The sequence below is a fragment of the Malania oleifera genome, chromosome 2 (assembly GCF_029873635.1).
Source record: "Malania oleifera isolate guangnan ecotype guangnan chromosome 2, ASM2987363v1, whole genome shotgun sequence".
NCBI lineage: Eukaryota > Viridiplantae > Streptophyta > Magnoliopsida > Santalales > Ximeniaceae > Malania > Malania oleifera.
Window position 1 is genome coordinate 32,113,505 of NC_080418.1, and position 60,948 is coordinate 32,174,452.

Genomic DNA, 60,948 nt, shown 5'->3' on the forward strand with positions numbered 1-60,948 from the left:
TTACATGTATAACTCGGTGATTAATCGACACCTATTTTCCACATTTTTAGAAAACAAAATGGAACTTCAATTCTCATAGTTCATTTACAAGTATAACAATTCGGTATGTTCCACTTCATATCATATGTCACGCTCATTTCATCAAAATCTGCTATAAACAGTGTATAATTCAAAAAATACCATTTAAATCGCAAACATGGGTATTAAGCAGCTTCTACTTTAGGTTTAAAACAAATAAAGTAGTTTTGGAAAGTTTGGAGTTCATATACCAAAACCCATATTTTTGCCAAAAAATTGTAAAATCGTAAAATCATAAGAAACATTTATATCCGATAAAATTTTTCAACTAAGCAGTCAAAATGTGTGTAAGGACATAAGCTAACTTTCTAGCGGTTTAGTTTTCTAAAAATACTGATGTAAACAAATCCCCTTACCTTAATCCTGAAAACCAAAATACGAATGAATCGATCCAAAACAACGACACGGGAACCCCAAAACCTAAAATCCAAAGAACAATACTTTACTCTAATTTCGACTACTACATATCTATCGAACCAAAAACGAAATCAGATCCTTACCTCAATTTTAGGGAAACACCCGAAAACCCTTAGATCGAAAATCTGATCCGCTATAACTATAGATATTCTCCTCCTAATCCACGTAGTGATGTCGGATGGTTAATTCCGGCAACAGATGACACGAAATCCTAGAGAGAGAGAGAGAGGGCTGGTTCGAGTTCTATATATATATATATATATATATAGAGAGAGAGAGAGAGAGAGAGAGAGAGAGAGAATTGAGATAACTTAGCAAGGAAGAAATGAATATTTTATTTATAACGAGGTTGACCTGGCCAACCTCGTCGATGAGTTGAAGTTCTCGTTGACGAGCCGAAGAAGGTCGCTCGTTGCCGAGAAAGTGACCTCATTGACGAGCCTGAGATTTCAAAGTCTCTGAAAATGCCTTGGTATCTTCTCATCGACGGGTCCCTATGTCTCGTCGTCGAGCAACATAAGAGATTTCATTGACAGGAAATGGAGCCTCGTCAACGAGCTCCGCTGTTTTATCCTTTTTAATTTCCCTTCTCTTTTCTTTATTTATTTTCCAGATTCAAGTCCCTACAGATTATTTTAGTGAAAATCACATTCTCACTTTGAGTATAAATCCTTATCATACATGAGTGTATTGAGCATACTATTGTACATCATTTGCTTAGTTTAGAAGTACATTTCCTTGTACACAAAAATTATTTGAAAATCTTCGACTGGGTGAATGGAAGAGAGAGACTAGTCCTGTGAATAGTTCTGGATTTACTCAAACCCGATTAGGAGAGCACCGGACTGGTTCAAATTCAGTTAGGAGAATTAGGTGCACCATCCTAGTAAGATGTTGTAAACGGTGTCGCTCCACCCGTGAAGTGAGCCACTAGTGGAATCCTTGAGCTACAACTTAAGGCGGGGACGTAGACAGTATTGGCCGAACCTCAATAACATATCTAGTGCAACTTTTATTTTTTCGCAATTTATTTTTCACACCTACATGTTATTATTTATTACTATAATCGTTTTACATATATGCATTGAATGATTGATAATACTGAAATTGGTTTATTAAGTTAAATATTTGCTCAGTAGTTTATCTGTGTTATTGGGGAATGCTTAGACAACCCTAAGTTGAGTTATACTGCTACTCGTTAGTTGACTTAGGAAGAAAATTTTTAACATACCAAATTCACTCCCCCTCTTGGGAATACATCAATTCCAACAATACATATAAATATATATATATATATATATATATAAATTTAAATTCAATATAAAAAAAATTTTGTCCTAAGGGAAAATTCTTTCATGAATCGAATTAAAGGCCATATAGTAGTGGAGAACATTTTTTTTTTTTTTAAATTTTAAGTTTTTCAAAGAATTATAAACATTTTAGCATATTTTAAAATTTTTAAGTTTCATTTAAAAGGAAAAATAAATAGTTTATTTAAATGTACAAAATAATTTTTTATTTTTATTTTTAGATTCTAAATAACCACAAATATGACAACTTGTTTTTTATTTTTTTTTAAAAAAAATTTATATAAGGTAATATTTGGAATCGTGCATTTTTAAAAATTAGAAAAATAAAAAAAATTATTTAAAAATTAGAAAAATAAATAAATAAAAATTATTTGAATTATTTTGATGAGAATTAAAAAATAGAAAAATAAAATAACAACAGTGAAGAAAAAAGTTTTTTAAAATCTCATAAATATGTTGAAAATTTTTTCAGAAAATTCTAAAAGGATTTTGGAAAAATCTGTGAATGTTTTAAAGACTCTTTTTGATCAAATTATTTAATTATTATTTTTATATATTCATTTTTTTTTTTGGTACGTCTCAATGATTAAATTAAGAACAAAGAGGTATTTCAAATCTCACCTATATTAGTTCTTGCGGGGGTCTATCTAATAAGATCCCCTCCTTTGGAGGTTTTATTAAACATTTATAAATCGCACATTAATTCACATTTTCTTTTTAAATTTTAATTATTTATTTTTTTTAGAAGTTAATTAAAAACCATTAGATTCAGTTTAAGGATAATTCATGATTAATTAGGTACCGTTCGTAGAATAGGCGTGTAGGAGGAGATAGTACTTTCCCCTTGCATAACTGAACTCCTGATCCTAACTCTGGTAAATTCAGACTGAGGCTACTACTTTCTTGGCTTTAGGATTAGTCTAAAGATCAATCAACAAGTAGTAATTAGGTTAGTTAACTGCACCTAGGAAAATAACATGTTAGTGGCGACTCTATCAAACTTTTAATATTATTATTTCTCGTCATTGCAAACCCTTCTCCAGGACGTTGCCATAGTTGTCATATGCAAAACCTTGCTTGCTTACATTGAGGTTTTTCCTACCTTCACTTGCATCTCTTCACCGCATTTTACACGTAAGTGTGGGTGATCTGCTGCCACAATCTCACTCCGTAAAGGAATTTGTTCTTATTCTTTTAAAATGCAACTCTTCTTTGTACTTATTGCAAACTTGAATTACAACCCTAATACTAGGAGAAAATCAACTAAATTAATGAAAAAAACTCTTGTACAAATATACTCAAACCATCTTCTTTAGATCCACCTAATATAACCACTGAATACTACTTTCCATTCTAACCCAACCCTAGTTCCAAGAATTTACCATTTTCATGAACGGTTCTAATTGCCACTAGTACCTCTCCCTCCCAACCCTAAGTACTACGATAACATTTTCAAATCTATTGAATAATGAAGAAAATCCATCCGAGAATCGCTCTTCTGCCATTGAAAGATATTTGTGCTCATTGATTCCAAACTATGTCATCCTCAAGAAGAAAAAGAAACACCTCTTCCCTGTTGAGATTAATTTGAATTAATGTATTCATGTGTCTTAGTTCATGTATGTGCAAGTGAATACACACCTCTTCTTTCTATCTTAACAAAGTGGTATAAAAGTGATTTCCTTTGAGAGATAGCGAGCAATAGTGGAGTGTATTCATTTCAATTTCCTCATCTTACAAAAGAAAATTATGAAACTTAATGTATTCGAATGAAAGTGGTGCTTGGCTCGCAAGATGTGTGGGAGGTTGTAGAAAAAGGTTATGTCCCACCTAAAAATGAAGTTTCTTTGCCTCAAAATGATAAGGATGTTTTGGCTAAGACAAGAAAGAAGGATCAACAAGCCCTCTCCCTCATCCATCAATGTTTGGATGATTCAATGTTTCATAAGGTGGCCAATGCGACCACCGCAAGGGAGCTTGGGAAATTTTGCAAAGCTCCCTCCAAGGAGATAACAAAGTGAAAAAGGTGCGACTCCAATCGTTACGAGGTGATTTTGAAGCTTTGCATATGAAGGAATCTGAATCAATTTCAAATTGTTGTTCAAGGGTGAAGGCTGTTGTGAATCAAATAAAGAGGTATGGAGATAAAATTGAAGATGTTCGAGTGACAGAGAAGATTCGTTGTTCCTTAACTCCAAAATTTGATTATGTGGTGTGTGTCATCGAAGAGTCTAAAGATCTAGACTCCATGACGCTTGAACAATTAGAAGGCCCTTTACAAGCCCATGAAAACAATATCAAGAGAAGGTAGGATGAACCATTGGAACAAGTTCTCAAAACTACAGTTTCTCTCAAAGATTATCAAGGCGAAAGGAGCCGAAGAGGATGATGGCATGGACGAGGACATGGTTGTGGCAATGGTCGTGGAAGAGGAGGAAGAGGTAGAAATGATCATGATAATTTCAAAAATGATGAAAGGATCCATCAATAATAAAGAAGTCGTGGACAAGAAAGAAACCGTAGAGCCCACTCTAGAGGAAAAAGCTAATCTAGTAGATGACAAGCAAGAAACCACAGAGCCCACTCTATCACTAGCACTCAAAGATGATGAGAACGATGACAAAAGTTCATGTTTCTTAGACAATGGAGTAAGCAATCATATGTGTAGTGATAAAGAAAATTTTTTCACACTTGAGGAGAAGGTGAATGGGAATGTTTCATTTGGAGACTCTTCAAAGATTCAAATATGTGGGAAAGGTACCATTTTTATTCTTTCAAAATATATGAGTCATATTCTTATTAATGATGTCTATTATGTGCCTAAATTGAAAAGTAATATTTTGAGTTTGGGACAACTCCTCAAAAAGGGGTATGAAATTCTCATGAAAGATCGATATCTTTGGCTTAGAGATCAAAATGCTAATTTAATTGCTAAAGTGATCATGTCAAAGAATAGAATGTTTATGCTAAATCTCAAGACAATTGAAGCAAAATGCTTGAAAGTGAGCATGAAGAATGAAGCATGGTGTTGCCACATGGGACTTGGGCACTTAAATTTTGGAGCACTTAAAGTCTTGGGAGACAAACACACGGTAAATGGTATGCCCTCCATCAACCATCAACATCATTTGTGTGAAGCATGTCTCCTTGGAAAGCATTCAAGAAGAAGTTTTCCAAAAGTAGTTATGTCAAGATCAACAGAGCCACTTCAACTTGTTCATACAAACGTGTATGGACCTATAAATCCACTATTGTTTGGTAAGAATAAATATTTCTTATTTTTTTTATTGATGATTATACTTGAAATGTAATGACCTGCTATTTAAATGGGGTTTTCTTTTTTCTTTTTTATACTATAACATTTGAAATGCTCTGATACCAAATTAGATTAAACTCAATCATCAACCTAAGCAGCAAGAAACAGAAATCAAATAAACATAACCATATGTAGTTATATACAATACCAGAGTGTTAAAGTGTTTCCCAAAATATACATATATGTCTATTTTCCAAAATACCCTCAATTGGCTAGGGCTATACAAAAATACTCACACTACTGTCAGGGAAATACCGAAGCCCCATTATCTGCTCGCCTACCTCGATCACCTGAAAAATGTTAAAGTAATGCTCAGTAAGATGAAATATGCTATTGCTAGTGTGTGGCAAATGAGTTACAATACTATGAAAATCTATTACTATATAGTCATATATCACTGAATCTGTAAGGTACAATACCAGTACTATAATCTTCATCTTTTACCTGTTGCTTAACATTTCTATACTTTAGGTTTCTACTCAAAATACTGCTAATATATATATATATATATATATATATATATATATATATATATTCTATTTCTGTAAACCTGTACAAACATAGTAATAACTAAAAACTTCCCCGTGGATAACTATGTGTCATAATTTAACCCCTCATGACAAGGTTGTGCGGCCCGTAGGCGGGATTTACCCTGGCTGGCCAACTAGGAATAAATCCCTATACTCCATAGTCTGATCAGCCCTCCTCAACCCATATCTCATGGGGAGGCTGTCCACTCGTGGGCTCTATGCGATCGACCTTTATACTATGTATTATCTGAATAGATGGTTGCACTCTATATACTGTATGTAGTTGCGGTACCGTGCTCTGTAAACTGTATAGTCCAACAGGGTCTGATACTATATAATACATCTCTATATACAACTCTGTTTTACCATGATTCTGTAATAACTGTATAAACCATGACGCCGTGGAAAACTATATCTATATCAACTATATTTCTGTAATTATCTGTAAATCTGTGTGTCATGGTACTGTAAACTGTATAATCATGGTATTTCTGTAATTGCTATAAATATATTCACTGTCTGTATATTCTGTAAAACATAACTCAAGAAAATACTGTAAAACATACTTCTGTACTATATCTATATTCTCAAGCCACACAATAATTCTAAAATATATTAATCATACTTGATAAACTGTATAAATCTCTACCATGAATAATACTCTGGTAGAACATTTATAATTTTATACTGAAATCATACTCAAATAACCTAGCATAGCATATTTCCCTCACCTATTTCCTGCTAAAAATCCCCTATTATAATGGGTCCAACACCCGTAGGGTTCTCCGCTCAACACCCTGAAAATCATAAATCCCAAAACAAAACATTACTATTTCTACATCTATTACATTTCTTACAACTGCTGGAAACTCAAATTCTGAATAAAAGACCTTACCTTGGATTTGGGATGAATCCCAACGAATTCCACCGACGATCTGCTCCGATAGACTTGAAGAGAACTCCGCCAGGAGCGTTGTAGTGGCCTCAGATCGTCAATTCGGTGACTAATGGGACCGAAATCGAAGAGAGATAGAAGAGGGGTCGTAGGAGAGAGAGTGGCGCTGTATTTCTGAATTAATCCAAAGTTTTGCACAATTTATGCTACGGGATTCGTCAATAAGCCATATCACCTCGTCAACAAGTCCTGTAGAAAGTTCATCGACGAATCTACACCCTCGTCGACGAATTTCAGGCTTCCCAAAGTTCCTCTCTCGGTATCTTCCCGTTGACAAGACGGGACCTCGTCGATGAGGTCCTGAAGAACCCTCATCGACAAAACCCTTGTGTTCGTCGACGAGGCTTGGGGAAATTTCTCGGCTGCCTCCTTCTGTTACTGATTCCATTTCCCTCCCTCTTTATTATTTAAATACCATTATTACTTAGGTCATTACATGAAAAACTTGGGTTTACTTCCTTAAGCAAAAATCAGAAGCATTTGAGGCATTTAAAAAATTCAAAGCTCTTGTGGAAAATGAAAGTGGCTACAAAATTAAATCTTTGAGGTTCGATAGAGGAGGAAAATTCACTTCTGAAGAATTTAATGAATTTTTTGAATTACATGGAATTCGTCGTCCTTTAAGGGTTTCAATATCGCCATGCCAAAATGGTGCTACGGAGAGGAAAAATAGAACCATTCTTAATATGGCTCGATGCATGTTGAAAGCAAAAAATATGCCTAAGGAATTTTGGGCAAAAGTTGATTCTTGCATAGTTTACTTGTCTAACATGTGTCCAACAAAAGAATGTAAAAGATCAAACTCTGCAAGAAGCATGGAGTGGAAGCAAAATTAGTGTTGCTCATTTGCGGATCTTTGGAAGCATTGCATATGTTCATGTGCCACAACAAGAAAGATCCAAGCTTAATGATTGTAGTGTTAAGCATGTCTTCATTGGATATGATTTAAATTCCAAAGGGTACAAGTTGTACAATACAAGCAATGGAAAGATCCTTGTAAGTCGAGATGTTGAATTTGATGAAGAAACAAGGTGGAATTGGGAGGCACATGAAGAACAAGCTTATGATTTATTACTTTAAAGATCGAGAGGAAGATAGCATAATACCTATTCAAGATTCAACTCCACCGCCTTCTCCAATTCATCAAGAAAGTTCCAGTAATAGTGGACGAAAAAAGAGGAGTATTGTTGATATTTATGATGAAACCGAAGAAGTCACTAATTATGAAATAAATAATTTGTTTTGTCTCTTTGTAAACAGTGAGCAATTAAGCTTTGAAGATGCTATGGAAGACAGAAAGTGGAGGCAAGCCATGGAGGAAGAGATCAAAGCAATTGAGAAGAATGATTCTTGGGAATTATCAACTCTTCCCAAGGATTATGAAGTTAGTAAAGTCAAATAGGTCTACAAAATAAAGAACTCAAAAGGAGAAGTGGAGAGGTATAAAGCAAGGCTCATAGCTAAAGGCTATAAGCACAAACATGGAGTAGACTATGAAGAAGTTTTTGCACCTATTGCTCATATGGAGACAATTCGTTCATTTATTTTTTTGGTAGCACAAATGAAATGAAAGTGTTGGAATTGGTGTATTCCCAAGAGGGGGGTGAATTGGAATTTTAAAACTTTTGCCTAGGTCAAATCAGATTCCTCAAATAGTAATGCACAAACCTAGGGTCTTTCTATATAATCATAAACTCAATCAAATATTGAAACAATTAAACGCAAACATTCAAGTGCTGAAATTTAAAATGTGAAAATTAAAAGTAGGCACAAGAAATGTTATCGGGTTTCAGCCAATACTGCCTACGTCCCCGCCTCAACTCGCAAGCCCGAGGATTACCACTATTGCTCACTTAATGGGTGGAGCGGCACTGTTTACAACACCTTACCAGGATGGTGCACCTAACTTTCCTAAGTGGGTCAAAGCCAATTCAAGACTATTCACAGGGCTAGTCTCCCTCTTCCGAAAATCCCTCAGGAATACAACCAGTAATATCAAATTTGTGTTCAAATAGAAGTGCTTTTAAAATAAGCAGATGATGTACAACAATATGCTCAATACAATTACAAATTGCACTTTTGTATGATATGAATGTATAAGCTCAGTGAAGTCTAAATGTCAACTCTCAGTTATATGCAACAATAACAGTTTATGTGTGAGAGTGGTGTGAATATATCTTTGAGTTAAAATATGTATATCAATCACAAGCAATAACCTCAAAGATCTCAAATGCACACTCAAATATCTCTAGAACAAATATCAAGTATAAAGTATAGGAGATATTTGAAATCAAGCTTGTTTTTTAAAAGCACACAAAAACAAGCTTAAGAATCTTGCAACACAAATGCAAGACTCACAAGCCTTTGAGAGTTATTCCCAGTGAAGACTTATGAATTAAATCACAAGGGAACACTCAAGTTTACTCTCAATAAAATCAATTATCAATCAAGCACTTTGAGAGTGTAAACTAAAATGAACAATCTCCAAAATATTCTTACCAAAGGATTTTAGCAAGAAGGATTAGCAAGAATAGAATATTTGGCTTGTATATGAGAAAATAAGGATTTGGAAATTTAGAGAATTTTTGGCTAATGATATTTGCTAATTCATGCTTAATCTTTCCAAATGAACTGGTATATATAGACATACACAAAATTATAACCATTAAGGGGCATAGGAGTCTTTTTAGAAAAGATTAATGAAGGTTAAATAAAATTAACCTTGTTTTACTGCAGTTAAAAATGTTCAACCCAAGAGTTTTCTGTCGACTATATTTTAAGTTCAGTCGACCCAATTGCCAAGTTCAATTGACTGTGAAGGTTTTGAACTAAAGGTTTGGTTGACTGACACGAGGCAATTTCAGAACCCTTCGAGGTTTGGTCATGTTGACTTTTTGGTTCGTCTCTAGTTTTGAGTATGACAAACCATAGTATCTCATCTGTGTGCTTTGAGTATTTGAACAGGTTTACTTTTCTAAGCATGGATGACAGATGAGAAATGGATGTCAAGAAGCACTTAAACGAGCACATCTTTTGGCGAAATCCATGGAATTGCCGAGGAGCAGAACATAAAGCCTTCACTTATTTTAAGTTGTATTTTTATATATTTATTTTAATTTAGGTCTTTAATAATTAAAGCATGGCATACATGGTAGGGACTATAAGCTCAGGACCATAGATTGACCTTAGGGATCACCCTTCGGTCGATCGACACCAGATTTTTTGGACTAAGTAAAAAGTCCTTAGAAAGACCTTAGGTTCTAGCACAAGCACATAGGAAAACCCCCCACTATCACATATGCAAATTAGGGGTAACTTATGTTTTAAACTTAGGTGTTAAAATATTAAGGATTCGGGCGACCGAACCCTGGCGTTGAAAACGCCTCGTTCAACCAAATGGTGAAAAGTCAAAATGTTGACTGTGGCTCAAGCGACCGAACTTATTTGAACTAAATGTTGACTGAACCCGAGTCTTGACTTTTCCCAGCGTCCTCGGGCGCCCGAACTTCAAGTTCATTTTGAGCTCGGGCAATCGAATGTGGAAGTTTGGCAAACCGAACTTCTGAGCAGGTGACTAAACCTCGAGCAGGTTGGAAAATCACCTAGTTCAGCCACCCGAACTTGTCCACGGGCACCCGAACTTCAAAAACGCCTTTTTGCTTATGTGTCTGTTCGAGCAACCAAACTTATGACTCGGTCGATAGAAACTCTCGAGTTGGCCAATTTTTACCGCAAATATTTAAGGGTAAAATAGGGTTATTTTTTATAAACTCATTTTAAACAATTTTAATAATCCCCTTGATGTCCCCAACGATCATAATTTTTGGTATGTCTATAAATATGGGTTCATTTGCACAATTAAAACGAGATTAGTGATTGGATTAGCCAAAAATGCTCTGAATATTTTGAGAGCTTATTTTTCCAATACATATCCTATACACTCACACATTGTTATTCCCTTACTAAATCAAACTTGGTGAGAGTGTCCTTGAGTGATTCCACATTGTTCTTACTTGCACAAACTCTCATTAGTTTAATTGCTTGTTGATTTTTGATTGAGAGTTTTTAGCCAAAGTGTTTTCCCCCGGTTTAACTAATAAACTCAATGTGTGGGGTAAACTTTTAGCTAGTGAGTCTTTACACTATTGTTACAAAACTCATTAAGCTTATCTGGTATTGTGTTCTTGTAAAAACTTTTGACAAGCTTATACTATAAATATCTCTCGTTCTAGATTGTTGAGAAAATTATTTTATAAGATATTTTTTATTAGATTTGTTGGATATCTTTGAAACCATACTTGTGATTGATATACTTTGGTTTATTGTTTCAAAGATTGTTTGAAAATACACTTTTGCCCATGATTGCCTATTGACATTAGATTGAGTGTGATTACACTTCATTGGCACTAAGCTTATAGTTCATATCTGTGTGTTGTGCATTGATTGATATCGGTACATATCTACTTATTGGAGAAGCATTTAAATTGTACACAAATTTGTATTTCATTACTGTATTTCAAGCGTGGCCTGAGGAGGCGTTGATCTAGCCCGTAAGGATCAATAGGGTCCTCTTCGCCCCATAAGGAAAACGTGTAAAGGTTGAGGTCAGCCCTGGTGTAATTCGACCCAGTTGTAAACGGTGTCACTCCACCCGTTAAGTAAGCAATAGTGGTAATCCTCGAGCTTACGAGCTAAGGCAGGGACGTAGGCACAGTTTCCCGAACCCCGATAACATATCGTGTGTGCACTTTACATTTTCACAATTTATTTACTGCACATGTATGTTATATTATGAATCGTTGGCCTAGTTAGGTTTACTACTCTTGATTTTGATGATAACAAAATAAGGTTATCTAATGTGTTTCCAAGTGATACTATTTCAGGAAAAGATGATTTCAGTGATAAAAAGGAAAATTCCGAAAGCTCAAACTTCAAATAACATATCTTGAAAGATCACAAGGATCAAGGAACAAGGAAAGTCTTACATAAATACAAGTGATCCATAATGAAAGCTCAAAGAAAGATCCAAAATCAGTGACAAAAAGAACTCAGATTAAAGAAGTGTCTCAAAGCAAAGAAGTGTCAAAATTGTTTTTAAAACAAGCTTTGTAAGTACTTCAAGTTGATTCAAGTATGAATATTCATTTTGAAGCTCATTAGGCAAAGAGACTTAGATACCTTAGTTTAATTCTTGGAACATATTTTTCAAAGTTAAACAAGTTAATATTTCCAAGATAAATTAAGAAAAGAAGAGAGAAATCAAAAAATGTCTTGAAATAAGAAATGAGTGTTGGCAGACAACTATCTATCTATGGACAGATGACTAACATTTTAAAGGATATTAAACAAAGAGATAGAAGCATGACAGACGACTGTCAGTGCAAAATGAGACGTCTACATGGGTTTTGTCAGCCGACTGCCCCTCTTCTGTATGTTTTAAAAACTTGGTTGTTAAGTGACAGACGACTGCCACCCTGAGGACAGGCAATTGCCACCTTTCTATTTGTGAAAATTATATTTGAAATACATGGACAGACGACTGCCAGAGAGCAACAGTTGTCTGGCTTGCGGCAAAATTCAAAATACTCAACGGGCATATTTTTAAATTTAAATTACTTGAAGCCCAAATTAATCTAAAACTTGGACTCTGCTCCAAGTAAACTTGGGGAACAAGTAAGAAACCTTTCTACATCTATAAATGCCCTCAAGTTATATTGATTTACACACCAAGATTTCAAATCAGCAATCAATCTCTCTTTCAAGCATTTTGAAATTCTGAAAGTTCTTTGTTGCTCACAACGTCCACGAAGTTCTCTAAAGTTATGCTGATCTTCTCATTGATATTGCGCTACAATCATTAATTCTTTCGTTTATTGAAAGATTCCTACGGTGATAAAACTCTAGAACTTCAATCTGAATTTCGTATTGTGATTTTACTAAAGTATATAGTTTTTAATCTGTACTAATCAACTCTTTGAGGAGCAATTCTTGTACATCTTATTTCAAATCTTTGTAGCAGATTGATAGACGGTTCGAGTGTTGAATCATTGGACTAAACAAGGGAATATGGTTTGGAGAAGGCGGGTTTTAGCCTTAACCAAGGAGTGTTGTAATCGGTATTGTTCCGCCTGGTAAAGGAACGGTGATAGCGAATCCTTTGGTGGTTTTGCCAAGGGCAAGGACATAGGCTGTGTTGAAACCAAACCTCATAAAACCCTATGTTTCTCTTTTTCTTCCCTACTATTTATTTTCAGTAAAATTTACAAATTGCGTGGATGCTTTATAAATTTCTGAATTCTGAGTGTTTGGTTATTAAATAAACCGGAAGTTAATTTGTTTTGGTTTGATCAGTATTGATTGCGGAAACCAAAATGGACTACGTTGGTTGATCATCCTTAACTTATTAAACTGGAAGTTTATTTAAAAGCTGAACATTGGGAAGAAGGTTGTTTGTGGAATTTAACAACAAGGCTTATACAAATTCAGTAAGCTTTACACATTACTACAGGGCTATTATTAAGTGGTTGATTATTTTGTTTTGGTTATGATTACTCTGAATCAATTTTGTGATTTTGGTTGAGGTGTGATTATTGTTATAACACAGAAATATTAAAAAGGGGAATAAAATTTTTAAATCCCAATTCACCCCCCCTCTTGGGAAGCTATCCTAATTTCAATTGGTATCAGAGACTAGTTATAGTAATTCCTAACAAGAAACTATAAAAAGATTAAATGGCAAATATAGGAGTAGCACCCTTCGGTGAAATCCTCAACCCGTCCACCAATCTTTTGTGGACACAACTATACCTTTTAGAAAAAGAGAATGCAAATATATCTCCAACACATGAATTGGAAAGCTTGGAAAGTAGTTATGGATGGAGACCTAATCCCTACTAAGATAGTAGATGGAAAACAAATTCCCCAAAAAAAAAAAAAAGATATGACCGATATTGACTATAAGATGCTCCAAATAAATTCAAATGCCCTATACTATGCTTTAGATGCTAATGAGTTCAATAGAGTCATGGCCTGCAAGACGGCTAAAGAAATATGGGACAAATTAGAAGTAACATATGAAGGAACAATAGATGTTAGGAACAACAGGATAGATATGTTAACAAGTAAATATGAAGCATTCAAAATGAATTTAGATGAAACAATCTCAAGTATGTATACCAGATTCACTCACATAATCAATTCCTTAAGTGCCTTAGGAAAAACTTACACTACCCACGAAATGGTTAGAAAAATTTTAAGAGGTCTTCCCTCCATATGGGAACCAAAGGCTTCTGCTATCACAGAAGGTAGAAACCTTAAGACCACCTCTCTAGATGAACTCATAGGTTCACTACTTACCTATGAAATGGCTTTAAAGGAAAGAAATCTTGAACCCAAGCATAAAAGGTCCATTGCATTAAAAGATTCTAGTAACAGCTCAAGTGAAGTGGAAAGTGAATCAAGCGACTTAAATCAGGATGAATTAGCATTCATCACTAAAAGATTAGGCAAATTCTATAGGAAAAATAAAAGGTTTCCTAGAAAGTTTAATAAAAGGAAACTTGAAAAGGGAGAGATAAGTAGAAAAGAAAATAAAAGTAAAAATGAACCTCCTATATGCTATCATTGCAAGAAACCAGGACACATCAAGTCAGACTGCTTGTTACTCAAGAAAGACAAGAAGAAAAAGAAGGAAGCTATAAAGGCCACTTGGGATGATTCAAGCTCCAACGAGATGAAAAACGAGTCAAGTGGACAAGAGATGGCAAATATATGCTTCATGGCGAATGAAGAAGTGGTAAATTCATATTACTCTTTAACAGAATCTTACAATGAGTCTTGTGATGAGTCTTGCGATAGCATTGCCTCGTACAAAGAATTACAAGCTGAGTTGTTTTCTTTACATAAAAGATTCATAAAAATTTCCAAGAGAAACATAACTTTGAAAGATCAAAATAAAGAATTAATGAAGCAACTTGAAACATCTAAAACTAGTGAAAAGGAGAAAGATTCTTGTATTGAAAAATTAGAAGATGAAATAAAAGAAATTACTCAAGAGATAGGAAAAATTAAAGAAGATGATTTAAATAAAAAAGAATTAGAGATAATCAAACTTAAAAAATCAATAGAGGATAAAGAGAAAATTCTATATAATTTTATTAAAGGAAAAGAAAATTTGAAAAAATGATTAGACAACAAAGACTACATGGAAATAAAGAAAGGATAGGTTATAATGGAAAAACAAATAAAAGGAGTAAAAAATCATACATGTGATATTTTGTCAAAGAAGCCAAGCACTATGCTAGTACTTCTTCAAACAACAAACATGAACACACCACATGCTACATGTGCAAGACTAAAGGTCATGTAATGTTCAATTGTCCACTAAAAAGAAAATATGTTAAAATTCAAGGAGAATGGAAAGTAAATAAAGGAACTAAAAACAATTCAAAGAAAGTTAAGAGAATTTGGGTTCCAAAGACTAACACAATGAATCCCTCATTGTAGGTGTGATTTAGGATAACACCATCAATGGATAAATGGTACTTGGACAACGGGTGTTCAAGGCACATGATCGGTGATAGGACCAAGTTCGCCACATTAAAACAAAAGGATGGGGGATATGTCACCTTCGACAACAATGCCAAAGGTAAAATTATTGGCATTGGAAAATAGGTAAAGAACCTTCTCTTACTATTGATAATGTGCTATTAGTAAAAGGATTAAAACACAATCTTTTAAGCATTAACCAATAGAGTGACAAAGGGTTCGAAATAACTTTTAAGAAAGAAAAATGTGTTATTCAAAACCCCAAGAACAATAAAACCTTGTTTATAGCTCATAGGATAAACAATGTATATTGTATAAACCTTGAGAACTTAGTAAATCAAAATGTAACTTGTTTAGCTGCAATGAATGAAATGAGTTGGCTTTGGCATAGGAAACTAGGACATGCTAGCATGTACCTATTATCCAAATTATCCAAGAAAAAACTTGTAAAAGGATTACCAAAAACAAAATTCATAAAAGACAAGAAGTGTAATGCATACCAAAAAGGAAAGCAAGTCAAAACAAGTTTCAAAAAGAAAAAATACATATCTACTAAAAGACCCCTAGAACTCTTGCACCTAGACTTATTTGGTCCAACTAGAACCTTAAGCTTATGAGGCAAACAATATACTTTTGTAATTGTAGATGACTATTCAAGATTTACTTGAGTATTATTCTTAGCAAACAAAGACGAAACTTGTGATATGCTAATCACCTTATGCAAGAAATTACAATATGAAAAAGGTTATAATATAGCTAATTTTAGAAGTGATCAAGGTAGGGAGTTTAAAAACAAAGATGTTGATCAATTCTGTAATGAACATGGAATAAACCATAATTTTTCAGCACCTAGGACTCCACAACAAAATGGAGTTGTAGAAAGAAAAAATAAAACTCACCAAGAAATGGTAAGAACCATGATAAACGAAAATAATCTACCTAAATACTTTTGGGCAGAAGCTATAAATACAGCTTGTCATATTATAAATAGGGTATCCATTAGGTTAAGCTTAGATAAAACACCGTATGAACTATAGAAAGGTACAAAACACAACATTTCCTACTTTCATGTATTTGGGTGCAAATGTTTTATTCTTAATACTAAAGATGATTTAGGAAAGTTCGATACAAAATCTGATGAAGGCATCTTCTTAGGTCATTCTACAATTAGTAAAGCTTATAAGGTTTATAATAAAAGGACTCTTACTATTTTTGAATCAATACACATAACGTTTGATGAATCAAATAATTGTAACAATAAAGTTAAGAATGATGAAAAAGAAGATATCTCACAAAAAGAAGAAGATCTTGAAATAAAAGAAGAAAATAATAATGAAGCTTCAAATGAAAACATCATAGAAAATCTAGAACTACCTAAAGAATGGAGATATGCTAAAAGTCACCCAAAAGATCAAATTCTTGGTGAGCCATCAAAAGGAATAACCACTAGAGCCTCATTAAAAAATATTTGTAACCATTATGCCTTTTTGTCTCAAGATGAACCCAAGAATATTGAAGAAGCCTTAAAAGATGATTTTTGGATCATAACTATGCAAGAAGAACTAAATCAATTTGAAAGGAGTCAAGTATGGGAACTTATACCTAAATCCAAAGATAAATCAATCATAGGAATCAAATGGGTGTTCAGGAATAAAAATGATGAAAATGGGGTAGTTATTAGAAACAAAGTTAGGTTAGTAGTACAAGGTTATAATCAAGAAGAAGGTATCGATTATGAAGAAACCTTTGCTCCCGTGGCAAGAATGGAAGCTATAAGGATGCTTCTTGCCTATGCAGCACATAAAGATTTTAAATTATATTAAATGGATGCAAAAAGTGTATTTTTAAACGGTTATATAAATGAAGAAGTTTACGTTAAACAACCTCCAGGATTTGAAGACTCTAAAAAACCAAATCATGTATTCAAGTTAACTAAAACCTTATATGGATTGAAACAAGCTCCTAGAGCTTGGTATGAAAGACTAAGCAAATTCCTACTCCAAAATAATTTTACAAGAGGAAAGAGAGATAGCACTCTATTTATAAAAACCAAAAATAATGATATGCTTATAGTATAAATTTATGTTGATGATATTATATTTGGAGCAACTCATGAAGATCTGTGTAACGAATTTGCTACAACTATGCAAAGAGAGTTTGAAATGATCATGATGGGAGAGTTAAATTACTTCCTAAGGTTACAAATTAAACAAGCTAAAAATGAAACATTCATAAATCAAACTAAATATATCAAAGACATGTTAAAAAAGTTTGATATGGAAGAAAGCAAACCCATAGGAACTCCCATGAACACCTTAATGAGTCTTGACAAAGATGAAAAAGGTAAACAAGTAGATACCAAACATTACCGAGGAATGATAGGAAGCTTACTATACCTAACAGCAAGTAGACCGGATATCATGTTTAGTGTATGTATGTGTGCTAGGTTCTAATATGCTCCTAAGGAATCACATCTAATAGCAGTTAAACGAATACTTAGATATCTTCTAGGCACACTCGATCTAGGTTTATGGTATCCAAAGGGAACCGATTTCAAAATGATAAGTTATTCAAATGCGGATTATGCTGGATGCAAAATAGATAGAAAGAGCACTAGTGGGATTTGTCACTTTCTAGGACACTCACTAGTTTCTTAATTTTCAAAGAAACCAAATTCTATAGCATTATCTACAGTTGAAGTAGAATACATAGCAGCTGGAAGCTGTTGTGCTCAAACTTTATATATGAAACAACAATAAAGGGACTTCAAAATTCAATATCAAACAATCCCTATAAAGTGTGACAATAAAAGTGCTATAATATTTCAAAAAATCCAATATCACACTCAAGAACAAAACATATTGACATACGTCATCACTTCTGAAGAGATAATGTAAATAAGAAAGAAATAGTTCTTAAATTTGTTAACATACATAATCAATTAGCTGATATTTTTACAAAACCACTAGTTGAAAATCAATTTGTATTTATCTGATGGGAATTGGGAATGTTACATATATGATAAGTTAACTAATAGAGAGAAGAATTTTTCTTCAAGGCAGACGACTACCAGACACCAGGCAGGCGCCGGACAGGCTACTGTCTATCTGGAAAGACAGTTGACAGACGACTGTCACCTTGATGATAGGCAATTGTCTCACGGCAGTTCAAGTTTACTTAACATGAAAAACACTCTTTTTAAAACCCCAAACGCCTGTCCATTCATCTACCTTTCACTAAACCAACTCCTCTTCATCTCTCCTTTATTTCTCCTCTCCAAACCTCTTCCCAACGTCACTCCATCAAAACCCTAAATCCTTCACACATAGGGTTTCTCGAATTTCTACTTCATCAACATGCCAAGAACCAAATCAGTCGGGAAAAGGACAAAGCATCCTCTTCTTCAAGGCCTGATAGCAATAATGACATTGAAAAATGGTTGGTCTCATCTCACACAAAATCTTTGTACCAAAATCACATTTCCTCTATCAATCCTATATTTGGTAAGGTACTCGATTTCTCTTTCTTTGAAGAAAATTTCTCTGAGATTCTTGAGTTGTTCAAAAATATAAGATGGGATAAGTTTGTTCTTCACCAAGTTAAAGGCTATTACCCTGATCAGATAAAACTATTTTATTCAAACTTGGTAAAGAAAGATGTTGGTTTTGCCACTGAAGTTTTTGGTCAAAATATTTCACTTACTTCACACTCACTAAGGAAAATACTTAGTATAAAGCATGGTGATTTTGAGTGCAATCCAATAGAAAAACAGTGGACAATGGAGCAAGGTTTTTCCCCGCAAGAATTTCTGCCTCTTGCAATGAACGATCAACTCGTCTATTTTGGGAATCCTCTATAATACAAACAGCTCAATTCGCAAGCACAAATTCTTCTCAAGATCATTGCTTATAATATAATTCCTAGATCAAGATCCTTTGATCATATCTCCTTCTTCGATTGCTTCTTCATGTGGTGCATACTAAAAGGAAAGAAATTAGATTTAGCTACCCTTATACTCAAACGGATGCTCATGAAGCTCGAATCTCCTAGAATTGGGCTTCCATATGGTGACATTCTTTCCTTAGTTTTTGCTCACTTTCAAATCCTCACTCCATCTTCCAAAATAGTGAAGTGAACCCATTACAACATATTCTCCCCCACTACTTTAAAAAGGACAGGTTACAATAAGTACACCGAGGGATGGATGTTTAAGGGAAATAGACCTACACGACCAGCACCAGAAGAACGTAGTCCAACTCCTGAAGAAGTTGATATGCCTACATGGTTTCTTCCTTTTTATCAGCATTATTCCAGCTTCAGTTCTGATATGAGGGATGGTTTTACTTCTCTTCAAGACAAGATCACAAATATTGATGATAAATACTCTTTACTAGATAAACGTCTTGACAAAATAGAGCAACGTATCACAAAAAATGACACTGATTCAGATGAAGAAAGTGATGAAAATGATGATGGCTCACACAGATCATCCGATGAAGAGGCAAAATCAGATGAAAACTCTATTGAAGCTAAAGAAGAAGAATAAGAAGAAGAAGAAAGATCACAGCAATCTAAAGGAAAAGGAATTGCTACAGATAGTGACACAGCTTCTGATACTTGATTAAAGACTTTTGATGATGTTTCAACTTTTTGCTGTTTTATATGCTACACATGCTCAATTTATGGATGTATTCTGACTTTTTGTTGGTGTCAAAAGGGGGAGTATGTGTTTTGCGCAAATTCTATAATTCTATGTTTCTAGTTTGATGAATTGTGAGTTCTATGTACTATGAGTTCTATGTATTTGTCTCTATGTATTGCTACAATGATAAATCTGAAATTATGTTTTAATGAAATTAAGTCTATGCTTATTGACAAGGGGAGTATTTTTTTTATCTTTGCTCCTTCTTTGTCATCATCAAAAAGGGGGAGATTGCAAGCCTAGTTAGGCTTACAACTTTTTATTTTGATGATAACAAAGTAAGGTTATTTAATGTGTTTCCAAGTGATACTATTTCAGGCAAAGATGATTTCAGTGATGAAAAGGAAAATTCCGAAAGCTCAAACTTCAAATGCCATATCTTGAAAGATCACAAGGATCAAGGAACAAGGAAAGTCTTACATAAATACAAGTGATCCATAATGAAAGCTCAAAGAAAGATCCAAGATCAGCGACAAACAGAACTCAAAGCAAAGAAGTGTCTCAAAGCAAATAAGTGTCAAAATTGTTTTTAGAACAAGCTTTGTAAGTACTTCAAGTTGATTCAAGTATGAATATTCATTTTGAAGCTCATTAGGCAAAGAGACTTAGAGACCTTAGTTTAAGTCTTGGAACATATTTTACAAAGTTAAACAAGTTAATATTCCAAGATAAATTAAGAAAAAAAAAAAGAGAAATCAAAAAATGTCTTGAAATAAGAAATGAGTGTTGGCAGACGACTGTCTGTCTATGGACAAATGACTAACATTTTAAAGGATATTAAACAAAGAGATAGAAGCATGACAGACGACTGTCAGTGCAAAATGAGACATCTACGTGGGTTTTGTCAGCCGACTGCCCCTCTTCTATATGTTTTAAAAACTTGGTTGTTAAGTGACATACGACTGCCACCCTGAGGACAGGAAACTGCCACCTTTCTATTTGTGAAAATTATATTTGAAATACATGGACAGACGACTACCAGAGAGCACACAGTCGTCTGGCTCACGGCAAAATTCAAAATACTCAACGAGCATATTTTTAAATTTAAATGACTTGAAGCCCAAATTAATCTAAAACTTGGACCCTACTCCAAGTAAACTTGGGGAACAAGTAAGAAACCTTTCTACATCTATAAATACCCTCAAGTTATATTGATTTACACACCAAGATTTCAAATCAGTAATCAATCTCTCTCTCAAGCATTCTGATTTTTTTTGTTGCTCACAACATCCATATTGTTCTCTAAAGTTCTACTGATTTTCTCACCGATATTGTGCTACAATCATTAATTCTTTCATCTATTGAATGATTCCTATGGTGATAAAACTCTAGAGCTTCAATCTGAATTTCGTATTGTGAATTTACTGAAGTATATAGTTTTTAATATGTACTAATCAGCTCTTTGAGGAGCAATTCTTGTACATCTTATTTCAAATCTTTGTAGCAGATTGATAGACGGTTTGAGTGTTGAATCGTTGGACCAAACAAAGAAATATTGTTTGGAGAAGGCAAGCTCTAGCCTTAACCACGAAGTGTTGTAATCGGTATTGTTCCGCCTAGTAAAGGAACGGTGATAGTGAATCCTTTGGTGGTTTTTCCGAGAACAAGGACGTAAGCTGTGTTGAAGCTGAACCTCGTAAAACCCTGTGTTTCTCTCTTTCTTCCCTACTCTTTATTTTTAGTAAAATTTACAAACTGCGTGGATGCTTTATAAATTTCTGAATTCTGAGTGTTTGGTTATTAAATAAACCGGAAGTTAATTTGTTTTGGTTTGATCAGCATTGATTGCGGAAACCAAACGGAACTATGTTGGTTAATCATCCTTAACTTATTAAACTGAAAGTTTATTTAAAATCTGAACATTGGAAAGAAGGTTGTTTGTGGAATTTAACAACAAGGCTTATATAAATTTAGCAAGCTTTACACATTACTACAGGGCTATTATTAAGTGGTTGATTTTATTTTATTTTTTTGTTGTGATTACTCTGAATCAATTTTGTGATTATGGTTGAGGTGTGATTATTGTTATAACACAGAAATATTAAAAAGGGGAATAAAATTTTTAAATCCCAATTCACCCCCATCTTGGGAAGCTATCCTAATTTCATGAATGTTGCACATGATTTAATTTTCACATATTCATTTATCTGCACATTTGGGTTTATGTGTATATAGACAGACCCTAGGTTGAGTATTACTGCTACTGATTTGGATATACCTAGGACAATTTTTTAAATACCCAATTCACCCCTCCTCTTGGGAATACACCAATTCCAACAGATCGACTATATCTGAAATTCAGTCTGCTATTCTTATGATTCGATCGACTCAATCACAAATGAATATAAAGTTTGGTCGACCAAGTTGTTGGAGGTCAGACACCTATGAGTTTGGTCAATTGAGGAAGATACGTTCAAAAAGATACAGTCGACGGAGCGAAGTCAAATTGTTGCCTTCCACCTAGTTCAGTCGACTGAGGCATTTTACACTGCCTAGGTTCGGTCTACTGAATTTGTCCACAAACTATTTTTAGCCCAAATAAAGACCTAAGTTAAATCCTTATAAATGTGAGTTATTAACCTAATTGCTTGAGGGATTCTTATAGTCATTCTATGGTCTTTTTGAGCTTATGCAATCTATCATGCAAGTCATGCAATTTTATTACAGACCAAATTTAAAAACTAAAAGCAATACAATGAAAAACTTCTTCTTCTTTCTTTTGCTCTTCGAATTGCCAAGGATTATACCAGGAGTATGTCCTCGTTAAGGTCTTTCTGGAAAACACATCACTTTCATGTTTGTGTTCTGAATGATTAATCTGTTCAAGTACTTAGGCGCACCATTAGTAACATGCGGTTTGTCATTATCAAAACCAAGGATCGGACTCAAAAAGTCTATGTTGAAGAATCAATTGGCTTTATATATAGTGGAAGGACGTGAAGATAAAGTCTTGAGGTTAAAGAAAGCATTGTATGGATTAAAGCAAGCACCGAGAACATGAAATCGACGGATTGATATGTACTTCCAAAAGAATGGGTTTGTTTATTGCCTTCATGATTATGTTAAAAATTTTGACAATGGTGATATTTTGCTTATTTGCATTTGCTTGAAAATTTTGACAATTTTCTTCATTAGTATGATCCTATTTTCACTAATAATAATCCAAGCTTGTTTGAAGATTTAAAGAAAACTATGTCACTTGAGTTTGAGATGACTCGCATAGGGCTCATGTCATACTACTTGGGCCTAGAAGTGAAGCAAATGGAGGATGGATTTTTTATTTCACAAGAAGGCTATACAAGAGAAGTGTTGCAAAGGCTTAAGATGCTTGAGTGCAATCCCATGAGTACACCCATGGAGTGTGGGATGAAGTTGTCAAAATTTGATGATGGGGAGAAGGAAGATCATGCCATGTACAAAAGTCTTGTAGGAAGTTTGAGATATTTGACATGCACAAGGCCTGATATTCTTTTTGCAGTTGGGGTATTGAGTCATTTTATGGAAGCTCCTTCTTCTACTCATGTAAAAGTTGCTAAAAGAATTCTTTGGTATATAAAAGGTACAATTGATTTTGGGCTATTTTATTCTCCCTCCAACAGTGTCAAACTGTTGAATTTTGTGATAGTGACTTTGCGGGAGATATTGATGATAGAAAGAGTACTACGAGTTTCATATTTTTCATGGGTGCTTATGCTATTACATGGAATTCTAAGAAGCAATCCATTGTCACACTTTCTACGTGTGAATCTGAGTATGTGGCTGAAGCTTCTTGCACTTGTCATGCTATTTGTCTTAGGAGTTTATTGAAGGAGCTTCACTTGCCACAAGAAGAAACTACTAAAATTTGCAATTTTGACAAGCTCGCACAAGCATTAGCTAAGAATCCGGTTTTTCATTATCGAAGCAAACATATAGATACAAGGTATCATTTCATTAGAGAGTGCATTACTAAAAAGGTAGTGGAGCTCAAGTATGCAAAGACGCAAGATCAAGTTGCGGATATTTTTATGAAACCTCTCAAATTTGAAGATTTTCAAAGGTTGCGAGCAAGTCTTGGAGTGAGGAAGAAAGTTTCGAATTAAGGGGGAGTGTTGAGATTAATTTGAATTAATGTATTCATGTGTCTTAGTTCATGTATGTGCAAGTGAATACGCACCTCTTCCTTCTATCTTAACATTCCCTGCATTTCATTGGAACATAAGATCAAAGGATTTCCCATTGATCTGAGTTGATTGTCACCTGTTGCCTCCTATTATGGCATGTGACAACCATAGCAACAGGCATGTCAAAGATTGAGATAGCTTCTCAAGAGAACATGAGAGGGTTGTTTGTTTTTGTTTTTTGTTTGGTTACTCTGATGGAGGGAAGGGGTAAGTTTTGCCAAATCCTCTCACAATGGTACTAATCTAAGTAACTTAGCTTATTAATGTTTTGAGTGGTTTGCTTATTATCCTTCTTCAATGTGATCTTTACAAGAAAGAAGTGGTACATGAAGAGTGTAAAAGCATAATGTTTAAAAAGAAATGAAAAGATGGTTTATCTTTTTGACAAATTTTTCTATCCTATGATCATAAAGTAAATTATAACCAATAATATTGCATTAGAAAAGTAAAAGAAAAAAAGAAAAAGGAAAAAAAAAAGCTTGATGTGCCTACAGTAATCCATAATAACCTTAGCATTCTCCAGCCAAAGTGCTCAGTTCCTAGGAATTAAGTTTTTTTGAGAGCTATAAGCTTTTATAAATCTAAATTGATTGATTGATGCAATTTTAATTTTAGCTTGTGGAGATAAGAATAAATGTAAGTCTCTTAATCTATAAATTGATATACGAGCACAAATATTTGATATTTTTAAGCTATAATTCATAGATATGAAGATGTCGCAATCTACATGTCATTCTATTACCATCCGCTCTATATTCGATTTTCACACTTTGATTCTAGTATTGTACAAAAAAAAAGTGGCAGATAGTCATCTTTGATATTACATAAGATTTATTAATTTCTAATGAACAATGAATTGTAATGAAGTTTTTTTTTCTTTTTCTTTTAATTATTTTTTCAGTGTACCACAAATCATTAAGCATTTTTACTGGCAGCCAATGAGCATCATCATGCTATACTTACAACTAGCATCTCAAAATTTCGATAAGATGGTAAAAAAGCATGCCAAAATTATTAAACAGAAGTTGCTTCATTTTTGGTAATTATTGCAGATAGCGAGCTGTATGATGCAAGCTCAGTACTTGCAATGTTGCTCCCAAAAAACAATCTGAGTACATCACATCCTTATGCAATTCTTGCTTTTCTATACTGTTGAGTGTTGCCTAAAGGAGTTTTGTGGTGGGTAGAACTCATCTTTGTTGCCTCAGTGACTCCTTTTGGGAATGCCTTTGTTAGAAATATTTGAAAGTTTAGCCTTATTCTTTCTGATTTTAATTAATTAATTTTCTTTGCCATCATGTGAACAAATAGCCTATCTGTATTTGTTTCAATGTAGTTGGCAACTTGTGGAGGTTTTGATTTTGGTTTTGGTTTTTTGTCAAGTAACTCTGTCCTATTTGATTGTCTGATGAGAAGAAAATTGCAGCTGCAGTGAAGATGTGTCAAGACATGGACAAAGTGGCAGATGCCTTGGCTCGACAAGGTATTATGGGGAGGAATAGTTTGTTTACAAATAGTAGTCAACTCCCTAGAGTTAACAATGGTTTGTATAAATTGGAGAAAATGGGTACGGCTTATATGAGGTATGTTTAGCTGATTTCCTTTTAGTTTTAGCTTATGATTTATGTTGTTTATCTTTTATTTTGTTTTGTTGCGTGAGATTTGTTTTGTAAGTCCTGTTTTGTTTTGTTTTGTTTTGTTTGGAATTATAACTCGATTTTTGGCTGGACGTGGGTGTTGTTCTTTGGGAGGTTTTTAACGTGTTGTCTTTCATTATCTCCCATTAATTGTCTTGTAAACATGGTATTCCTCCGCCAAAAGTGAAGGATTATTAATAAATAAATGGAGGTGCCGCCCTTCTTATAAAAAAGAAAAAAGTGTCAAGGCATGGACAAGTGTGCCTCTTCCTCTTCGGATCCGGGAAGCTTGTTCTCAACTCTATGAGTCAAACTTCAGGTCACTTTAGGGGCCACAAGAAATCTTTCTTTCATCATATGAATACAAAACAAAGGCATGGCTGGAGAACTAAAGGCTTGCTTCAATCCTATTTGCGGCTGCCACTGCAGCAGAAGCGGCGTGAAAGATGTGAATGGTTACGAAAAGGGCTATGATTCTGAACACAAACACCTCCTGGAATTTTGACACCCAACCCAAGTAAACTTAGGTTGCTGTTATGTTCTTACTGCAACTTATAAATGGAGGTTTTTAGTTAATCTTTTACCTAATATATTAATTTATACGACTCAAATTTGAATACTTGAATTAATTATGAATCAGAGTGCTATGGTTAATGTTTCTTGTATACAAAAGTAATATATTGATCATATACCAATATTTAAATTGCATTTCGAAAAATAGAGTAGGAGGATGGGAATAAACAAGTCTTCCAAATGTCATTTTTCCTGCTGCCAAACAATGGAATGGATGGAATGGAAAATGACATTTCCATTCTGTTGTAGTATCTTTAAATTACCAAGGGTGCGTCAATGGGCGGGTGGCTTTCACCCCTCCAGGTTTGGTGCTACACTATATAGTATCTAATGTGGCGCGATGATGATTAGAGTCCCCGAATTATCAAAAAAAAAAATATTAAGTATGTCGGATGTATGGCAGGTATACTTGAGTTAATTATATTCGGCCATATATTTTTGCATTAGATAAGGGATTCATTTATTTTTTTACCAGACTGATTGTTAATGTTCATTGTTGTCTAACATAGCTATATGTCACAATCTTTTATTGGTTTTGATGTATTAATATTAATAATTGTGTGCTTAATTATCTTTCTTCTTATGAGATATAATGATACCTTATTTATGAGTCAAGCCTACCTCTATTCTCTCCATCTTTGTATGTGTTTTCCACCAAAAGGATATAAATCATCATACAAAGGGTAACCCATACTTTGCCCTAAATGTGGAGAAAATATTAAATATGTATTGCCTAAATGAGGAGAAAATATTAAATACACTTAAAGTTATGAATATCAAAACCAATCATACTTTGCCATGTATAGGAACGTTAGATGGGGGAATTTTTCATTATTTAATGCTTTTTATTTTTTTTATTGTATTGTGGTGTTTAATATACTTAATACATTACAATACTTATATTGGTCATTGATTCTCAATGTACCAATAAATGAGAAAATACCGGGTATATGAACATTTTTTTTTTCTCTAAGATTTGGGGAGTTATTTCATTCCTTTCAAAAATTATGGTGATGTATTATAAAGTCAATTTTTGTTTATTAATATGTTACGTTTTTTTTTTTTTTCATTTTCTTTTTCATTTTCCTAGAAAACCAAACATTTTAAATTTTTTTTTCTTTCCCTAATATTTTTGAAGTTGCAATTGGGCTTATAGTGTTTAGGTTCTTGAGGTTCCATTGATTTAATAAATCTTTAAAAATTCATAAGTTATTTGAATTGTACAATTAATATGATTTTCTAAAACTATCATGAATAAATTCTATTCATTTTGAGTTGTTTCATTTCTACTTTAAATTTATAAATATATCATATTCATTGCTATACCAATTTTATATTTACAAATATATTTAAATTTAGTAGAAATTTCTCACACCAATCTATGCAATGTTGGAAGACATCCAATATGTTATACATCTCCTCTATTCCTTTATATTTCTCACAAAGATACTTGAACAGTAAAGGCATAAAAAAATTATATTCAAGCAAATTTTCTTCCTAGCTTGCTCATTTACTCTCTTTTTTTAATCCCTTGTTTATATATATTGTTGAGAATTTCACTTGTGAGCTTGTCTCACATTAGAAAATTTGAGTGGATGATGGGTACAAATATATGGTTGGACCCAAGACCCAATAAGCTTAAGCTTTTGGGTCAAGTTAGTGTTCACCCATGTGTATCAAACCCACCGATGAGCTCCACTGGTCATAACAAGTGGAATCAGAACCGGTAGTTTGTAACTCTGGATGAGCAACATCGTAAAAGTCGAGACGTGAAGCTAATTGTCCTGACATGCTAATAGTTGGAGGACCAAGTGTGTGACCGAGACTAATAAAGATCATCTAGGATGGGGATGGATCCGAATAGGGTCAAGACGTGAGAGGTAGGATTGATTCGGAGGCACGTGAAATGCAATCTGAGGTACATAAGGCGCCAGTGGTAAGGCCCACTGGAGCAACTGTTGGGGAATTGGGCTTACTCTCATAAGGGAGACGATTTCCGTTCAAGGGGAGCAATTAAAACTCACAAGTGAGAGGAAGATTGTTGAGAATTTCACTAGTGAACTTGTCTCACATTGAAAAATTTGAGTGGATGATAGGTGCTGATATATATGGTTGGACCCAAAACCCAATAGGCTTAAGCTTTTGGGTCAAGTTGGTGTTCACCCATGTGTATCAAGCCCACCTATGGGCTCCTCCGATCCTAACATATATAAAGATGGAGAATGCAACCTAAATTCATCAACAACATGCCTATCATCAAATTTATTTTTCATCTCACAATCAAAAAGAAAATTTTAGTAACAAACTAATTTCATGATTTGAAATATAATTTAATTTGCATTTTGTACAATTTGTTCAAAGTTAATCAATTTAAGAACAATAATATAGTCACGATTCAAGTTCCCCCAATACAAATTTTCAATTAAAATTTAACTTTGATAATTAATAATTAATTAAGTTGAGTGGATGAGAGTAATAGACTAGTTACTTGAATGAATTAGTTGAGTACTCAAAAGATCTTGAACACCAATGTATCATATTAAAAATTAACTATAATATAATGGTAATTACCTTTCAAACAGATAATATAAGTATTACAAATTAAGAATATATTATACAAAATATACTATTATATATAGTATTGTAAAATATATATTATAATATAGTTGATTTAAGTGGAGAAGGGTAGAGGGATGGGCCCATTATTTTGGTGGATTAATTGAGTATCCCTCTATAGTTTTAGACAACATCGTTTCAAATATATATATATATATATATATATATATATATATAGTTGATTTAAATATTGTGCTTCGATTAGACCTTCAATCTGAATCTTGTGTGCATATATGTCATATGATCATACATGAGAGGTACCCAATATTTTCTTCCAATAAACATGTTAGTTAATGAGTACACCTAATAATTTTTTTAAACAAAACAAAATTACCTTATATGTAGAAAAAAATTCATCACAAGTGCACTGGGTACATCAATACAATGCATTTGATAAGTTTTACTAGAAAAATTGCATGAGATTCACCACACACATTGTTACGGTGTGGCTCATATTGGAGTCGACAACCTCACCACCTAACTGCAATTATTGACGTTGGAAATCGACGACCACCAAACTCAGCCTACCATGTTGAATTTCAGTCACCTACTATTGACTTCTTACCCCCCCCCCCCCCAACCCATGTATAAATATATGTGGGTTGCAGTTTTGTGTTGTGGTGCTGAGAGTTGTGTTGTTGTAAAGAGGTGTGCGGTGTCCTGAGTTGTGTGGTGTGTTGTGCGAGGAACAAAGTATTGTGTGAGACAAAGTGAATCTTTGTTGAGAGAGAGAGAGAGAGAGAGAGAGAGAGAGAGAGAGAGAGAGAGAGAGTGGAGTTGAGGGCAATTGCCTCCTCCTCCTCCTCCTCCTCCTTGTAATTCTCCCGGTTATAGTGGATTGTGTGTGCTCCTGTGGATGTAGGTCGTAGTGGAACGAACCACGTAAATCTGGTAATGTATTGTGGTTGTGTATTTTTCTTGTACGATTGTTGCTCGTTGATCCTCCCCAACAATAGGTATCAGAGCAAGGTTGGAGAAAAATCGCCAGATTGAAGCTTAATTCCCAAATTGGAGCCTCTGCCCAGTAGCTTAAAACTCAATTTTGAGGCCATGAAAATGTTCCTCCAGTTGAGACGAAGCCAACAGCGGTAACCGAAGCTCCAAAGAAACCGCACACACTCGCACGCACCACAAACGGCCAAAAGACATTGCCATGCGTCCACATGTGCCACCACGCATCAATAGATGATCAGCAGGTGGGCTCACACGTCCTCATACGTGGGCAAGTGATCGGGAGGTGGGATCACGCACTCCCACACTCCAGCGATCATTCGGCGAGCTTCTGGAGGTTGAAGACGCTGTCGTCAGCGCCGACACAACAAGCCACGTCAACCAGGATCTGTGACACGCTAGCTGACACGTCAGCAGCCGGAGACCTAGTGCCATGTCATCCGCCATGTCAACACATGGGCCCACACAACCACGTCACTCCCATGCACCAGCGATCATCTGGCGAGCTTCTGGAGGTTGAAGACGCTGTCGTCAGCGCCGACACAATAAGCCACGTCAACCAGGATCCGTGACACACTAGCTAACACGTCAGCAGCCAAAGACCTAGTGCCGTGTCATCCGCCATGTCAGCACATGGGCCCACACAACCACGTCAATAGGTGGTCTCACAGTGCCACGTCAGTAGGTGGCCCCTCAAGAAGGTGGGCCCCACTGTGCCATGTCAGCAGACAGTGTCAAGTAATGGTGTTAATGATTGTTAACGGCGTCAGGTATATTTCGTTAATGGAAGGAATATTCTGTTAAGTTTAACGGAGAGTTGACTGGATTTTAATCGTTTTGACTAGAAGTTTGACTGGGCTTTTCAAAGCCATTTCAGGCCGATTTTTCGAATGACTTAAACCATTTCTAAGGTTTTTGTCCATTCTGGAGCCATTAGCAGTGTTTTTTTTATGAGATTCGAAGCATAATGGCAGGTGTTGGTACTTCAAAATTTGAGGTAGAGAAGTTTGATGGGCGAAACAACTTTAGCTTATGGTAGAGCACGATGAAAGATATTTTGGTTCAGCAAGGCTTGATCAAGCCATTGATCAGGAAGAAGCCAGATGATATCAAAGATGATGTTCGGACAAATTTGGAGATGAAGACGGTCAGCACAATCTGGTTGTGTCTGGCAAATGAAGTCAAATATTCGATTTTAGACGAAACTTCACCAATGGAGCTCTAGAAGAAATTAGAGCAGAGGTATATGTCGAAGTCCCTTACCAATAAGTTGTTTCTAAAGAAGAAACTTTATTAAGTCCCGAATGAATGAGGGAAGCAGTCCTTTTTATCACACAAATGATTACAACAAGATTTTGACCTGGTTGTTGAGCCTTGGGGTAAAAATTGATGAAGAGGATAAGGCACTTCTACTTTTGTCATCTCTACCAACTTCATTTGATGGTCTGGTAACCGCATTGCTTGTGGGAAAGGATACCTTGAAGTTGGATGATGTGATGGCATCACTTCAAGATTCTGAGACGCTAAAAAGGTCGGTTGTGACTTCTTATGAGCAAGCTTTGGTGGCTAATAGTGAGAGACAAGGAAGAAACAAAGATCTAAAGCTCGGAGGTAAACAATGGCATTCAAAATCAAGAGGATGAGATACGAGCGAGGTTGTATGCTATTGGTGTGATAAAAAAGGGCACTTCAAAAGGGACTGTGAAGATCGAAAACGATATGAAGAAGAAAAGAAAACACGGGATAGAGTCAATGTATCGGAGCATGCCACATGGCATGGTAATGATGAGGTCCTTGTAACGGCGAGCAACTTATATTGACAAATCAATCGAAGAAATATGCAATGTCGATACTGCAAGAAGTACAACCATATGAAGAGGGAGTGCCGAAAATTGATGAGAAATAACATGAATTCTTTGTGGCAGTCCAAACGATGATGGATGGGTTTTAGACTCTGGGAGTTCAGTTCAGGTTTGTTTTAAGAAAGAATTTTTCCATTATTTCAAAGAAGTTCGCGGTACGGTATCACTTGGTGATGGGTCTCCATGCAATGTTAGAGGGATTGGATCTGTGAAGCTAAAGACGACTGTTGGAGTGATCCGTATTTTGGATGATGTAAACTTCGTTCCAAGGATGTGAAGAAATTTGATCTCCCTTAGTTGGTTAGATTCTAAGGGTTGCAAAATCTCTGTCACAAGTGGAGCTATGGTGGTGACCCGACGTGATTCAATGATATTTATTAGGAAGGAGTCTGGTGGGCTGTATCAGTTAATGGGAACTACAATGGTTGGTGGTTTGACCTTGGATGAAGATAGCTGCAATATTTTTTTTACATCATTTCACTAAATTCTTTGCATCGAATGCAAGGGAGGAGCGTCAATGTGCGAATCACATGATTTTTTTATTTTTATTTTTTTTGCTATAAGAATATGATATAACTTTTCTCCGAGCATGGACAATGGAAAAAGGACAAATGTATGGCTTCCCTAGTAGTTGAAATCATAAATCTGCATGAAGTCTCACAATTTCCCTTTTCATATGTTCCTTGTTGACTCCATGGAGCCTGAGCAAAATGTGTTTCTATTATTTTTCATACTGGCTAGTCTTCAACTTTCCATTCGTTTTTCACTAAAAGGATAAACCATCATGAAAAGGGTAATCCATACTTCACATGGATCACTAGCAAGCCAACTCAGGTGGTAAGGGCAAACTTATGACTTTGGAGATCCCAAGATCATGGGTTTGATTCCCCCTTTAGACATTATGCCGGTAAATTACCAAGAGTGCATCAATAGGCGGGTGGCTTTCACCCCTCCAGGTTTGGTGCTGCATTACAGTGTCTAATATGGCGCGATGATGATTAGAGTCCTTGAATTATCAAAAAAAATAAAAATATTAAGTATGTCGGATGTATGGCGGGTATAGTTGAGCTAATTATATTCGGCCATATATTTTTGCATTAGATAAGGGATTCATTTATTTTTTACCAGACTGGTTGTTAATGTTCATTGTTGTCCAACATAGTTATATGTCACAATATTTTATTGGTTTTGATGTACCAATATTAATAGTTGTGTGCTTAATTATCTTTCCTTTTATGCGATATAATGACACCTTATTTATGAGTCAAGCCTACCTCTTTTTTCCCCCTCTTCTTATGTGTTTTCCACCAAAAGGACATAAATCATCATACAAAGAGTAATCCATACTTTGTCCTACATGTGGAGAAAACATTAAATATGTATTGCCTAAATGAGGAGAAAATATTAAATACACTTAAGTTATGTATATCAAAACCAATCATACTTCGCCATGTATAGGAACGTTAGATGGGAAAATTTTTTATTTTTTTATTTTTTTGTTGTATTGTGGTGTTTAATATACTTAATACATTACAATACTATATTGGTCATTGATTCTCAATGTACCAATAAATGAGAAAATACCGGGTATATGAACTTTTTTTTTCTCTAAAATTTAGGGAGTTATTTCATTCCTTTCTAAAATTATGGTGATGTATTATAAAGTCAATTTTTGTTGATTAATATGGTACGTTTTTTATTTTTTTCATTTTCCTAGAAAACCAAACATTTTAATTTTTTTTTTCTTTCCCTAATATTTTCGAAGTTGCAATTGGGGTTACAGTGTTGATTTAATAAATCTTTAAAAATTCATAAGATATTTGAATTGTACAATTAATATGATTTTCTAAGATCATCATGAATAAATTCTATTCATTTTGAGTTGTTTCATTTCTACCTTCAATTTATGAATATATTATATTCAATGCTATACAAATTTTATATTTACAAATATATTTAAATTTAGTAGAAATTTCTCACACCAATCTAGCAATGTTGGAAGACATCCAATATGTTATTCATGTCCTCTATTCCTTTATAATGTTTCTAACAAATGATACTTGAACAGTAAAGGCATAAAAAAAATTATATTCAAGCAAATTTTGTTCCTAGCTTGCTCATTTACTCTTTTTTTTTAATCCTTTATCTATATATATTGTTGAGAATTTTACTTGTGAGCTTGTCTCACATTAGAAAATTTGAGTGGATAATGGGTGCTTATATAGATGGTTGGACCCAAGATCCAATAGGCTTAAACTTTTGGATCAAGTTCGTGTTCACACATGTGTATCAAGCCCACCGATGGGCTCCTCCACTCATAACAAGTGGTATCAAAGCCAACGGTTTGTAACTTTGGATGAGCAGCATCGTAAAAGTTGAGACGTGAAGCTAATTCTCCTGACGTGCTAATAGTTTGAGGACCAAGTGTGTGATCGAGGCTAATAAGGATCATCTAGACTGGGGATAGATTCGAATAGGGTCAAGACATGGGAGGTAGGCAAGACATGGGAGGTAGGATTGATTCAGAGGCATGTGGAATACAATCTGAGGCACGTAAGGCGCCAGTGGTAAGGCCCACTGGAGCAACTGTTGGGGAATTGGGCTTACTCCCATAAGGGAGACGGTTTTTGTTCAAGGAGGAGCAATTAAAACTCACAAGTGAGGGGGAGATTGTTGAGAATTCCACTTGTGAACTTGTCCCACATTAGAAAATTTGAGTGGATAATGGGTGTTTATATATATATGGTTGGACCCTAAACCCAATAAGCTTAAGCTTTTGGGTCAATTTGGTGTTCACCCACGTGTATCAAGCCCACCCATAGGCTCCTCCAGTCCTAACATATATAAAGATGGAAAATGCAACCTAAATTCATCAACAACATGCCTATCATCAAATTTATTTTTCATCTCACAATCAAAAAGAAAATTTCAGTAACAAACTTGTTAATTTAAGTGTAATCCCAAGAGGGAGGTGAATTGGGTATTTTTTAAAAACTTTTAATATTATTTACCACGTAATCCCTATTTCTATATTTAATCAATAAATTATAGAGGTTTGACACTGATTCAAATTATTATCTCAAGGGATTTTATTTTACCCAATTAATTATCAAGTGCATGTGGGATTATTCAACATACATACATGTAAAACAAGTAATGAAATGTGTTGCAGAAATTAAAAGGAGTAAAGGAAGAGAGAAGGCAAACACAGTTTTTACGAGATTCAGCCAACCCGGCCTACATCCTCGCCTTGAGCAACCCACTCAAAGATTCCACTAAATCCCTACTCCTTTAACCAGGACGGAGCTTCCCTTACATCCGCTGCTTACAAGAGGCATAGCTTCCTCCTCACTCGGTTCACAACCCGAACCATGATTACAATATAGAATTTCAAATCTACAAAACAACTCAAGATTTGCTTCTAACAAAGTTAGCGAGTATAATTGAAATCCTAACACATATCTATATGATAAAACTTGAAGTTCAGTATGTATGTAACAACATAATCGTTATATGAATGATATACTTCACACAATTTCCCTTTTATTAAATCTTCCAAAATAATGATATAAGTAAACGTTATGGAGCAATTAGGATTCTAGTTCAACTTATTAGATGCACGAATACCAAACGTGATCTTATTAAAAAATTTGTCTTGAATATAGTAAAATCTAAATCAATAAGTTTTCTTCCAAGTATCCAAACACAATATTATCTTTGTAATATGCAGATATATGTATATATATATGATACGAGTTCCAAAGATCAACAAACCTAATAATATTTTTCAGAAAATATCCCTCAATAATATATATAGTTATGAACACTAAGGATATTTAATCAAGTGGTTTTGTAATATCGAAAATATCGAATCTTTAATTGAATACACACTTGAATCAAAATCGTTTAACCAATGGCGAAAACTTTTCTCAAATAGTGATCTTGTCAAAACAATCTAATATAAGCACTCTCAAAATCAATCTCTCAACTAATATTCAATAATGGATTTTGAGATGAAAAACTCTTTGAGAATAAATATTAACAAGCAAATTGATTTAGATGAAGAGCTCTATGAAAATAAATATTAACAAGCAAATCGATTTACCAAACCTCAATACCAAAATGAAAGCACAACGAGTGCTAGATTGCCTTTTGAAGATCAAGATAGCCTTAGCTTAAATTTGACGTATAAACTTTGAAATCCCAAGCAAAGACTTCACAGTGTGATCAACGTTCTCCCAAGTTATGCTAAAATGTACAATATGCTCAATCGTATGCCAAATGTCGTTTCTCTTGGGGCACTAGGGTGTAGATGTTGATTATATAGGTAACCCTGCCCTTAGGATGATTTCTAATCATTGGATCAACTTGATCATGGAAATAACTCACGTGTTCTGTCATTAAAAATGCAAATTTTAATCTTCCCATAAGTTCAGATGACTGAGAATTAGAGCTCGGACGACTGAAGTTCCTTAGAACTTCGAAAAATTAAACCTGGACGCAGAGTTAGACATCTGAAGTTTGGGTTCAGACTTCTGAAGTTGCGGGTTTGGGCGATTGAAGTTAGGGTTCAATCTTCTGATGTGCTTCTACCTGTTTCTGTGTTTCTCCAATAATTCTTCAAACGACTAAACTTAATCTTTGGTCTTCTAAAGAAATTCTTCAGATGTCTGAGCTTAACTTCGGTCTTCTGAAGTTGAATCTTCAGATGACTAGTCAGGGAGTTCGGTCTTCTGAACTGAACATTTTCTAGATTTTTCTTTTTATTTTCAAAAATATGTTTATGCTCCCTTTCTTTGCTCTTTTATAAAATATTTTATGGGGTTTTAAAATATCTTTAAGTCCATAAATATCCCCTAATGATGTTCATAAGATGCATGAGTCCTAAGGTTAGTCTAGGGTATATTTTGAGCTTCGAATTAAATCATATGAAATATGTAAATACATTCAGTTCTAAATACTCATTCCCATAACGATCTTGAAATTGCATCTTCATTCTTCAACTCTTTTACTTCCGTGGATTTTGCCAAAATATATATACTTTAGTCTTCATGGCTTCCATGACTTTCTAACCTTCTGTGCATGCTAAATATTATTCATGTTCATAATCTCAATGCACAAATCAAATACCAAGTGATTTATCATTATCAAAACAGGATTAGACTCATAGAGTCAACAATCTCCCCCTTTTTTTGTGATGAAAAATACACAAGCAAAAATATAGAATGGGTTATGCCTAACAAGGCTCCCCCTCAAATGATGCACCAAACATTTAGCAAATGAAATATGCTCATGCCAAATGAAATATGCTCATGCTCATACACAATTAATTTTGCCAACCATTTTTGCTCATTTTTGCTATAGGCTGATTCTTCTCCCCCTTTTGACATCAACAAAAAGGTGTATAATAATAATACATAAGTGGACATAAACTTATATTCTTCTCCCCTTTTTAAAGTTTAAATTTTTAAACTTGTTTAACTATTAGATTTTAAAAAATTGTATTATAAAATGTGTCTCCCTGTGTTAATTCAATTTACTTTTACCCTTTGATAATGCAGAAAGTCGTGTTGTTGAATGTAAAGTGCAATGTGAACATACACAATGTGGCAAATTTCATAGACATGTATAAGCAAAACTGTCACTAAATTTCAATATGCCCTTATCATGATATGATTTTAATACCAAACATGAACAAATGTGATACCGAATGAGAACAAATGAGCCGAATTTGAAATTTTTAACCAATTCTAAATATTTAAGCGACGTTGCTCCCCCTAAATTATGTCATCTAATATAATTCTAGGCAACCTCTCGACTATTCATCAAACCTAATTCATGCTTGATTTGGATAAACCAATCCTTCGAAAGTGGTTTCATGAATATATCTGCTCATTGTTCATCTGTGCATATAAACTCAAGTGTTACATCTATTTTTTACACATGATCACGAAGAAAATGATGTTTTATTTCTATATATTTAGTTCGTGAATGTAATATAGGATTCTTTGAGATGTTTATTGCAATTGTATTGTCGCATCTTATAGGAATTGTGTCAAAACATAATTCAAAATCCGTCAGTTGTTGCTTCATGTATAGTGTTTGAGCACAACAACTTCCTACCGCAATGTATTTTGCCTCAGTTGTGGAAAGGGCAATTGAATTCTGCTTTTTGGAAAATCAAGAGACTAACGAATGTCCTAAGAAATGACACGTACCACTCGTGCTCTTCCTATCCACTTTGCTACCAGCAAAATCAGCATCTGAATAGCTGATAATCTCAAAAGATGTACACTTAGGATACCATAACCCAAGTTCTACGGTTCCTATCAGGTATCTAAGTATTTGTTTGATAGCTACCAAGTGTGACTCTTTTGGTGCAGCCTGAAATCTTGAGCACAAATATACGCTAAACATTATGTCGGGTCTATTGGCAGTCAGATATAGTAAGCTACCGATCATTCCACGATAGAGTTTGACATCTACTAGTATACCTTGTTCATTTTTTTCTAATTTCAAAGAAGAGCTCATAGGTGTTCCTAATATTTTTCCATCTTCCATGTTAAACTTTTTGAGCAGATCTCTAATGTACTTCGATTCATTTATAAAGATTCCATGTTTCATCTGTTTGATCTGAAGTCCTAGGAAGAAATTTAGTTCACCCATCATGCTCATCTCAAATTCATTTTGCATAGCACTAGCAAACTCATTGCACAAGTTTTTATTTGTAACTCCAAATATGATATCATCTACATATACTTGAACTAGGAGCAAGTCATCTTTTTTAGACTTTATGAAAAGTGTTGTGTCTATCCTCTCTCTGATAAATCCATTGTCCAGTAGAAAGTCGCTTAGTCTCTCATACCAAACTCTAGGAGCTTGTTTTAAACCGTACAAGGCTTTTGTTAGTCTATAAACATGATCTAGATTCTTATGGTTTTCAAAGTCTGGGGGTTGTTCTACATATACCTCTTCACTTATGTAGTCATTTAAAAATGCGTTTTTGACATCCATTTGATATAACTTGAAATCCTTAAAAGCAGCATAGGCTAAAAGCATTCGAATGGCTTCCATTCTAGCTACAGGTGCAATGGTTTCTTCAAGATCTATTCCTTCTTCCTGGTTATATCCCTGAGCTACTAGTCTTGCCTTATTTCTAACAACTATCCCATGTTCATCTTTCTTGTTCTTATATATCCATTTTGTTCCAATAATTGTCTTATCCTCAGGTCTAGGAACTAATGTCCATACTTTATTTCTCTCAAACTGGTTTAACTCTTCTTGCATGGATATCACCCACGATTCATCCTCAATTACTTCACTCACATTCCTAGGTTCTTCTTGAGATAGAAGCAAAATGACTAATTATATTCCGAAGTGAGGAACGAGTGGCTACTCCACGTAATGGTTCACCTACTATTTGACCAATGGGATGATTCTTTATGTACTTCCATTCTCTAGGTAGTTCATTAGTCTCATTTTCAATTTGATTAGTTTCATCTGATGGTTCCTTAATTTCATTTCTCTTTTCTGAATCATTTTTAATGGACAGTTTTTCAAATTCCTTATTTATCTCAATTTCATCTTCATCTGTAAAAGCCTAAACCGTGATAAATAGGTTTAAATAATTAAGAGAGGGGTAAAATTGGTATTTGAATAGGCTTCGTCAATGAATCTAGAATTTGTTGAAGAAGGTCATGCATCTCTCGTCGACGAAGTTTAGAGGCTCATTGACGAGAAGCCAAGGAGTTTCGAGAACCGGTGATATCAGGATTCTTCGACGAATCCTTCGTCTTGTCGACGAGAGGACTATAGAGCCTCGTCAACGAGAACACTATCTCATCGACGAGTTTGCCCAGGTCAAAGGGGCTATAAATAGAATTCTCTTTACTTATCAACTAAGAAAACTTAAATATATATATATATATATATCTCTCTCTCTCTCTCTCTAGAACTCTCCCTATTCTCTATCTCTCTAGATTTCTTCACCGTTCATCATTAGAATCATGAATCTGAAGTTACCACAAGGATCGTGGAAGGATTCTCTACAAATTCTACGGATTGGAATCCTGTTTCGGAGATTTTTGGGTTTTGGCTTAAAATCGAGGTAAGGCTCGGTTTTTAATTTTGATCTAGTAGTTTTGTAGGAAATAGTGTTGTGAGTATATTCCGTACTGTTGGTTGTAGATTTTGGAACTCGGTTCACTGTTTAGGGACCTTAGAGTTCGAGATTGGCTATACCGGGAAAAGGTAAGGGGAATTGTGTTTATGTCGGTTATTTTTTAAATCGAACTCGCTAAAACTGTGGTTCATGGTCCTATATGTGTTTTGGCTACTCATTTGGGGGGATCTAACAGGGAAAACTATGGGTTTTTCATGATTACAATTTTGGAAAAAAGGGGGCAACGGGCTGCATCCCTAGTTTTGTTGAAAACCAAACATATACGTTGATTTATACTGTGTTATAGGGATGGTCGTGCCTTGACTTGTTTAAACTGTATACGTTTGGAAAACCATGATTTTAGATTACCAAATGGGTGTGGTTTGTTTGGTTATACGAGCATGCATATGTTGTATCTTGGTAAAATAGGAACGGGGTTCCGAATTGTTTTAGGTTTGAAAATCTGGCTTTTGCTGAAGAGTGCGCAATACCACTAGATTGGCCGACTTTTGAGTCGAAGGGTGTGTGAACACCAGATCTACACCTGTTCAATGCTGATGCTATGCCAGGTTACCGGGGGCATCGGCGTTTGCCGAAGGGTGTGAAATATCACCAGACTACCGGCGTTGGCCGAAGGGTGTGAAATATCACTAGATTGCTGGTTTTTACCGAAGGGTGTGAAATACCACCAGAAAGCCCAGCTTCGAGTCGAAGGGTGTGACGACACCAGATTGTATTACTTGCTTTGTGAAAATACTAGAGCTAGTTTTTTGGTTGTTTTGATTATTGAACTATGCATGTTAGTATGTCATGATAACACTCAAATGCCACACACCGATATAATCTGTGTTCTTCCTTACTAAGAGGTGTCTCACCCCTATTGTACGTACATTTTTACAGGTCCTTCTAGTAATCAGAACTAGCGTCCTAATGTAGGGAGCGTAGTGGCCGGTGTACTACGATTAGCGCTTGGGTAAGTGCTAGGACTGTGTTTTGATGGGTTGCCATTTTGAGATGTGTTGGGCACCTAGTTGTACGTTGTATGATAGAGCCTGTCTTTGCTCTTGTATAGACTCTGGTATGGTACTACATATGTATATATAGAATGACCTTTTTCGTTGTGTATATGATTGTGTTTGGATGTGTTTAGGGTGCTTGGGAACCCCACGGGGTCGGACTTCCATCCTTTGTACTGTATCTGTGGATGATTTGTATGATACAGGGACAGGTTAGGTTACATTTTCACCCCCTGGGTCCCATTTCAAGGTTCGGGGCGTGATAGCTTTGAGTACATACCAGAGTATAGGATGTTGGATATGGGTAGAGTTGGTTGAGGGTTGTTCGGTTGCTAGACCGAGATTTGTCGATAGTATTCTATGTTTTGCCTAGGATGACGACTTTAGTAAAAGCAGGGCAGATCATTAACGACTTTCGTGTTAGTGCAATAGGACAGACCTAAACCTGGTAGGGAGTAGTTAACACGATTAGTGTAGATCCTTGTGTTAATTATATGTGTTGTAGGGATACTGATAGATTCCTATTGTGTTACAGAATGGAGCCCAAGGATAATGACCTGGAAAGTGGCTCCAAGGAGACTGTGAGTGATGAGTCTCCTTCTATGCCTCGAGGTTTGACGAGGCAGGTGTTATGGGAGATCGGATTTAGTGTGAGGAGATGCAAGCGCTCTCCTACTGCTGTGGGATGTACCATTGAGAGGTTCACACGCATGCATCCTTCGACGTTTTCTGGAGGATCTGACCCGACAATAGCAAAGGATTGGATGGAGAATACTTAAAGGATTCTAGAAGTTCTGCACTGCACGGATAGGCAGCGAGTCCTCTATGCCACCTTCCAGCTATCTGGGGAGGCGGGTCGATGGTCGACTACAGTGAATCTGCTGGAGAAGTAGAAGGGTGGCCTAGAGGAGATGACGTGGAGCCATTTCAAGGAGGTGTTCTTCGATAGATACTTCCTGGCTTCAGTACGTGATGCGAAGGTGGATGAGTTTTCTACTCTGACTCAGGGGAGTTTGACGGTGCAGGGGTATGCAGCTCGGTACATAGAGCTGTCCCGCTTTGCACCATGTTTGATCTCGAGCGAGTATGAGAAGACTCAGAGGTTTGAGAAGGGCTTGAGGAAGGATATCCATAGACTGGTGGGTATGCTTCAAATCCGTGAGTTCTCGGTGTTGGTGGATAAAGCCACGGTGATTGAGATTGGTATCTGAGAGGATGAGGTGGATCAGGAATCGAGGAAGAGGACAGTATCTTCTAGTTCTCAGATAAGGCCTTGTCAGGGATCATGGAAGAAGAGGAACAAGGGCTTGGGCTACCGTTAGAATGCTGAGTGCCAGGATTCTCAAATGAGCCAGACTCATGGACGTCGTACCAGATGCCACAAATGGCACAAGGGTGAGTGCCAGTCATTTGGAGGTAACTGCTACAACTATAGGAAGTCAGGTCACATGTTTTATGATTGTCATGCACCGAGGCAAGACATGTCTGCATCTAGTGTGAACCAAGGGAGCAATCAGATACCTCAGGGAACCGTTCAGATGAATACAGCTCCGGCTAGAGTATACTCTCTTACTCCAGCGGACGCTAAGCATGCAGGGAACATGGTGACAGGTACCTTATTGTTACTTTCAAATAAAGCTTTTGTTTTGTTTGATTCGGGTGCAACCATTTCCTTTGTATCTGTGAATTTTGTAGGACGATGTGGGGTTGAGACCCGAGATATGAATAAGGTGTTATCTGTTACTACACCATCTGGGAGTGTATCTTTCTATAGGAAGATGTTGGTAGACTACCTAGTGGAAATTCAAAGGAAGCTACTACCGGTAAATCTTATGGTATACGACATGTCAGGGTTCGATGTCATTCTGGGGATGGATTGGTTGTTCTCCAGTTATGCTGTGATCGACTGTCCTAGCAAGGTGGTAGTTTTCGAACCTACTGGGGAGCGGTGGTATGAATTCGTGGGATCGTGTGTGCGTCCAGCGCCAGATATTTCGTCGGCACTACAAATGAGAAGGTTACTCTTAGACGGGTGTCAGGGGTACCCAAGGACTTAAATTTTGATTTCGATGGAAATTTCGATGGTCTTAATTTACGGAAATTTCGATTTCAATTTAAAGAAATTATGGAAATTTATAGTAAATGATGGAAATTTACAATAAAACTTTAGGAAATATTAGAATAGATGATTATGCTTAATATGGTATCAAAATACATTTAAAAAATGCATATATGACAAGTTTCTAGTGTGTAGGATATTAAACTGCATATCGCGAAACAAACTATGAACTGATGAACATTCAAATGATTATAAAGTTTTGAAGCTATTCTTTTAAGATTTAGGGCAACAAATTATCATTTAAACAACTACATTTTCAATAAAAATTATACATTTAATGATCTAATACCACATGGACTTTCTTGGTGGCTCAAAGTCATCTCTCCTATTCCTATCATTAGGATTTCGAGATGACATATATTGTTTACAATAATCACTCCACGTCATATAATTTCCAAAATATTGAGTATAGGTGTACATATGTTGTTCATACTCCTCTGTAGTCATCTGGTTCATGGTAGTTTCTACTGGGCCAGAAGATCTTCATGTGCTAGGATTTCTTCTTGCAGGTTCTACTTGTTGTGTATGTCCATAGGATTGTTTTGCATTTGCATTCTCGTTATACTCATACCCATATTCTTGACCTGTTTGTCCATACCCATAGACATGTGGTTGCCAATTTCTATATTGTTGTGCCTGCTCATTTGCATGTGAAAACGGTTGGCCATATGTAGATTGTGAGGAGCTGTTCTATGAAGATTCATAACCACCATAACTATTAGAGTCGTGCTCTGTTCCTATACTCATAGATTCCATACTAAGGGAAAAGGTTTCCTCTTCTATTTGATGCATCTTCCCTTTTCCTTTTCTACGACTGTACTGCCTATCAACTGGACGTGTTTCTCTTTGTGGACCCTCATCTTCTAGTTGGGAAGGATACGTATATTCCACTTCTGGTCTATAATCTTTCCATCCTTCATTTCCTCCATAGTCCCCACCATCACCACCTTGCCCACTGCTACCGCCGAGGTTAGATTCGTCACCACCAACATCATCGTCATCATTATCATTGTCACCACCATAGGGTATAGTGGATGAAGTTCCATATCTAGATCCAAGATTCATTTGAGAATCATCACTACTAGATATTACTTCTTCTACCATTACCTGATTAACATCGATGTCAAAGTCATCTTGTGCATGCTTGGCCATTTGTGGACTCGTTCATCAAGATGGGATGGCCTAATCCATTGAAAAAGTGGATACTCATCCTCATCACCCAATTCAACTGATATGTCAAGAAGGTCTAGGGGATCTTGTTCAGCCACTTTGTCCATTTCGGCCTCCATTTCTCTTATTCGAAGCTTCATGTTGTAATAACAAAAAACAAGCTGCTGAAGTCTGCTGTAGGCTAGTCTATTTCTTTGCTCTGTGTGAATGAGTGCAAATGTGCTCCAATTTCGTTCACAAGCTGATGAAGATGCAGTTTGTGACAAAATGCGCAATGCTAGCTTTCTTAGGATTGGAACACTTGATTCATACATCATCCAACAATCAGCTGTGTAAGATGTTTTAAGAACACAAGTTAGTATTTACTACTTAGTAGATTGTACTTGAAGTTTGTAACTTTGTATTGTACATTTATATAAAAATACTTACCAAGTGCCATGGTTGCCCTAGCTGCTTTAGCTGCTTCTCCAAAGCTTCTTTTAGCATCTCTAAATATAATAATCTAAAAAAATATATTGTTATTCAATAATTAAACATGGATTAAGACTTATTTTATTTAAATTTTATTTTAAAAATATACCTCATTTCCAATTTGATCCAGGCCTAAGGAATGTGGCTCAAGGGTGTTAAAAACTTTGTGAACTGCATCAAGAAAATAAGGATCTTCCCCAACACCTTCTTTGTATTGACATTTTGGATTTAAGAAATAAGCTGCCAATCAAATAAAGTAAAATATAAATATGTAATAAGTATTTTAATATATGAATTTCTTGAAATTTATAAATATTTTATACCTACTGCATGAAGAGGATGTTCAAGGGTTCTTTTCCACCCGTCATTGATGACTTTGAGAACCCATCTTGCACTTCTTGCACCTATTTCAATGGTCTCTTTCATCACCCTTATTGCTTCAAACACAACTCCTAATGTTGGCCACACTTCACTGTCAACTATACGCAATACTCGATATATAGGCTCATAAATGTTACAAACTTTTGCCACTCTATCCCAAAATTGATGGTTAAGAACTGTACTTTCAATTTCTCTACCCATTTTTGTTCGACTAAGAGCATGCTCAGCCCATTCATCAGATGTGAATAGAGATTTTAAACCTACTCTTTTTTTTTGTAGGCTATCAAGTGCAATGTAGTTTGTAGCAAATCGTGTGGCCCCTAGAAGCACAATATCCCCTTGACAGTGCTCCCTCATTTTAGCAAGCAACCATCCATGATTATATATAAAATTAGTGATCTGTCTCCCCTGCAAGATCACTATGCTTATTGTCTCTCTTTTTCTGATCTCTTCAAAAATGAGATCAATACAATGAGCGGCACAAGGAGTCCAATACAAGTTAAATTTTTTCATTAATTTTAGACCCGCTTTCTTGTAGGCACTACCATTATCAGTCACCACTTGGACAACATGTTGCTTTCCTACCTCTTGCATAACATGTTTTAATAAGGAATATATGTATTCATGGTCTTTTATTTTGTCAGAAGCATCTACCGACTTTAGAAAAATTGTGCTTCCTTACGAGTAAACCATGAAATTTATGATGGATAATTTTGTAGGGCCTGTCCATCCATCACACATTACAGTGCAGCCATACGTGGCCCACTTTTTTTTCACTTCTTGTACGCGGTCTTCCATTTCTTTTACCTCTAAATCAAGGTATTTTTTTCTGATTTCATAGGGTGTCGGTGGATCGACTCCCGTTCTAGCTAATTGGCAACCCCATACCATGTTTTTAAAATGAGGTGATTTTGCCTTCTCAAGTGGAACATTATCATATATAAAAAACTTCGAAATCAACCTATTCATTTCTTCTTTTATTTTACCTCCTTTGAATAAATTTTTCAAGTTTCTTTGTTTTGCTGCATCTGACTTGTAATGTTGAGAAGGCTTTGAAATATATGGCTTTATTTCTAACTCTCTCACACTTTGAGATCGCCTCATCTGAGGTTGCCTTGCACTACTGCCAGCCCCTGAACTACCTCCTTGTTGCCTACCTGCAAATCTACGAGATTGGTCTCTTTCCCATTTCGTCTGTTTTGAAGCATAGAATGCTTGACGATATGCAGACCTTTCATAGGAAGAAATGTCAGGCGGGTATGCAATATCATCAATATCATCAACTTCATCAATTTGTCATGATTGCATCAAGTTCCCACGCAATTCATTTTTTATTTGATCCATTCTTTCTATTTTTTTGGCCTTAGCTGTTGTTTTTCTTTCTAAAACAATTCTCATTTCCTGCTTAACTTCTGGAGGTACTTTGTCGCAGAATTTTATATTATGCTGCGGGTCGAAATTTGCTAGGTGCATTTTTAATCTTGTTGCACCACCACTTTTCATTTGTGTTCCGCAGTATTTGCAAATAAATTCATTCTTGACATTGGGCATCAGGTATCCATGTTCCCTTGCTGGATCTTGTTTTCTTCCTTCAGACATTTTTGTAGATAATTTTACTTTCCTACAAGGTAACAATGAATCAAAAATTAGGTGTTAAATTAGTCAACAATTTTAAAAATAAAATTATTTGAGATGTTTTATTATCAATATAATATCAATAAATAAGACAAACATTAAAATATTAAATTAAATTTACAAAATTTAATGATAATGTACAAAATTACCAATAAATTATGGAAATTAAATTAGTCAAATAAATGAAATAATTTAAACTATATTAAGCTAATAAGTACTTTAATTTATTTAATTACTAGGCTATGCTGATTAGATGCTAAATTACTCTAAATTTGTAAAAAAAAAAAAATTATTTGGATGTTACTCTATAATTTTAAAATAAAAATATTTCGATGCTAAATAAAGATAAATTAATTACTTAGAGAAATATTAAATTATTAAATTAAAATTTAAAAATTAATGATAATTTTTAGAAAATTATTATTAAGTAATAAATTTTTAAAATGAATATATTTAAATAAATGAAATAATTTATTAATTTATACTATAATAAGACAATAATAGTAAATTATTCTAATTTTATTTAGTTAGTAAATTTACTAGTTATTAACTAATTATTTATTATACATTTATACTGACTTATTATTTAGTATACTAGTAAAGTAGTAAGTAATAACTAGTAAGTTAGTAACATTAACTAAAGGGTAATTAGTAAATGGGAGAGGAGGGCATTGCTGTAAATATATTGGGGGCAAGGGGGATTTTGAGTAAATGACAAAACTTAAGAGTTAAGACATCTTATTTAAAATATAAACCAACCTTTAGGTAGCCCTTTTATTTTGTGGAGCTGCTGCTGCTCGTGGAGGGAGGGGCAACAGAGGCTCCAGACTCTCGTCCCTCGTTTCTCATCTCTTTTCTCTCGTTTTCTTGCTCGCAGCTCTGCGAGAGCCTCGGCAAAATGGAAGATTGCAGGTTGGAGTTCTTGCAGCTAACTGCGACTATGTGTGACGCTGACAACGATGGAGGTGGAGGGTGAAGCCAAAGGCTAGAGGCAGAGGCTCGAAGGGCTGGCAGGAGGGGATTCGAAGGCTACGGCTTTTCGGAGTTCGAACTTCAAAGCTGGAGGCAGAAGGCAGCAGAAATTTGGAATCTGGGGTTTTTTTTTTTTTTTTGAAGTTTGAAGATGGAAGAAGAAGAAGAAGTCTTTGAGAGTTTGAGCTTAAGGTATGTATCCGAATGCATGTTAATTTATACAAATAATTTGTGTAGTGGTCGGTGGAATTATTTGGTTGAATAATGGATCTGCAGAGTGCAGAGTATCTCTGCGAGATTTTTTTTTTCACTATATAAGCTCACGGGCTTCACAACGTACACAATCACGTGGGAAAAGGCAAAAAAAAAAATTGAGAATACTCAGAATAGTGCTGAAATTCCTCCTTCCAATTTTTTTTTTTCCTTCCACATGATTTTCAGGAAATTTCGGAACAACAACCGAAATTTTTGAAATTTTTGAAATTTCGAATGAAATTTGCAGAAAGCTAGAAATTTTGGTCGAATTTTTTCAAAATCGAATTTGTCTCTCAATTTCCATTCAGCACCCCTCAAAATTCAAAATTTCGGTCAAAATTTCGACATTTCAACTAAAATTTAAGTCCTTAGGGGTACCTAGCTTGTGTGGAGGAACCGCCGCGGAATGATTTGAGACTCAAGGATTTTCGAGTAGTCAACAAGTTTCCAGATGATTTACCTGATTTACCTCCAGATCGTGAGGTGGAGTTTGCGATAGAGTTGCCGTCTGGCAAGGCATCAATCTTTAAAGCTCCGTACTGGATGACTCCAGCAAACTTCGAGAGTTGAAGAAGCAGTTGTAGGAATTACTGGATAGGAGATTCATTTGACCTAGTGTTTCACCCTAGGGAGCTCCAGTATTGTTTATGAAGAAGAAGAATAGGTCGATGCGGATGTGCATTGATTACCATGAGATTAACAAGGTGACTATGAAGAATCGCTATCCTTTACCTCGTATCGATGATCTTTTTGACCAGTTGCAGGGGATGCAGGTCTTTTTAAAGATCAATTTGCGGTCAGGATATCATTAGGTGAGGGTTAAAACTGAGGATGTAACGAAAACGGCTTTCCGAACCAGATATGGCCACTATGAGTTTTTGTTCATGCCTTTTGGGTTAACGAATGCTCTGGCTGTGTTTATGGATATGATGAACAGGGTTTTCCATAAGTGTCTGGACCGGTTCGTGGTGGTGTTCATTGATGATATTCTGGTATACTCGAGGAGTTCGGAAGAGCATAATGATCATTTGAGGTTAGTATTACAGATTCTGCAGGAGAAGAAGTTGTATGCTAAGCTGAAGAAATGTGAATTCTAGTTGAGTCAGATTGCATTCTTAGGTCATGTCGTAATTGGTGATGGTATATCAGTTAATCCTAACAAGATTGAAGTTTTGGTTGACTAGATGAGGCCGAAGAATGTGCAGAAGGTTCGGAGTTTTCTAGGACTGGCGGGTTATTATCATCAGTTCGTGGAGGGGTTCTCTAAACTATCTGGGCCTCTGACTCGATTGACCAGGAAGGGAGTCCAGTTTAAGTGGACCAGTGATTGTGAGCAGTGCTTTCAGGAGTTGAAGCACCGGCTGGTTACTGCTTCAATGATGACCATTCCTTCGGGGGATGGTGGGTTTGTGATTTATAGCGACGCATCTCTGAAAGGTCTGGGATGTGTGCTTATGCAACAAGGTAAGGTAGTAGCGTATGCTTCTCGGCAATTAAAAGAGTATGAGAAGAATTACCCTATGCATGATTTGGAATTGGCTACTATTGTATATGCACTGAAGATCTGGCGACACTATCTGTACAGGGTGTAGTGTGAGATCTTCACTGACCATAAGAGTCTCAGGTATTTCTTCACACAGAAGGAGTTGAACATGAGGCAGAGGCAGTGGCTAGAGTTGATTAAGGACTACAATTGCATGATTAGTTATCACCCGGGGAAGGCTAATGTGGTGGCTGATGTGTTGATTCGGAAGTCGGGACTTGTGGTTGTATCTATGGTTGTAGCTCAGCATCATATCGGATGAGATCTGGGAAGCCTTGGCGTGGATTTAGTGACTGGTGATCATTAGGCTTTCTTTGCTAGCTTGGTGATCCATCCGAATTTGTTTGAATGTATAAGGGCCGCACAGGCTAGTGATGCAGAGTTAACAGGGGTTATGGAAAAGGTATAGAAGGGACTGGCTACAGAGTTTAACATCTCTGAGGAAGGTGGGATAAGGTTTGGGACCAGGTTATGTGTTCCGAACGATGATGAGATCAAAAGGACGATTCTGGAGGAAGCGCTTCGCTCTTTGTATACGGTACATCTTGGTAGTACAAAGATGTATCGGGACTTACGCGAGACCTTCTGGTAGTCTGGTATGAAGATGCAGATTGCTCAGTTCATGGAGCAGTGTCTGACGTGTTAGCAGGTGAATGCTGAACATTAAAGGCCAACAGGGCCGTTGTAGCCTTTGCCTATTCTGGTGTGGAAATAGGAGCATATTTCCATGAATTTTGTGACCGGATTGCCGCCAGCACTTTACAAGCAAAATGTTATCTGGGTGATCGTGGATAGATTGACAAAATCTACTCATTTCATACCGATGAAAGTTGGTTATCCTTTAAGTAGGTTGGTGGAGTTGTATATGCATAAGATTGTGAGAATCCACGAAGTACCGGTCTCCATTGTGTCAGACCGAGACCCGAGGTTTACTTCTCTATTCTGAACGAGCTTGCAGGAGGCACTAGGGACGAAGCTTACTTTCAAGACATCGTTCCACCCCAGACTGATGAACAGTCGGAGAGGATGATACAGATCCTGGAAGATATGTTGCGAGCTTGTGTGTTAGATTTTGGTGGTAGCTGGATAAAGTTTATGCCACTTGTAGAGTTCGCTTAAAATAATAGCTTCCAGACTAGTATCGGGATGGCACCGTTCGAGGCTTTGTATGGTCGGAGGTGTCGATCTCCTTTGTGTTGGGATGAAGTTGGTGAACGTCAGGTGTTAGGACCTAAACTCATGTAGCAGGCATCTGAGAAGGTGGGTTTGATCCGAGAGAGGATTAAATCAGCTCAGAGCCGGAAGAAGAGTTATGTAGATGTTCGCCACCGTGATTTAGAATTCGAGGTGGGGGGTAAGGTATTTCTGCGTATCGCTCCGATGAAAGGGGTGATAAGATTTGGGAGGAAGGACAAGTTGAGCCCGAGGTATATTGGACCATTCGAGGTTCTTGAGCAAGTGGGTCCGGTAGCCTACAGGATTGCATTACCTCCAGTACTTTTGAGGGTCCACGATGTGTTTCACATGTCCATGTTGAGAAGGTACGTGTTGGATCCTTCACATATTATCAGCTACGATGAGTTGGAAATTGGCGATACTTCAGCGTATGAGGAGATACCTGTTGAGGTTCTAGACCGTAAAGTTCAGAAGCTTCATACTAAGGAAATACCGTTAGTGAAGGTATTGTGGTGGAACCATGAGGTTGAGGAAGCTTCTTAGGAACTAGAAACGGAAATACGCCGAAAGTATCCACAGTTGTTTTGAGCACTTGTACATGATCCTACTTTGGGTTAGGATAGGTGGTTAGTCGTCGGGAGTGTGTGTATTGTGAACTCCTGAGACAGTTGCATATGTAACCACGGTATTCCTCCGCCATAAGTGAGGGTATATATGTGTATGTGTAAGAGGGGGCTACGTTGTAGTAGTCACCAGTTTTCTTCTTGAAATGTGTATGTGTATTCAGTCGTATGAGTTTGTAAATGAGAGATGATAAATTTCGAGGACGAAACTTTTGTAAGGAGGGGAGATTGTAAGAACTCGAACCATGATAAATAGGTTTAAATAATTAAGAGAGGGGTAAATTTGGTATTTGAATAGGCTTCGTCGACGAAGCCAGAATTCGTCAACGAAGGCCATGCATCTCTCATCGACGAAGTTCAAAGGCTCATCGACGAGGAGAAGCCAAGGAGTTTCGGGAACCGGTGATATTAGGATTCATCGACGAATCCTCCATCTCGCCGACGAGAGGACTATAGAGCCTCATCGACAAGTTTGCCTGGGTCAAATGGGCTATAAATAGAATTCTTTTTACTTCTCAACTACGAAAACTCAAATATCTCTATCTCTCTCTCTCTAAAACTCTCCCTATTCTCTATCTCTCTAGATTTCTTCGCCGTTCATCGTTAGAATCGTGAATCTGAAGTTACCACGAGGATGGTGGAAGGATTCTCTACAAGTTCTACGGATTGTAATCCCGTTTCGAAAATTTTTGGATTTCAGCTTAAAATCGACGTAAGGCTCAATTTTCAATTTTGATCCAATAGTTTTGTAGGGAACAGTATTGTGAGTATATTCTGTACTGTTGGCTCTAGGTTTTGGAACTGAGTTTGCTGTTTAGGGACCTTAGAGTTCAGGATTGGCTATTCGGGAAAAAGGTAAAGGGACTTGTGTTTATATCGGTTATTTTTTAAATCGAACTCGGTAAAACTGTAGTTCATGGTCCTGTATGTGTTTTGGCTACTCATTTGGGGGGATTTAATAGGGAAAACTATGGGTTTTTCATGATTACAGTTTTGGGAAAAAGGGGGCGACGGACTGCATCCCTGGTTTTGTTGAAAACCAAACGTATACGTTGATTTATACTGTGTTATAGGGATTGTCATGCCTTGACTTGTTTAAACTATATATGTTTGAAAAATCGTGATTTTAGATTACCAAATGGGTGTGGTTTGTTTGGTTATAAGAGCATGCATATGTTGTATCTTGGTAAAGTAGGAACGGGGTTCTGAATTGTTCCAAGTTTGAAAACCCGGCTTTTGCCGAAGAGTGCGCAATACCACTAGATTGGCCAGCTTTTGAGTCGAAGGGTATGCGAACACCAGATCTGCACCAGTTCAACGCTGATGCTATGCCAAGCTACCGGGGGCACCGGCGTTTGCCGAAGGGTGTGAAATATCAACAGATTGCCGGCATTGGCCGAAGGGTGTGAAATATCACTAGATTGCTGGTTTTTACCGAAGGGTATGAAATACCACCAGACAGTCCGGCTTTGAGTCGAAGGGTGTGATGACACCAGATTGTATTGCTTGTTTTGTGAAAATACTAGAACTACTTTTTGGTTGTTTTGATTATTGAACTATGTATGTTAGTATGTCATGATAACACTCAAATGCCACACACTGGTATAACCTGTGTTCTTCCTTATTAAGAGGTGTTTTACCCCTACTGTACGTATATTTTTATAGGTCCTTCTAGTAACCGGAACTAGCGTCCTGGTGTAGGGAGCGTAGTGGCCGGTGTACTACAGTTAGCACTTGGGTAAGTGTTAGGACTGTGTTTTGATGGGTTGCCATTTTGGGATGTATTGGGCACCCAGTTGTACGTTGTATGATATAGCCTGTCTTTGCTCTTGTATAGACTCTGGTATGATACCACATATGTATATATAGAATGACCTTTTCCGCTGCGTATATGACTGTGTTTTGATGTGTTTAGGGTGCTTGGGAACCCCACGGGGTCAGACTCTCATCCTTTGTACTGTATCTGTGGATGATTTGTATGATACAGGGACAGGTTAGGTTACATTTTCACCCCCTGGGTCCCATTTCAGGGTTCGGGGCGTGGCATCATTAGTCCTTTTGGAGAAGGGATTTGACTCATCGAACACTACATGAATTGATTTTATAATGGTTAATTTTCGTTTATTATATACTCTGTAAGCTTTACTATCTAAGGCATACCCTAGGAAGATACTTTCATCTGATTTCACATCAAACTTTCCTAAATGTTCAGTCTCTCTAAGCACAAAACATTTACAGCCAAGGACATGAAAATATGATATGTTTGGTCTATAACCATTCCATAATTCATACTGAGTCTTATTTAGAGATGGTCTAATCAATACTCTATTTAGAACATAGCAGGCGGTATTTACTGCCTCAACCCAGAAGTACTTAGGTAGTTTATGTTCATTAAGCATAGTTTTGGTCATTTCTTGTATAGACCTATTCTTCCTTTCAACTACACCATTCTGTTATGGGGTTCTAAGAGCCGAAAAATTATGTGTTATTCCTAATGAATTGCAGTAATCTTCCATGTTTTGATTTTTAAATTCTCTACCCCTATCACTTCGAATTTTAATGATAGTATAACCTTTTCATTTTGAATTTCTTACACAGATTTATGAATTGTTCACACGCTTCATCTTTGTGACCTAAAAATATAACCCATGTATATCTTGAATAATCATCAACTATGACGAATGCGTATGATTTTCCTCCTAAACTCTGAATTGAATTTGGACCCAATAAATCTAAGTGTAGCTTTTGAAGTGGTCTAGTAGTAGAGATTACTTTCTTCTTCTTAAAGCTTATTTTTGCTTGTTTTCCTAGTTGGCATGCATCACAAATTTTATCTTTCACGAATTTAGTCTTAGGCAATCCCTTAACTAATTCTTCCTTAACAAGTTTAGATATTAAGTCCATATTTGCGTGTCCTAATCTCCTATGCCAAATCCAACTAATCTCATTTATAGCAGAGAAAAAAGTAATATGTTGAGAAGCAAGGTTATCAAGGCTAGTGATGTATACATTTCCATGACGATCAGTAGTAAACAATATTTTGTTTTCAAATTTGTTCTCTACAGTGCATTTGTCATGTTCAAATGAGACTTTATAACCTTTATCACATAGTTGACTTATACTCAATAAGTTATGTTTTAATCCATCAACTAACAACACATTATCAATGAAAAGTGAAGGTTCCTTACCAACTCCAATGATTTTACCTTTAGAGTTATCCCAAAATATAACAAATCCTTCATCTTTGGATATGATAGATGCGAATTTAGCTTTATCTCTTGTCATGTGTCGCGAGCATCTGCTATCCATATACCGCTTGTCCTTCGAGGAGGACGATCTCAAGCACATCTGCAGGACATAATCAGATAACTACTTTTGGTACTCAGATGTGTTGTGTGTTGTGCGAGGAAAAGAGTGTTGTGTGAGGCAGAGTGAATCTTTGTAGAGAGAGAGAGAGGGAGGAGAGAGAGAGTGGAGTTGAGGGCAGTACCCTCCTCCTCCTCCTATTTATAATTCTCCCAATTATAGTGAATTGTGTGTGCTCTCGTGGACGTAGGTCGCAGTGGACCGAACCACATAAATCTGGTGTTGTATTGTGGTTGTGTATTTTTCTTGTGCGATTGTTGCTCATTGATCCTTCCCAACAATAGGTATCAGAGCAAGGTTGGAGAAAAATCGCCAAATCAAAGCTTAATTCCCAAATTGGAGCTTCTGCTCAGTAGCTCAAAACTCAGTTTTGAGGCCACAAAAACGTTCCTCTTGTCGAGATGAAGCCAACGGCGGTAACCGAAGCTCTAATAGAGCTTCGAAGAGGCCACGCGTGCTTGAACGCACCACAAATGGCCAAAAGACTTTGCCACGCGTCCACACATGCCACCACGTGTTGATAGATGATCGGCAAGTGGGCTCACATGCCCTCATGCGCCAGCAAGTGATCGGGAGGTGGGATCACACACTCCCACACGCCAGTGATAGTCCCGCGAGCATGTGAGGTGGAAGATGCTAACGTTAGCGCTGACACAGCAAGCCACGTCATTCAGGATCCATGACACTCCAGCTAACACGTCAGCAGTCGGAGACCTTGTGCCACATCATCCGCCATGTCAGCACATGGGCCCACACAGCCACGTCAACAGGTGGGTCCCATAGTGCCACGTCGATAGGTGGGCTCCACAAGAAGGTAGGCCCCACTGTGCCACGTTAGCAGTCGGTGTTAAGTGACGGTGTCAATGATCGCTAACGGCATTAGGTATATTCCGTTAACAGAGGGAATATTCTGTTAAGTTTGATGGAGAGTTGACTGTATTTTAACCGTTTTGACTAGAAGTTTGATCGAGCTTTTCGGAGCCATTTCAGGTCGATTTTTCGAATGACTTAAACCATTTCCAAGGTTTTTGACCATTCTGGAGCCATTGCCAATGTCTGTTTTATGAGATTCAGAGCATAATGTCAAGTGTTGGTACTTCAAGATTTGAGGTGGAGAAGTTTGATGGGTGAAACAACTTTAGCTTGTGGCAGAGCACGGTGAAGGATATTTTGGTTCAGCAAGGCTTGATCAAGTCGTTGATCAGGAAGAAGTTAGATGATGTTTGGACCGATTTGGAGATGAAGACAGTCAGCACAATCTGGTTGTCTGGCAAATGAAGTCAAATATTCGGTGTTAGATGAAACTTCACCAATGGAGCTCTAGAAGAAATTAAAGCAGAGGTATATGTCAAAGTCCTTTACCAAAAAGTATTTCTGAATAAGAAACTTTATTAACTCTGAATGAATGAGGGAAGTAGTCATTTTTATCACACAAATGATTACAACAAGATTTTGACCCAGTTGTTGAGCCTCTGCGTAAAAATTGATGAAGAGGATAAGGCACTTCTACTTTTGTCATCTCTACCAGCTTCATTTGATGGCCTGGTAACTGCATTGCTCATGGGGAAGGATATCTTGAAGTTGGATGATGTGATGGCATCACTTTCAAGATTTTGAGATGCTAAAAAGGTTGGTTGTGACTTCTCATGAGCAGGCTTTGGTGGCTAATAGTGAGAGACAAGAAAGAAACAAAGATCGGAAGCTCAAAGGTAAACAATGGCGTTTAAAATCAAGAGGACGAGATACGAGCGCAAGGTTGTATGCTATTGGTGTCATAAAAAGGGGCACCTCAAAAGGGACTTTGAAGATCAAAAACGATACGAAGAAGAAAAGAAGACATGGGATGGTGTCAATGTATCGGAGCATGCCACATGGCATGGTAATGATGAGGTCCTTGTAACGGCGATCAACTTACATCAAAAAATCAATCAAAGAAATGTGCAGTGCCGATACTGCAAGAAGTATAGCCATATGAAAAGGAAGTGTCGAAAATTGAGGAGAAAGAACATGAATACTCTTGGTAGTCCAAACGATGATGGATGGGTTTTGGACTCTGGGAGTTCAGTTCATGTTTGTTTTAAAAAAGAAATTTTCCATTATTTCAAAGAATTTCGCAGTACGGTATCACTTGGTGATGGGTCTTCATACGATGTCAGAGGGATTGGATCTATGAAGCTGAAGACGCCTGTTGGAGTGATCCGTATTTTGGATGACGTAAACTTCATTCCAAAGATGCAAAGAAATTTGATCTCCCTTAGTTGGTTGGATTTTAAGGGTTGCCAAATCTCTGTCACAGATGAAGCTATGGAGGTGACCTGACGTAACTCAATGATATTTACTGGGAAGGAGTCTCGTGGGCTGTATCAGTCGATGGGAATCACAGTGGTTGGTGGTTTGACCTCGGATGATGATAGTTGCATGTCTTCAGAAACAAATAGATGAGTTTGGTTTGCGGATGAAGAAGGCGATACTCTTTGCATGATTCAGACATTTGAACCAAACTATGAAGATTTGCCTTGATGGAGTTCATATCAAGGTGGAGCTGTGGACTTGGGATTTGATACTCGCCAAGGTAGAGATTGATAGGGTGTGGCTCGTATTGGAGTCGGCAACCGCACCACCCAGCCGCAATCGTTGACGTTGGAAACCGACGACCACCAAACTCTGCCTACCATATTGAATTTCAGCCACCTACTATTGACTTCTTACCCCCCCCCCCCAATCCATGTATAAATATATGTGGGTTGACTCACTCTAAAAATGAGCAGCTTGGAAGCTATCCCAAGTATAGAAGTTCAGTTGTGTAATAATTAGTCCAAGGGCCAGATCGTCTCCTCAGCGAATGCAATTTAGTTCCAAATTTGTGTAATTTCAAAAGAAATTCAGAAAAAAACAAATTGTTGAACACCGTTCAGATTCAGTTCCTAACTTAAAACAACGTAAATCCTAACTGAAAATTTATCATGCATAAAAACAAATAAATAGATGCCATATTCAATGCTAGAATAATGAAAGAAACAAATCCTACAATCATTCTATTAAATAAAAATACTAACTTTAAACATAAACCCAAACAAAAATAAACTCTAACTAAATAAAAACACTAACTTTAATAGTAAAAATACCCAAAGAAAATATTTAAATGCTAACAAAGACTCCAAATAAGAAAAACAAACTGAAGAATGACCCAGACAAATATTAAAGATTCAACACAAGACTTAAAAAAAACTATCTAAACTGAATAGTTTAAACTAAAATAAATTTCTAACCACAACTTTTTGTTAAACAAATAAACTAAAGAAAAGGAATAGAAGAGAGAGAAAGAATCAATTTAAAAACTAATTAACAATATTTAAATAACAAGAAAATCAAACTAATTTTTTTATAATAAAAATAGATCCAACAATTGTTTAAGATTCAAATAAAAAAATAAGGAGAGAGAGAGAGAGAGAGAGAGAGAGAGAGAGAGAGAGAGAGTAGCCGTGTTGGAGGATGAAGGAGAGAGTTGTTGTTGCTGCCTTCCTTTCTCTCGCCAAGCCTACCTAAAAAACACTAAAGAAAACTTAAAGAAACACGACCTAAGCTCCTCTCCTTTGACTTTTCAAAATCAACACAAATAAAAAGGAACTCCTCAGCCTTTTAGCTCCAGTTCCACGCCCTAAGGAAACACCAACGCATGGGCCATGCAGCCCTCTCACGTGGTCACATCATTTAATGGGCCTTTATTCATTTATTTTTTTTTTCCTTTTGTTAACACATAGTCAGTTTTGCACTTTCGAGCCCAATTTTGACTTAGTAAACATCTGTATCTCTCAAAGTTTGAAACGTAAAAGTTGTAAAGCTCTTTCTCAGCTTTTCCTAAAATTTTGAATCGTCTCGATCGAAGTTTGGACGATAAAGTTACGCCCAGATTATGAAGTAATGTCGAAATAGTCCATAAAACAACATATGGTAACTTCAAGTCCAATTTCGACCTTGATGCAGCCAACATTTCTCAAAATTCAAAACATGAAAATTGTAGAGTGTTTTCTTATATTTCTACAGCATCCTAAATCATCTGAATCAAAGGTTGGATGAGAGAGTTACGCACAGATCATGAAATATTGTCAGTTTTTAGCTTCCAATAGTCGCCCTGCAATAAAATAATATCAAAAATTCATAAATTACTCAATAAAACTCAAATATTATAAATATGACACAATGTTAAAATATTGAGAGTAATTAGGCATTTAATGAAAAATATAATTCGTAATGCATGAATTAAAGCACCTAATTGCGCAATTTAAGCGCGTAATCACACCCCCCCCCCCCCAAATTGAAGTTTTGCTAGTCCCTAGCAAAAAAAAAAAAACTGAAAAAGTTACCAAATCCTATCTACCTCCTCTTTCGAGGGAAACATGGTTGCATTTACCAAGTGCAACAAGGCTTTAAACCCCTAGGTCAATCCTAGTGGACGAGTTGTAGTCTCATAAGGATTTTCAGGGCGACACCCACAAACACCAATTCCAATGAATATTAAATGAATATACATGCAACACGAATATTCCATTTCACATACATGAATATCATCAGATTACACACAAGCTCATACACAATTCATGCAATTCTGAAACAAGTCATTCATGCAAGTTTCATCATTATATAGTCGTTTAAAAGCAGTATGCTCACATAGAATCAACTAGCGATTACAATTCAGAGTTAATGTAGCCATATAAATTTGAGTATAAATAGGCGAGATCTCGAGGCATGTGTAATGTGTATGACTCGTTACACCGGTATCCATGGACACCTACAAAATGGTCGTTTTGACTCAGCCTAACTAATATACCCTTAAAAATACTCAAAAAGGATGGGTTCACTCGTCATATGTGAGGAGGAGTGTCACAACCAAACATCCCACATATTGTAAGGAACAAACGTTAAATGTATGGAGTGGACTAGTTTGAGAAGGATCTAGCCTATATGTGAGGTGTCAAATCCTTCACCCTAACATCTTCTCACCTACTCGTCATATCCAACCAAAACCAGCCTAGATCAACTTATTTACAAACAGGGCATGAGTACATCTGAGGCATTAAGCGGTTGAAAAATCTGTATACTTGGAGAACATGTGTCATGTCCTTAACTTTTTGTGGTATTTGTGCGGAGCAAGCATTAGCATTTCATTTCATGTGCATTTTTATTTTTCTTATTCTTTTTTCTACTCATTCTTCAATTTCTGTCTTTTCATTGTCAATTAGGACAATCATTACACTCCTTTTGTTGTCTTCATACCACCCATGCAAATTAAGCTCGAACAGTAGTCCATGAACTAAGTCTATTTCTAGGGGTGGCTCAGCCTTCACATCTTGAGTAGGCTACAAGACCTAAGTTTCTATCTCCCCACTAGATGTCACCTTTAGGCTAGTAAGTCAAAAATAGAGACAAGTGTACAAAGAATATCCATAAAAAAGAAAAGGAAAGTTGAGTTTCATGAACTCTGAGCTGACGTCAAAACTCAAAAGAACGATAAATGGTTCAACGGTACCTCACAAGGTGCCATAGTCGCCACGGGCGCTTTCTCAATGCTCACAAGGAACCCTAAGTGCTACAAGTCACGTGAACGTGTATTTTCAACCTTATGAGATACCATGTAAATACAAGAGTTTATATAACCCAATTAACACTAATGAACTACTAGTCAACCCACATAGAGTTACAATTCCTAGATTTAGCCATATAAAGAGAAACTACACATAAATAACTCAAGTGTGTAACTCTTAGGTTATATGCAAATATGTAAAGGGTATAAGTCAATGTTAATCATGGCCTATTAATTCAATTTTTTTTTCATATGTTTTCTCATTCCTCCTCCCCCAACTAAAGTGGAACATTGTCCTCAATGTGAAAGCATAGGGGAAATAGAAAAGATGTGCATAGGGGAAGTAGAGCGTACCTGGGTGGAGAAGTAAGGGAAAAGAAAAACTGAAACTACAAAAAAATATACCTGAAAATAAACTAAAAATAAAGTAAGGTAAAACAAAATGAAAATAAAGAAAGAAAAACATCACAATCTGTCTAGCGAAGGCTTTGGAAGAATTTCATCTGGTAGGTTAGGTCTATAAATTGAACCTACGAGTCTATAAATTTGAGTCACCACAATGAATCAGTCTTGTTACCTGCACAAAAGTTAGCCTTAAATAAATCAATATATTCTAAGGTACCAAACAAAACATGTACAAGCTGTCTTCCTTGTTTTAACAAGAAGGGATTTTTATTCAGTATATTTTCCAAGAAAATCACTTCTTTAAGAACTGGTCTTTGAGGTACAAGTGTAAGAACAATTACCTTTGGTTCATCAGAAGCATTAACATTAAAATTTTAACTGGTTCCTTGAAGTTAAATTCTCACCATTCTGCTCACC

The 60,948-nt window shown here is 36.1% G+C and overlaps 1 protein-coding gene across 1 annotated transcript; it reads left to right on the top strand.

Moving 5' to 3' along the window:
* The first annotated feature begins 56,261 nt into the window (after positions 1 to 56,261).
* On the top strand, positions 56,262 to 56,864 carry LOC131148110 (uncharacterized). Its single transcript, XM_058097843.1, has one exon. The coding sequence runs from the start codon at positions 56,262 to 56,264 to the stop codon at positions 56,862 to 56,864; it is 603 nt and encodes a 200-aa protein (XP_057953826.1).
* The last annotated feature ends 4,084 nt before the right edge of the window (positions 56,865 to 60,948 follow it).

Excerpts from the sequence above, each read along its gene's own strand:
- LOC131148110 (XM_058097843.1), top strand. The coding sequence starts at position 56,262 with ATGGCGTTTAAAATCAAGAGGACGAGATACGAGCGCAAGGTTGTATGC.